Raw genomic sequence first — 71,931 nt, forward strand, 5'->3', positions numbered from 1 at the left:
CTGTATCCCAGGATGGAAAACATTTGGGAAAAAAAATTCCATAAAGTTTCCCGAGGCAAAACTTGAATTTGCCCTGTGCCAGCAACTATTTACATAGCATTTACATTGTATTTACAACCATTTACATAGCCTTTATATTGTATTAGGTTTTATAAGTAATCTAGAGATGGTTTAAAGCACAGGCATACCTCTTTTTATTGTGCTTCCAAGATATTTCGTTTTTTACAAATTGAAGGTTTGTGGCAACCTCGCATCGAGCAAGTCTATGGGCGTCTTTTTTCCAACAGCATTTGCTCACTTTGTGTCTCTGTGTCATATTTTGGTAATTCTCACAATATTTCTAACTTTTTCATTATTTGTTATGGTGATCTGTGATCTCTGATGTTACTATTGCAAAAAGATTATGACTCTCTGAAGGCTCAGATGATGGTTAACATTTTTTAGTAATAAAGTATTTTCAAATTAAGGTATGTCCATTGTTTTTTTAGACATAATGCTATTGCACACTTAATACACTACAGTGTAAGTATAGTGGAAACATAACTTTTTTTTTTTTGGCCGCACCGCGCGGCTTGTGGAATCTTAGTTCCCTGACCACCGACCAGGGATTGAACCCGGGCCCTCAGCAGTGAAAGCGCAGAATCCTAACCACTGGACTGCCAGGGAATTCCCAACATAACTTTTATATGCACTGAGAAAGTAAAAAATTTGTGACTCGTGTTATTGCAATATTCGCTTTATCGCGGTGCCCTGGAACCGAACCCGAAATACCTCCGAAGTCTGCCTGTATACGGGAGGATGTGTGTAGGTTATATGCAAATACTATGCCATTTTATATAAGGGACTTGAGCATCTGAGGATTTTGGTATTTGAGCATGGTCCTGGAACCAATTCCCCCTGGATACAGAGGGACAACTGTAATTCCAACACAAGGACTGCTACTCAGCCGTATCTGTGAGGTCATGGCCAAGTTCTACATCACCTGAGAGAGAAACTGCTAAAAATGCCCCTATTACCTAAGACACAGCATGGAATCTTGAAAGTATGTGACCCCCTTTGCTGTATTTCCAAGATTCTTTGTCTTCTCTCCCAAAGCAAGGCAGCCTCCTTGCCCCATTCCCTCCAGTTCAGAGGCTCTACCCAAGGCTTCCCTGTTATTTATTCCTTGTACTGCCCAGTCACTTTGCATGAACGAAGGCAGAAGGACACTGGATTTTTGTTTGAAAATATTTTTAGCAACGTTAGTGGTAGAGAAGATGCCCTCCAATATAATTTTGTTTTTCACCTTGCCATCTTTGTGAGAGGAAAGCAGACTCCAGGCCAGATCTGCTATTTGGGAGTATAATAATTGTCTAAAACAAACCTGGTTTTGTATGTACCAGCTCTTGTCCTTGGAGAATAAAAGTGTACAGCAATATCCTAGTGCCTAAGACTCCTCTTTTCTCTTTAGAACTTTTATCAGCCTTCATAGTAACATCTTCCTAATTACTGTAAATTACCTGGCATTGGAAGCTTAACCTGCTGTATCTGAAGTCACAAACAAACAAACAAACACTCAAAAAGGCAATTACACTTTAAAACATAAAAGGAGACTCAGTAGGCAACTGCTTTTACCTCCACACCTATAATTATCGTTCTGATTACAGGGGAGTTCCGCCCTCCTTGAACTTTATCCCCTATCCACACTAAAGGGAAGTGTGGGTCAGTTGAACCCAGAAGGCTCCCTGGACCTTGCAGGAAAATGACTGGCAATCATGAAGTTGATTAAAGGCTCTGAGGTTTCTGTCTCTTGGAATTCCTCTTATTACTGCTTTTCTTCAAGTTGCAGACTAGTATAATTATCTTTCTACAAGCTTTTAGGCTACTTGGACACATTATTTGCATCAGGATAATGTGATTTCAGTCTATTTTAGTCTCAGAGAGTGGTGATGAAATTTACTTAAAGCCACGTGTGGAAGCAAAATAATGGATCTAGACCTGTTAACATGCCCCACATTACAACTTGCAGAGGCCGGGCATCTGCATTATTCACTCATCTTCAACATCTACTGGGCCTCTGTGTGCCACACCTTGTACAGTCCTGGGGTGGGACAAGTTCCCTTCCCTCCGTGGGCTCACACAGAACTGCAGTATAACACAGTGAGTGTTACAGTGGAGACTTCAACAGCGAGTGCTCTGGGAGCCCAGTGCCAGAGCAACCCACTCTGCTGGGGAAGTTGAAACGATGGGGAGATAGACGTGTAAGTATATCCACCATGTACTAAAGTCTCACTCCTTTCATGCATGAGCCCTTGAATCCCAACCATGTTTTGAGGCAGAAAATATTTTTACTCTAACTTTATAGACAAGGAACCTGAGGCCCTAAGATGTCAAATAAGTTGCCCCCAGTCACACAGCTTGTAAGCAGTAGAGCAGCGATGTGAACTGCTAGTTCAAGTATCTACAGTTCCTAGGTTCTGGTGAGCTCTTGATGGAGGGGTGGGGTGAAGATGGGAATGGGGGTGGTGCAAATAGTATATTTGCTTCAACATGGGTGCTCAGCTTAACAATGCCTGGGAATGTAAGAAAAGGAGCATGTGAAAAGAGTTTCCCTGGTTTCAGCTTTTCTTCTTTTTAGGTCCCTTCAAATAAAATTTGCAAAGGCGAGCCTTGTGGAAAAGATATACAAATGACTGCTTAGTGGCATGTAACGTCATTCGGAGCTCTGTGAAAGTTGGCTCATTTAGCTACTTCAAGTGCGCCCAATCTTTTTCAGAATGAATGTGTTTGAAGACAAAGCTTTACGTTACCCTGCTTCCTTTCCAAATTGATATTCCAATTATAACAAAATAACAAAACACCCCGGTGGTTTGAACTGAGTAAGCCTATGAGCAGGGGGTAACTGAAAATAGGAAACGGCTATGTATTTTAATTTTTTTAGGTACTCCCATGGCAGTACCCTGTAAACCGGCTCTACTCAAAAGCAAAATAAAGCCCAGAACCTGGGTACTCGGTACATCCCATCGTTGCTATATGCGGTTTGAACTGTCGGAACTCACAGCTTTAGAATGTTTACCCTGGTCTATATGAAAGGGAAGCAAAACCAAGCAAAAACACACCTCACCCTTGCTCTATAAGAATCCATGAATCTTAGGGCTGAAACGGATCTTAATGATCATTAAGCTTAATAGTTCTCAAGGGGGCACTGTGGAAATGTTTTTTTCGTTGTTGCCATGTCTGGCAAGGGCTACGGGAAGTTAGTGAGCGGAGACCAGGCATACTAGATATTCTACAATCCTGGACAGTACCATACAGCGAAGAATTGACCCGCCAGATACTCACATTAAGTGAAAAACTAGTTCATCATGATATAAGCCTAGAACTAACACTATTTTACATATAAACAAAAGTATTTTTACCCAGTTTCGATATAAATACACTGAATTCTCTAGGAATGTAACTACTGTATCAACTGAGGGAAGACTATTGTGTTTTGTTTCAAACATTACGAAGAATTCGCCATTTTGGAAAATAAGGTCACCAATGGAGACGTTGCTTACGGTACTTGAGTTGTGAAAACACACTTTTTCAGTTTGCATTTGTGACTGCACTGGGGAGATATCATCATTTAGTGTCCTCGTGTGGGAGCATTCACATAAAATACATCGCTTTATTATAATTGCTTTTATTCTCCAGTTAGGTCCTGTTTTTTTAAAGTGTGTGTTGTTAAGTTTAGGTTATATTATCTATGATTTGTTATTTCAGTATGGTTAAAGAGTGCATTACAAAATACTCGTTATAAAAAGGAGTTGGGTCTTTCACAGGGTCATGTAGTCCAGCTCCTTTTATAGATGAGGAAATTGAGACCCAAAGCAGTTAAGCAACTTGCCCAGGACACAAATGTTGTATTATCTCCCTATCTCGTTAGAATTTCAGTTTCAATTTTAAAAATTGGAAAGGGAGAGAAGTTAAGTGGTAGATCACGTAATGAGAACTAGCTATCTGAATTCTGGCAGCAGAAGATCCTTTGGGGGATGGTGGAAAACTCTGTATGTTATTTCTGTCAGGCTGAGGGTCAGAGGAGAGGGGGGAAAACGTTTTTAAGAACCACGTTTGTGAGGCCGCTCGCTTAAAGCTACGGATCCACTAGTCAACACATCTTCTATTTAAGGTTCTGTAGCACCGAGGCTGGGACTAGGGGTCACTTCCTTAGGAGGGGATCGGAAGAAGGGGTTCCTCCGATGGCAAAAACCCATTTCCTCCCATTCCCCATCCACCGCGGTGGCCCGAGGGTCACCCCGAACCCAGGCCGATAATGCTGTAGACTTCCTTAGTCACGCCCAGATTGCGCCCAGCCACAAACACCCCCGACTCCCTAGGAGAGCCGTTCTCCATCCCCAGGGTCCTCTGGCTTTGAGGGAGGCAGCACCACGCCGGTGGCCATCGGCCCTCAGCCGCTGGACACCCCGCAGTAGGAAACTAGGGGCCTAATTCAGCGGTCGTGCTGGCGGAGGGCTGGGGTCTCAGGAGGGTGCGCTACCACCCACTCTAGTTCAGCGCGTGACTGTCTCATTGTTTCCTCACCGCGGGGGGCGGGGACGCGCGCGCCAGAGCGCTCTCGCTTGGGGGGGGCGCGGGGTCGGGGGAGTGTAGGGAACCTGAAGGGCTCTGGCTTTCCTAGGCGGTGCCCCCGCTGCCTAGGCAACCGCGCGGTAAAGCGTCTCACCACCTGCGCGCGCCACCGGCTCCCCTCCACTCGTCTCCCCCGTCCCCTGGTCACCATCCCGCCCTCTTCCCTCCTCCTTCCTCTTTTTTCCCCTCCTCCTCTCCCCCCTCTTCCCGCCTCCTCCCTCCCTCTTTCCCCTCTCCTCCCCCGATTCCGAGCACTCTATTTAAAACCAGTTTCCTGCTCCACAAAATGGCCTCCGCGTTCGACACCTGCAGTCACGTGACCCGCCGCCCCCTGGGCTTTGGGCCTCTCTTGGCCTAACTCCGATTTTGGGGAGTCTGCCCGCGAAAACGCTAGGGCCAATTAGTTTGGAGAAATCTCACAACATCTCCAAGTCCGGGGGACTGAGAGAGAAAGGAGAGAGCGCTCCCAAGAAACAACGGAACAGCGAAAACTGGGGACGTTACGGAAAAAAAGGGGGAAAAGATCTGTATTAGATTTTAAGGTCTCCCAGCTGGCGGAAAGCGGGAGGTGAGGAATTCTCGCGAGATCTCGAGATCTAGACCTGGCTAGGGTAATAGCGGAGGACAGGGGAAGTGGAACTCAAGCAAACTAGGACAGCATTTGGCGCTCTCAGTGCCAAGGTAGGACGACGAGCCGCAGACGCGACCGACTAGGAAATCCCGCGAGGTTAGGACTAAACGAGAGCGCAGTAGCTAGGCAGAAGTCGTAGCGGCGGGAGGAGTGCGGGTGTGAGAGGGAGGGCACACGTCTTACGTGCTGACGTAGCAGCCGTTCCAGCGGGTATATTAGATCCGTGGCCGCGCCGTGCGCCTCAGAGCCGCAGTTCTCCCGTGAGAGGGCCTTTGCGGTGAGCCAAACACATTAGCTCAGCAGCGGAAGACTCCGAGTTCTCGGTACTCTTCAGGGATGAGTCATGTGGCGGTGGAAAATGCGCTCGGGCTGGACCAGCAGGTGAGCCGCAAGGAGCCTACCAGGGTTGTTGCCGCATGAATTCTCTCCCCTGACCTAACCTGGTTTGTGGCGCAGTGCTAGCTGGTATCCTCAGTTCCCATTTGCTGGGTCCCTCGGGCTGGTGAGTGTGAATGCCCCAGGGCTGTGGGGGAACGGGAAGGTGACAGGAATGCTACTTGTGGCTGTCGCTGGGGCCCCTGCTTGGCTCGCGGTATTGTCCCCGGCTTGAGCACAATGGCGGCTTTTGTGTGTGCGTGCGCAGGCGGGCGGAGGGGGAGGGGGCGAGCGCTCTCGCGGAGGCGCGCACGCGCGAACCTCGACTGACTAGTGACCCATGGCGGGGGGGTGGCGCGGCGGTTCACGAATGGGGACCTTTTTGCTCCTGAGGGCTCCGGCGCTCGCGGCGTGCGCGGCTCGGATTCCTGTCAGAGCCGAGCGGCGTTGGCGTGTGTGTGTGTGTGTGCACGCGCGTGTGAGCGGGAGGAGGAACGCGGCCCTGGAATGTGGGAGGGGGCGGCGCGGGGGGTGGCCTTCGCGCGGGGTAATGGCGGCGGCCTCCTTTGTGTGGGGTCGGGTGGCTGGGCGGCGCTGCGGCCCACGGGCGGGAGAGGCCGGGCCGCCGAGGGCCCGGAAACGGGGATGGATGGGCATCTTGTTCCTCCCGGGCTTCCTTCCGCAGGCCTTTTTCGCTCCAGCCCGGCTTCCGCAGGCCGGGAGCCACGGCCCGTGAGGCCGCGTTTCCGGAGTGGAAAGTTTTGTGACGCAGAAGATTAGGGGGGGAGGAGGGGAGAGGGGGAAGGGAGGGAAGGAGGGAGGGAGGGAAGAATGGGCCGCTGCGTGCGCGGTGGCGCCGGGCTCTAGAGTTCGAGGTTGAACGCGGTGGGGAGACGTCAGGGAGGTTTGCGGCCGCCCTGCTTCACATGCTCACGGTAGTCACTGTGTGGCGATTTAGCCCAGGGCCGCGCGTCGTTTGGGGGGAGGGGGTGCCACGGAGTGTACGAGTGTCCTCAGGGTTAGGCCACTTTGATGCGGGCGTTTGATTAGGGACTCGGCCAGAGGAAAACACCCGGAATGTGGTTTGGGGAGAAATAAACAATTTTGTTGTTGACTTGTTGCTGCTTGTGGACTGAAATTTTGAAATGGGTCAGAGGCTCCGGGTCTGTCGTCTTAACCGGAACGCCCTCTTCTAAGGGTTTAGAGGTAGAGGAGGGGTTCTGGGCTGAGGTGGCAGGAAGTCTGCATCCCTCAGCAACAGTGGCACCGCGCTTCAGAGAAGCTCTTCAGTGCGATGTTTGTTGCCTTTAAGTAAACTTCTGCCTACCACGAGCTCCGAAATTCTGAAACGAAGTCGAGTGACGCAAATGAATTGTCAGTAGACTTTAATGTAGTCGTGTGTAATATGTTTTTAAGGACTTAGTGACCTGTTTTGGGGGGAGCATTTTTTCCATTAATGAATCAGTTTGAATTCTCCAAATTGCTGACGCGTCATATGTTAAATGGAGCAGAGACATAAAAAATCTGTTATCAAGAGCATAGGCTGTTTCCAGTTTTAACATTTACCGTGTTGTAGGTAGTGCTGTATTTAAGATTCTAGGCAGGAATGAAATTTGTAATCGAAGTAATTGGAAAAAGTATGCAGAGTCGTTAGAATTAAGCGGCAAGCTAATTTCACAACTGAGAAAATTGCAATAACGTAATCCTAACAGTTTACAGTAGCATTTAGTGTTTGCCAAGTGTAAAATTAATAACAAAACGTACTGCAACAAGTGCAAAAAGAAAGTTTGTTCCTATTGTGCGTTAAAGTATCAGTCTGTTGCTGAGATAACTAGTGCCGAGAAAACATGACAGCATTTTTGCTGATAGAAATTAGGAAATGACCTGCCTTACCATACTCATTTTTTTCCCAAGATTTAGCATCTGCTTCCAATTTTCAGTGCCTCCATTGATGATGCTTGCAATTTGACTGTATAACTTTGAGCTTTTAACAGAACTTAAACGTTATGGTATAACGTATCACCTTTGCAAACAGGTGGCAATAGTGCTGTGACTGGGTACATTAAAAAAATGAAACACTGCTTTTGGCACATATAGTTTTGCCCCTATTGCTTGTAAATAGTTTGTTTAGTTATTCCAGAATGCGACGAAGATAGATCTCTTTTTTAGAATGTTGAGGCTTTGAGCTACCAGTGTAAAGGGACGGGTAGACGTGGAGATAAAGGCAGTAAAATGTGTCCTCCTCATTAAGGACACTAAATGCCAGTTGTGCCATTTATGTCCGAAGTGTTCTGAACTTAACTGTGAAAGTGGGAGAACAAGTAGGTACCTACTTCATAGGGTTGTGCTTAGTACTGCTCAGTAAGTGGTGGTTATATTAATTTTTGTTCTGAAGAGTGCTACTCTAATTTAAAATATTTGTGCAGTATTTAGGGATAAAGGAACTACGAAATGGTTGATAAAATTTTTGTTCTGACATTTTTCAGGTGTGCTTTGTAGGTTTAAAATAATTCCAAGTAGAAGGTTGGGGACATTGAAAACATTTGTCTCCAAATGTTTGGAGCTAAAGTGAATCCAATGACTATTTGACATTTTAAAATAATTTAAATTTCTTGAACTTTTACTATGGAAAACGTTACAGGGAAGATTCATTTTGAATGAATGACTTACATTTGGACCCAGTTTCTCCTGGATAGCACCACCATCTTGGTGTGGTACCTTCTGCAGTATATACAGTAGTACTGTAGTAAAGTATTTTGCATTTGCTTACAACTTAATTGTCTCCGAAGCACATGCCTAGTCACATTCTCCTTAAGAGTTTCACATCCCCGGTGAGGCAGACAGGGCAACTAGTGCTAGTAAATGCTAGAGAGCAAGACTAGTTTTCTCTTAGTGTAATATTTCTGCACATGGGCTGCTAACCAAAGTTTAACTCTTTTCTAGTTTGCTGGCCTAGACCTGAACTCTTCTGATAATCAGAGTGGAGGAAGTACCGCCAGCAGTAAGTAAAACGTTTTATGGATTTACTGTGAATATTAGGGCTTTTTTTAAAAAAATTATTTCATTGAAATATAGTTGATTTGGCAATGCTGTGTTACTGAGTATTAGAGCTTTAATACCTTAATATTTCGTTGGATTTGTTTAAAATTTAAGAATTTCTCTGCAAATTTTTACTGTGTAAAGAATTAGGTGGGTAGCATTGTGGGGGTTTTTGGGGGGGGGTTTTGGCCGAACCGCGCAGCATGCAGGATCTTAGTTCCCCGACCAGGGGTAGAACCCATGCCCCTTGCAGTGGAAGTCCCGCTTTGTGGTCTTTTTATAACAAAACGGAATAGTTTTCTTGAATGAAAACAATCATTAAGGACCTTATACAAAACACAAATTATCTCTAGAAGGGTTTGATTATGTCCATTATGAATCCTGAGCCCAGCTTAAAGGTGATGGGAATGTGTATATCACTATTAGAGTGAATCTACCAGAATTAAACTGAATAAAGGGAACATTCACATTCATCAGCTACAGCTATCTCTTTCCCATGAAGAACATGAGACTTAATAATAGAACAAGGCTAGGGACTTCCCTGGTGGCCCAGTGGTTAAGACTCCGCGCTCCCAATGCAGGGGGCCCGGGTTCGATCCCTGGTCAGGGAACGAGATCCTGCATGCCACAACTAAAGATCCCGCATGCTGTAACTAAGACCTGGTGCGGCCAAATAAATATTTTTTAAAAAAATAATAGAACAAGGCCATAATGAATCTTGGGGTGGTGGTTAGGATTTTAAATGCTGAATTGTTGTATTCTTTTGAAAAGTTAGATATAGAAGTTTTATTTAGTTTTTTTTTTTCTTAAAAGGGTTTTTTGGATACTTGGTAGAGATTAGTATTAAGGTGTAGGGGATCTTGGTGGTTTATTATTGGCAATAGACCTGCTTCGGCTCAGGTCTCTTCCTACCCTATTAACCAAAAAGAGGAAAAAAAATGTGTATCGGCTGTATGTAAGGTCTGAAAGCACCATTTCTTCAAGCTCTCTTTGTTGCATAGTAAAGGGCAGGTCTTCATTTTTAGGCAAGGAGGGCCTCACTGGGCACAGTTACTTGGTATTTGTTTTAAATTTCAGTTTATTTGGCATGCTAAGAATCATTTAGGACTTGATCATTCTAATAGAGATCTTTAATAATTAATTCAACCCAGAAGTGAAAAAGTTAAATTGCAGATTAACTAGTGATAAAGCAAGTTGGCTTTACTTGGTGGATATATACATTATTTGCTTTTGATTCTCATCCATTGTCTAGGCTGTATTCTTGTGCATACAGAAAAACAGTTGACTTTCCTTAAACTCTGCAAGTCTCGAATTAAAATTCACAGTTCCTTGAAATCATTCCCCCTCTTGCAACTTTCCTATGTTACATATGTATTCTATGTCTTGGAACTTAACCAGGGTAGAAACAAAAAAGCCTCTTAGTGGCTAGTTACATGTTTATTACTTTTGGGTTGTTATAGTAACACTTCTGCTACATGTTAAATGATTTATTAATGTTTGTTACATGTTTTTTAGGTTGTTGTAGTAATACTTAACGTTGTAACTCTTTTGTTTGTGACAATTCTCTGAAATCATAGCAGGCCTTTTAAAATATTGTGTTAAACTAACCACTAGTGACAAGTTAAATTTATGTATTTGTAGATTTCAACTATTAGGTTCCAAGTCAAACCTAGGGAAAGGGAAAGTTCTCCTTTCCCTTTTAAAATTCTACTTATTAACGCAATAACCCGTTTAAAATAAAAGTAGATTTTTTTTTCCCCCACTTATCAATTTCCAAGTACATAGTCAGACTGGAGGACTATAGATTTAAAAAATTTCTTTCCAGGACTGTTTTTTAATAGCACAAATTTTGGCCAAAAAGCTTTAACTTAAAGTTTTATGGAATATGAAGTTTAACTTTGTTAATTTCTTTTAGAAGGGCGCTATATTCCTCCTCACTTAAGGAACAGAGAAGCTACTAAAGGTAAGTCCTTTGAACAACTTGGTATACCTAATTCTTGCTGCATTTAGAAGTTGGAGCCTAGGGAAAATGAGACACCTGGAGAAGTCTGTAAACATTGTGCCTCACCTCTGCTACTGGCAGAACTGTTTCAGATATTAGGGTTTATTTACTCATTTTGGAAAAACTCATCTAATGTCAGACAGTGGAAAACTGCATTTCCTATGTCAAACTCTTCTGAGGCCAAGGGCATGGTTTTGTACAATTTCACTAGTCTTGTGCTTAACCTGTGTTTGTAATCATTCACAGCATGATTTCAATTTGAAAAAGGTGATTGGACACCCATTACTGTGTAAACCAACTGTTGCATAGTGATGACAACCCAGTTATTCCTGTCTTGCAGAGGTGCCAAAATGAAGATGGGGTTATTGGGGAATAGTTAACAAGCATTGGGCACGCTCCCAATAGATGGGAGTGATTCTCTGGCTTCATCTCCTTGCCTTAACTGCTTCATTTGAAAGGTCTTGTCTAAAAGGTATCACAGCAGCTGGTCTTTTCCCATTAACTTCGTAAATAAGTGACAGAGAACTAGTAGATGGCTCATATTATGGGACAATTGTTTGGGTGCTGTGTATTCCATAAAATAGGTGATCTGAGATTTGGAGGAAAAGGGGAAGGTCAGGAAAACTGAAGGTCAAGAAGAGGGAAGATAGTGGATAAAGAAGGCAGGATTGGAAGGGTGGAGAGTCCACAGAAGCACATGGTTTGCTGTCGTTTCTCCATATCCATAGGTAGTCCGTGTTAGCTTCACTGTCCCTGGCAATGCATGGAATATAAAATCTGTATTATAATTTCTTGGCTATCATATCATTGCTTTTATTTACTGTAGAGTCTTTATCATCATGGGTGCTCATTCCTTAGAAGGCACTAGCTGAAATTGACTCCCATGTATATTTAGTGCTTTTCTCCCTTTGTTGCAATGACAGGAATCAGCAGGGAGAGAGGCAGTATCATATAGGAGTTAGAGCTGAAAGAGATCTTAGAAATCTAACTCAGCTCTTTATTGGTAGCTAAGACTGTTGATCACCTGGCTGGTAGAGGCAGGAGGTGGAAGGAAAGTAACTTAACTTATAAACTATCTCTGACTGTTTAATAAAGTGTCACTGAAGCTAGTTAAACCCTCTACTTGTCTTTAAACCATCTACCTGTTGGGATAATTTACACCTTTGTCATCCCCTCTTACTGAATGTTTATAGCTGTACCCTAGGAACCTGTCTACACTGAGTTGTGTAGGGATGAGGATTTTCCTTTTTTCTATATATTCCTAATTCTTATCTGGTAGTATGTACTTCATGTGAACAGAGCACTGTTCTTAAACTTTTTACTATTGAAACTAAGAAATACTGTATTAAACCAAGTAAACTGACATTCTTAATGTTTTAAATGAATGTCACTTCTAAGAGACATTGAAATAATGGTAACTCCTAGTAAACTCATTCACACCTATAAAATGAATGGAAGTTAAATTGTGATGGTCATGTAACAATACCATAATCATCGTTACAGGCAAAGCTATTGACCTTTTAGAAGTGGTATTCATTCAGAACATTTTCAGACTGTCGATTGCTTTGTTTAGTGCACAGTATATTCTAGTGCTGTGGTAGGAATATTTCCGTTGTCCCTCTGGTCCAGAGATGGGATAGTCAGTTAGAGGGCTTCAGATTCCGAAACATGTTTTAAAGTATTGTCATTTTCTAAATAATATAATAAAATGGGTTTGCTTTTTTTTTTTTTGAAGGATTCTATGATAAAGACAGTTCAGGGTGGAGTTCTAGTAAAGATAAGGATGCATACAGCAGTTTTGGTTGCCGTAGTGATTCAAGAGGGAAGTCTAGTTTCTTCAGTGATCGTGGAAGTGGATCAAGGGGAAGGTGAGTGATTTCTTATTTTCTTGCCTTTTTTACGTGTACAATACAACAATTTAGAAATTGGTATTATGTCTGTTTAATCATATTTATGTATTTTTTTAACTGTAAGAGGTCTACTAAATTGAACTTGTTATTCAAGAATTAGAAGAACATGCCTTTTGGCATAATGAAATCAGTTATTTTTATATTTCTCTAGTTTTACATATTCTACTTAAAAGAGTTTTAGTGAATGGCCTAATTTGGTTGACATTTTCGTGGATATTCTATATGACGATTTTTAAACGCCTTATATTTTTGATTACACAAGTGTGGTGAACTGACCTCATGCGCCTAATAGCTGTGGTTAGTCCTCTGTGTCCTGATTTTTCGAAAACAGGCCTAAAACTAAAAACATCTTAATTCAGGTAAGGATTATTTTCTACCTTTTTATCCAAAGTTTGTCACACAGGTGAATTGTCCTTTAAGTAGCATCCTGATATAATTGGGACAATTGATATTTGGTGTGATACTTTCCTCTTTTCCCTACCACTAGAAATATTTGGATGAGAACATTTAAAGGTGTAAGTTATATGCTGGTTTCATGTGTATAAGACTGATTCTTCCCCCTCGCCCCTCCCAAGCGTAGTTTGTTTTTATTGAACTACAGTTGATTTACAGTACTCTATTAGTTTCAGGTATAAAGACGTGATTCAATTTCAACATGTATGAGGCCTATGTAGGCTGTGTAATAAGAATAAAGGATACTGAATTTAGAAAATATGTAAATGATACAATCTGGTTAGAGGGCCTTATTTGTCAAATAAGAGTAAGCCTGAGCTGGACCGTTGACATCCTTGAAATTAGCCATAATGAACTTCTCTTCAGGCACGGTTCTAGAGTAGTGGTAGGAATCTGATAATGGTTAAATGATAAGATTCTGATTAATTGCTTGTGCTGTTCAGGTTTGATGATCGTGGACGAGGTGACTATGACAGCATTGGCAGCCGTGGTGAAAGAGGTGGCTTTGGAAAATATGAACGTGGCGGAAATAGTCGCTGGTGTGACAAATCAGATGAAGATGATTGGTCAAAACCACTCCCGCCAAGTGAACGCTTGGAACAGTAAGTTTTTGAAATGTATGTTAATTGTGATGAAGCCTTATTGGCTAGTATAACACATAAACTTACAGATCTTCTGATTTCAGAGAACTTTTTTCTGGAGGCAACACTGGGATTAACTTTGAAAAATACGATGACATTCCAGTTGAGGCAACAGGCAACAACTGTCCTCCACACATTGAAAGTGTAAGTATTTTTGCTTGACCTTTAAGACAGAGGGAAGTGTAAGTATTTTCACAGCACAACAAGATGAGATGGGATTCCTAAAGGCCTATATAGACCATGCCTGCTTTGTGTTAACAGTCTTTTAAAGTTACTCTAAAAGCCCGCCTCGTTGGTTTGTGGAAAGGGGGAGATTGAGTTCAGTGTTACCATTACTAAAATTTGAAATAGAAAATAGGTCAGACATGGGAGGAACCCAAAACTTTTCCAGTGTAGGTTAAGCTTAGGGGGTTGTTGTTGTTGTTTTTTCCCCCTGCCCTTCAAAATGTAACACGATAACTTTTATTTAAAGCAGCTGTAAACTAAAGTACAAGTTGGTTGATAGGGGTTTTTTCCCCCATTGTATTTGTATAAAGCAAAATGGCTCCAGGTAGCATGTCTACCTATTTAACCCTGATGAATTTCTTGACAGTTCAGTGATGTTGAGATGGGAGAAATTATTATGGGAAACATTGAGCTTACTCGCTACACTCGTCCGACTCCAGTGCAAAAGCATGCTATTCCTATTATCAAAGAGAAGAGAGACTTGATGGCTTGTGCCCAAACAGGTAAGCAGACTTGATAAAGTAAAAAGTCATCCAGAATACCTTAACTCTGCTTGCTCTCATAAAACCAATACCAAAAAAATACGCGTGAAGTATCTAAGTTTCATGAGGAAGCTTGAGTCCTGTTTGTAGCCTGAGTAGTATACTTTGATACACATGAGGAGTAGCTGGACGGTATCTCTTTTGTCTTAGCCGTTTGGATCCTGTATTACCTCTAGTGTTTCCATTATGGTGTCTTGGGGATAGCCTATAGAAAGTCATGACCCTGATATTGCTGCAACAGGGATAGGTTATTGTGACTGCAGTGGTGGGAAAGTTAGCACTATAACATTATTGTATCTGGGATAAGAAGGATAAGATTAGAGAATAGCTTGCGATCCATGGGAATGTGGCCAAGGGAAGGGTCCTTACCTCCCATCTTTTGGGAATGGGGGTAGTTACAGCCTCTGAATTGAGAACAGACTTTATTATATCTGTGTGAGTTTGGCCAGTTTGAAAGAGTGACAAGATTCTCCCAATAAAAATATATGGCGCTTGAATAATTTGGTATCTTTCTTTCCCTATGGAAGAGTGAGAATGTCATCCTTTATACATTATCAGTATGTACAGTACCTACAAGGAAGTGTTAAAAATTGAAATTGACACCAGTTTTGAGACAGAATTCCTGCTCTCTTTGCACAAATGCGAAGAAGTGAATACTACTACATTGTGAGTGACCAGAGTTTGGTATACATTTTCTGTAAATGAACAAAATATTTTTTTGGATTATGGACCATGTGGTCTCTGTTGCAACTATTCAGCTCTGCTGTTGTATGAAGGCAGCCATAGATGATATGTAAAATTATTGGTCACAGCTATATTCCAGTAAAGCTTTATTTACAAAGATACAGGTTGGGCCTTAGTTTGCTAACTCCTATTACAGATTGATCAAAGTCGTCACTTGGTATTTTTTTAATTAGCTATTAATTTTTAGAAAATTAATTTGGGAATAAAGTAAAATTGCTAATTAATTGTTAAGTTGTTGGGCAGTTAAAAAAACACTCATCTACCAATATATATTCAAAAATAATAAACAGGTTTTTCTGTGGTTAAATGAATATGCTTTTTTTAAACAGGGTCTGGAAAAACTGCAGCATTTCTCTTGCCCATCTTGAGTCAGATTTATTCTGATGGTCCAGGCGAGGCTTTGAGGGCCATGAAGGTAAATATTTCTATATAAGATGGGAAATGATTGTAGAACCTTGTAGGTAGCTGTTGAGAAAGCTTTCTAAATGACAGTAAGACTTGTATTCTAACCTATATAATTAGAAACAGTTTTTACATATAATCCATGAATTACAGAAGGGAATTATGTGTAATGAACCTTTAAAAAAGGATGTTGAGTTTAACTTATAACTTATTTCTTAGGAAAATGGAAGGTATGGGCGCCGCAAACAATACCCAATCTCCTTGGTGTTAGCACCAACTAGAGAATTGGCTGTACAGATCTATGAGGAAGCCAGGAAAGTAAGTATGCATTTCAGAGATCATCGGCTTTCTCATTGATTCTGATGCAGTGTTTTATGACCATGTAAAAATCTTGGCCTTAAAGATGATAAAATTTCTTTGCTTACAGTTTTCATACCGATCTAGAGTTCGTCCTTGCGTGGTTTATGGTGGTGCTGATATTGGTCAGCAAATTCGAGACTTAGAACGTGGATGCCACTTGTTAGTAGCCACTCCAGGACGTCTAGTGGATATGATGGAAAGAGGGAAGATTGGATTAGACTTCTGCAAGTATGTTAATTTTTAAATGTGTGGAATGCATTAATTAAAAAATTACTGGCCATTAGTTTTGTGGAACTTGTCCATAAATTTTAAGATGGAGAAGAGATTTATTTTAGTCTTCCAGCTTTTCCAGAAAGTTTGCTCATTGTAATTTTAATGTTGAAAAATCAGTGACATTTTAGTAGAGTCTGAGAATGACCAGACTTTGGGACCAGAGTCAAGTATAAGAGCTAATTTGGGTGTACTATCTTGGACCATTTATTTAGTGGCAAAGATCCTGTGCTTTGTCTCACGTACATGGGTCAAATTGTGTGGTGTGAGGAATTTAACAACCTGAATGAATAATTAATTGTGCTTATAGAAACAGCTGTATTAAAACTATTTTTTCTCCTCAAATTCTAAACTGGATTTTTTTTTTTTTCATGGCAGATACTTGGTGTTAGATGAAGCTGATCGGATGTTGGATATGGGGTTTGAGCCTCAAATACGTAGAATCGTTGAACAAGATACTATGCCACCAAAGGGAGTTCGCCACACTATGATGTTTAGTGCTACTTTCCCGAAGGAAATACAGGTATTGTTTGATGCTGCAAATCTTATTTAGTTAGGAATTTGTTTATCTCAATAGATAATAAAATAATTTTTTTTTCTTTCAGATGCTTGCTCGTGATTTCTTGGATGAGTATATCTTTCTGGCTGTAGGAAGAGTTGGCTCTACCTCTGAAAACATCACACAGAAAGTAGTCTGGGTGGAAGAGTCAGACAAACGGTCATTTCTGCTTGACCTTCTAAATGCAACAGGTATAATTTTAGCATCACTCTGGTGGCTTAGGTAATAAATCCATTTGGATCACCTTTATTGCTTTTCCTCCTCATCCAAAACATTCTGTTGAAACGGTCTATTTTAATTGCCTCTATTTGCAAGTTTATTAAGTGCAAAGAGAACCAAGCCACTCTTAGTAATGGAAACCTTGTAATATTTTAACTTCAGGCAAAGATTCACTGACCTTAGTGTTTGTGGAGACCAAAAAGGGTGCAGATTCTCTAGAGGATTTCTTGTACCATGAAGGATATGCCTGTACGAGTATCCATGGAGACCGATCTCAGAGAGATAGAGAAGAGGCTCTTCACCAGTTCCGCTCAGGAAAAAGCCCGATTCTAGTGGCTACAGCAGTATGTATAATATAATCTTATTCTCAAGGTTGCCATGTTCAACTATTTGCTTTCTTTTAAATGGACCATATGTAACAGAAGTTATATTCTAGGTAGCAGCAAGAGGACTGGACATTTCAAATGTGAAACATGTTATCAATTTTGACTTGCCCAGTGATATTGAAGAATATGTACATCGCATTGGCCGTACAGGACGTGTAGGAAACCTTGGTAAGTGTGTGGTTACTTGATGGTGTGGTGGTTTCTGATTTTCAGTGTGATTCTTGCAGCAAAGAACTTTCAGGATCTTATTAGAAGAACTCCTATTTTCAAGGAATGCGATTAAGATATATCTTAGCAGAAGTGGAAGGAAAAGTCAGGGTTTGTTCAAAGAACTTTGAGTTCGTTAAATAGCAAATAGTAGTGCTTTTTTATAGTGCTTTTTTTTTTAGTATTCTACTTAATACTCTAATATGAAAGTAATACTGTGCTACTTTATGGAAGACCTTAATTTATGTACTTTCTGGAACTGTTTTAGGCCTTGCCACCTCATTCTTTAATGAGAGGAACATAAATATTACCAAGGATTTGTTGGATCTTCTTGTTGAAGCTAAACAAGAAGTGCCATCTTGGTTAGAAAACATGGCTTATGAACACCACTACAAGGGTAGCAGTCGTGGACGATCCAAAAGGTGAGTTAACAAATGGTGTATAATGATGGGGATGGGTGCTATGTCCAAGGTTAACTTTTCAAGGTTATTTAAGTGACATTAAGTTGGTGTCAGCCTTTTCACAGCTAAGGCCTTTTAAAAATCACTATTAGGGAAGATAGGGCTGGATGGAATTGTTTGAATTGGAAAATCAGAAATTGGTCATTGGGAAGTTTCAACAAGATTTGGGTTATCTGGTCGAAATTTCATCTTTATGTGAACTCTAACACATTTTGTCTTTGTAGTAGTAGATTCAGTGGAGGATTTGGTGCCAGAGACTATCGACAGAGTAGTGGTCCCAGCAGTTCCAGCTTCGGCAGCAGCCGCGCCAGCAGCAGCCGCAGTGGTGGAGGCGGCCATGGCAGCAGCAGAGGGTTTGGTGGAGGTAATGTTTATTTTTAACCTCATATCTTTGGGAAGGGGTTTTTTTTCCTTTTCCATCTTTTTCAAAGCATAATTTAAAATATTGGGAAGTTCGGCCCTGTAGATTGCTTTCTGTAATTTTACATCAAAATACTTAAAGAAGGGAAAGATTGTATTAAACAGTGGATGACTTAATTAATTTTTCTCTTTTTTAAATCTTTCATTAGGTGGCTATGGAGGCTTTTACAACAGTGATGGATATGGAGGAAATTATAACTCCCAGGGGGTTGACTGGTGGGGTAACTGAACCTGCTTTGCAGTAGGTCACCCTGCCAAACAAGCTAATATGGAAACCACATGTAACTTAGCCAGACTATACCTTGTGTAGCTTCAAGAACTCGCAGTACATTACCAGCTGTGATTCTCCACTGAAATTTTTTTTTTAAGGGAGCTCAAGGTCACATGAAGAGTTGAAAGGAACAATCAGCAGCCCTGTTCAGAAGGTGGTTTGAAGACTTCATTGCTGTAGTTTGGATTAACTCCCCTCCCAACCCCCATCCCAAACTGCATTTATAATTTTGTGACTGAGGATCATTTGTTTGTTAATGTACTGTGCCTTTAACTTTAGACAACTTTTTATTTTGATGTCCTGTTGGCTCAGTAATGCTCAAGATACCAATTGTTTTGACAAAATAAATTTACTGAACTTGGGCTAAAATCAAACCTTGGCACACAGGTGTGATACAACTTAACAGGAATCATCGATTCATCCATAAATATTATAAGGAAAAAACTTATGCGGTAGCCTGCATTAGGGCTTTTTGATACTTGCAGATTGGGGGAAAACAAACAAACGTCTTGAAGCATATTAATGGAATTAGTTTCTAATGTGGCAAACTGTATTAAGTTAAAGTTCTGATTTGCTCACTCTATCCTGGATAGGTATTTAGAACCTGATAGTCTTTAAACAAGCCATTCCAGTCATGATGAGGTGATGTATGAATACATGCATACATTCAAAGCACTGTTTTCAAAGTTAATGCAAGTAAATACAGCAATTCCTCTTTCAATGTTTAGGCAGATCATTAATTATGAGCTAGCCAGATGTGGGCATACTATTACAGGGAAAGTTTAAAGGTCTGATAACTTGAGATAGGTTTTTAGGAGAATTCATCTACTTAGACTTTTTAAATGCCTGCCATAAATGAAACTGAAATGGTAGAATGGCTGACCACAGCAATGACCAGCCCTCATTAGGGCCCTGGATGATTTTTGGTCTAATAACGCATGCTAGTGTTGATGTTTTTTGGTCAAGAGGGTATGAACAGGAAGAATTAATGCAGCAGGCTTTATTTTAAATGCCGATTTACATTACTCTGTTCAAGCTGCGTTGAGATGTTAAACTGGCTTACTATAGACTTTGTAAAAATGGCTCCAGAAGAGTAACAAACTGAAATCTTTGAGATCACACAGGTTGGAAATATGTACATAACTGCACAAGGTGTCAATTCTGCTATACAGTGCAGTTTTAGTCAGTTTTAGTTGCATAGGTTTCCATTGTATTTATAGTCTGTTTATGCTAAATCTGGCCAAAGATGAGCATTGTCCACCACTAAAATGCCTCTGCCACTTTGAATTCTGTGCTAATTTTGTGGCCAGAATGCGGTGATCAAAACGCTCAATCTTTTTACAGTGGCATAGGAAGATGGCAAAAATTTCCTAAAGTGCAATAGATTTTCAAGTGTATTGTGCCTTGTTCTAAAACTTTTATTAAGTAGGTGCACTTGACAGTATTGAGGTCATTTGTTATGGTGCTATTTCAATTAGTCTAGGTTTAGGCCCTTGTACATTTTGCCCATAACTTTTTACAAAGTACTTCTTTTATTGCACATTCAGAGAATTTTATATATATGTCTTGTGTGCGTGTCCTTATACTTCCAATCTTATTTTGTCTCTTGGAGATTGTTGAACGCAGCTTGTCTAGGAAGGGGATGGGACTAGATTCTAAAATTTATTTGGGACCATGGGAATGATAGTTGGGAAGAAAACTATTTGCACACGACAGATTTCTAGATACTTTTTGCTGCTAGTTTTATGTAATATTTATTGAACATTTTGACAAATATTTATTTTTGTAAGCCTAAAAGTGATTCTTTGAAAGTTTAAAGAAACTTGACCAAAAGACAGTACAAAAACACTGGCACTTGAATGTTGAATGTCACCGTATGCGTGAAATTATATATTTCGGGGTAGTGTGAGCTTTTAATGTTAAGTCATATTAAACTCTTAAGTCAAATTAAGCAGACCCGGCATTGGCAGTGTAGCCATAACTTTCTGATGTTAGTAAAAATAAAATTGGCGACTTTAAATTAAATCATGCCAAGGTTTTGATACACTTGTCTTAAGATATTAATGAAACACTTCAAAACACTGATACGAAGTGTCCAGATTCTCAGATATTGTGTGAGTTTTGTTTCGTTGTGTGTATTTTTTTTTTTTCAGTGAATGTCTGGCTCATTGCAATCCTCAAACATGTGGTTATCTTTGTTGTATTGGCATAATCAGTGACTTGTACATTCAGCGATAGCATTTGAGCAAGTTTTATCAGCAAGCAATATTTTCAGTTATAAGGTTTCAAAAATCACATAAGAGTGGATTTAAACTTGCTGAATGTGAAGATTGAACCTCAAGTCACTGTAGCTTTAGTAATTGCTTATTGTATTAGTTTAGATGCTAGCACTGCATGTGCTGTGCATATTCTGATTTTATTAAAATAAAAAGTTGAACTGCACAGTCTCTTTTGTTGTTGTCAATTGTGGTTTATTAGAGGTGAAAATAAAGTTGTGCTTTTGCTTGAAGAGTTAGTTGTAAGATGTAATTTTTTGGGTTGCCATCCAGTGCTGATTTTGAAATGCCTCTTGGATACAGAATTACTCTGGTGCAATTTTAATAAATGATGAAGATGGTGTGTATTTGGAGTAGAGTGAAAAAAGGATTTTTGTAATAGATGGAAATCTAAAAGGTCCTTATTATACACCTTATTGATTATAGTTTGAAATTTATGGGGGGGGAATCTCTGTTCTTGGAAGCACTTGATACAAAGGATGGTTGAACAGTGGAAAAATGAATTGGGTAAAAATCAAATGTATTAGTAATCTAACAAGTGTGGTAAGTACTTAGGGATAAGAACGTATTTGGGGTCAGGTTGATAGAGATGGCCTGGGTGTGCCCTCTCTACCTTTAGTTTTATTTGCTGACATCCAGTTTTACCACACATTGCTGCAGGCAGCTGCTGCCAGTTAACAGGAGATGATACGAGAGCAGTAACTGGATAACTTCTAACAAGTTGTGATGAACCAAATTCAACGGTTATTCTGGTTTTGGGGGTCAAAAATGGTCAAATGTTGGCAATTTGGTATGGCTTCACCTAATGAAAGTACATGCAACCTTTCGTTGCAGTTTTGAGTTCTAGTTTTACAGTATGATTAATAACTTTTTTGCATTGTAAAGACATACTTGGTTCTGGATAGTTATATTTTCGGAGCTTATCAGTTGTAATTTCAGAGCAGCAAGCCTAAATTTGTAGGGCAGAATTTTGGAGCATAATATGCTATACTGATTTTGGAGATAGGATGGTAGTTGAGTCAACTTAATCGAAAGCGTGGAAAGAGGTTGCCTTAGAATGGCAAGATGGAAAAGAGTCAAATGGCTGAAGGTGGTTCAAATAGAGTGAAATTGGATTCTAAGCGTGGTTCACTGGCCCTTTTATGTAAATTATGAGGAGTGAACACTTAAGATAACTGCTCTGGAGGAACTGCCTAAATTCTTGAGATTAGTCGAGCAGATGTTTACCCAAGTTTATTAACATTTCTGTAGATACTTAAATACATAAATTCATTATTTCCCCACTTTTAAAGTGTTCCTGGGTTCGTTCCATCTCTCAGCTGAATTTCAACATCAGATAATATTTTTCAAAAAACGATTTACAGGGGTCATGTTTGAAAATACCCAGTGTCTTGATGCTTAGACATAAATTTGTTCCGATGGCTTTTTTTCTTGCCCTTTTTTTTTTTAACATCTTTATTGAAGTATAATTGCTTTACAATGGTGTGCTAGCTTCTGCTTTACAACAAAGTGAATCAGTTACACATATACATATGTTGCCATATCTCTTCCCTCTTGCATCTCCCTCCCTCCCACCCTCCCTATCCCACCCCTCTAGGTGGTCACAAAGCACCGAGCTGATCTCCCTGTGCTATGCGGGTGCTTCCCACTAGCCATCTATTTTACATTTGGTAGTGTATATATGTCCATGACACTCTCTCACCCTGTCACATCTCACCCCTCCCCCTCCCCATATCCTCAAGTCCATTCTCTAGTAGGTCTGTGTCTTTATTCCCATCCTGCCACTAGGCTCTTCATGACCCCTTTTTTTTTTCCTTAGATTCCACATATATGTGTTAGCATACTGTATTTCTTTTTCTCTTTCTGACTTACTTCACTCCGCACGACAGACCCCAACTCCATCCACCTCACCACAAACACCTCCATTTCATTTCTTTTTATGGCTGAGCAATATTCCACTGTATACATGCGCCACATCCTCTCCATCCACTCATCCGATGATGGACACCTAGGTTGCTTCCATGTCCTGGCCATCGCAAACAGAGCTTTTGGGAGGTCTGACGTCTTCTGCCAGCGTTCAGTGGGTGTTCTGTAGGAGGAGTTCCACGTGTAGATGTATTTCTCATGTATCTGTGGGGAGGAAGGTGATCTCGCGTCTTACTCTTCCGCCATCTTGCCCCTCCCTCTTTCTTGCCCTTTTTAAGTGACCTGGTTGAAGTGGTCACAGGCGCATTCTGAAGTTCAGTAACTTAAGATATCTGGGTGTTGACTGCTCTTAATCCCCCTCTCCACCAGATTGCAGAGATTTCATTCACTGCAGTTACGGGTTCAGTTTGGGATTTTTTTTTTTCCTCAACATTTCTGTTCTCATTGAACTCGATTCTGGGTATGTTTTAAACTGCTTTGCTGCTTGTTCTCATGTCAACTTATAGTCTGCTTTTCAGCATGTTTAGTCTGATTCTAATGCGGCTCTCCTCTAATGACTTCTCCATTTCTTTCTGATTCATTTTTATCTCCATTTTTCCTACCTACATCTGACTGGGTTGTGTTTAGAGTAATTCCAGAAATAAGATTATTTTGACACAGCACTATGTTTAGTTGTATTGTGGAAGAAAATTTCATGACATGGAAACGTTTATTATGGGAGGAAACAACAGGTCAACACATTAAGAGGAGGTGTCTCAAAACAAAAGTTAAACATGGAGGTTTTGGGTTTTTTTTTAAACAATTATATGATTCAGCAGTTCTACTCCTAGGAGAATTCTACCCAGGAGAAAGAATCTACAGCTTAGGCTTGCATGTGAATGTTCGTAGCATTATTCACAACCCAAAAGTGGAAACAACCCAAATGCTAGTGAACTGGTGGATGGATGAAGAATAAAGTACTGATGTTATCTCTATCCTCTGGGCACCCAACCACATCCCTAGTTTCCTTCCTCTTCAAAGGATCACTAGGTGGGCCTGTTAGCCCTGTGACACTTGGGTTTTCTGTGGATGAATGCCCTGTTTCAGTTCTGATTTTATTGTATTTTGCAGATATAGTCATGGTTTATAATTGGGGTTGCCCCTCTTTTCCTTGTAACACTGAAGATGACATTTTTAAAAGAAAAGTAGAATAAAAAATACCTCTTCCATCTTGGGCTGGAAATTCTCATTCTTCATTTTCCACTCATCCTAATGTGGGTGCACTCCACACCTAGGGTTTCAACAGTCCATCTCATTTACCTAACACCAGTTGATTAATGGTATGCCAAAAGGTCTCGGAGCCTCAACTTCTGACCCAGTCACCTGATAGGCTCTAGTGGGTTATTTAGTAGACATTTGCAAGGCAAAGGTTGATTTAAGTTTCATTCAAAAACTGATTTGGGGTCTGCTGAGTATTGGGCATTGGGGATTGTAACAGTGAACTCAGGTGTAGTCCTTGTCCTCTTGGAACCTAGTTTTTCTTTTGTGGTTTCCCAGCTGGGTTGCAACAGAAGTACCTGGGAAGTGATTCTGGGGCAACTGTCCTAATAAAATTTCTGGGGTTCCCTCAGGGATCTTGTGTTTTGCTTTTGCTTTTGTTTTTGTTCCTAAAGCTCCCTAGGTAATGGTGATGCAGCAAAATTAGAATGGAGTCTACTGTTCTCTACCCTTTATCATTTGTTCCAAATACCATTATCATGCTTCAGGTAGTTCATGGCAGAATCATCTCTATATTCCAAATTATAATACAACCAAATTAATGGCAGTCTATTAAGTGGCCCCTATGGTGTGGTACTAGTCTACCTTTGCAGCTTTTATTTCTCATGCCTTAAACAGTAGCCGAATATGCTGTTGTCCAGGTGCGTCCCACACTCTGCCTCTGACTTAGTTTTTGTTCACCCTGTTCCTTCTAGCTGGAATTGGAGCTATATTAATGTTTAAAATAATTTTATGTATTGTACTCAGAATATTAAGCTGCCATTTACAATTATAACGGATGTGGAGAAAATAATTTCTCTAATGGGTGGAAGAAAGGGTAGGTTACAATTAGTGTAGAATGATCTCAACTATTTTGAAAATACATAGAAGGGAATCTGCTAAAATAATGACAATACTTGCTTCTGACTAGAAGATTTTCTGTTGCTTCTTACTGAACAAATTTTATATAATTAGAATACATATTCTTTTTTTTTAAATTTATTTATTTTTGGCTGCGTTGGGTCTTCGTTCCTGTGTGCGGGCTTTCTCTAGTTGTGGCGAGCGGGGGATACTCTGTTGGCGGTGCGCGGGCTTCTCCTTGCAGTGGCTTCTCTTGTTGCGGAGCATGGGCTGTAGAGCGCAGGCTCAGTAGTTGTGGCGCACGGACTTAGTTGCTCCGTGGCATGTGGGATCTTCCTGGACCAGGGCTCGAACCCGTGTCCCCTGCATTGGCAGGCGGATTCTTAACTGCTGCGCCACCAGGGAAGCCCTAGAATATATAGTCTAATAAAACTTAGTTTTTTGTTTTTTCTTTTTTCTTTTTTTTTTCGCCACACTGCATGCCTTGCAGGATCTTAATTCCCCGACCAGGAATTGAACCGGGGGCCATGGCAGTGAAAGTGCTGAGTCCAAACCACTGGACTGCCAGGGAACTCCCAAAACTTAGGTTTTTAATTTTTTTTTAGTTTGAAATGATTACAGATTCACAGGAAGTTTCAAAAATAGTACAGAGAAGTCCTGAGTACCCTTCCCCAAGTTTCCCCAGTGGTTACATCTGGCATAACTGTAATACAACATCAAAACCAGGAAATTGATGGTGGTACAATCCACAGACCTTATTCAGATGTCATCAGTTTTACAAGGATTTATATAATTCTATGCAGTTTTATCATGTGTTGATTTGTGTTCCATCATCACCAAGATCTCCCTCATGCTACCTCTTTGTAGTCACACCTGTTCCCTTCCTGCCTCCCCACCCTGTCACCAACCCCTGGCAACTACTCACCTGTTTTCCATCTCTAAAATGTCATTTCAAAATTGTTGCGTAAATGGAATTGCTCAGTATGTGACCTTTTGAGACTGGGGTTTTTTGTCACTCAGCATAAGGCCCTTGAGAGCCATCCAGGTTTTTGCAAATAATTTGTTCCTTTTTATTGCTGAGTAGTATGGATGTTCCGTGGTTTGTTTATCCACTCAGCCATTGAAGGACATTTGGCTTGTTTCCCATTTTTGACTGTTACAAATTAAAGCTGCTGTGAGCATTTGTGTACTGGTTTTTGTGTGGACATAAGTTTTCACTTTTCTGGCATAAATGCCCAGGAGTGCAATGGCTAGATTGTATGGTTAGTTATGTTTAGTTTAACAACCCATCAAACCATTTTCCAGAGTGGCTGTACCATTTTACATTCCCACCAGCAATGCATATGAGAGATCCAGTTTCTCTGTGTCCTCACCAGCATTTGGTATTTTCACATTTTATTTTGGCTGTTCTAATTGGTGTGAAGTGATATCTCATTGTGGTCTTAATCTGCATTTCCCTAATGGCTAGTGATGTTGAACATCTTTTCATGTGCTTATTTGCCATCCTTATATTCTCTTTGGTAAAATACATGTTCGTGTCTTTTGCCCATTTTTTAATTATTGTTTTTCACTGTTGAGTTTTGAGAGTTTTTATATATCATAGATACAAGTCCTTTGTCAGATATTGGATTTGCAAAGATTTTCTCCCAGTCTATAGCGCGTCTTTTCGTTGTCTTTTTTTTTCCTTCGGCTGCGTTGGGTCTTCGTTGCTGCGCCGAGCTTCCTCTAGTTGCCGCGAGCGGGGGCTACTCTTCGTTGTGATGCGCGGGCTTCTCATTTCGGTGCTTCTCTTGTTGTGGAGCACAGGCTCTAAAGGCGCGAGGGCTTCAGTTGTTGCAGCATGCGGGCTCAATAGTTGGGGCACGCAGGCCCTAGAGTGCACGGGCTTTTTTAAAAAATTAATTAATTTATTTTTTAAAAATTTATTTATTTAGTTTTGGCTGCGTTGGGTCTTCGTTGCTGCGCGCGGGCTTTCTCTAGTTGCGGCAAGTGGGGGCTACCCTTCGTTGTGGTGCGCGGGCTTCTCATTGCGGTGGCTTCTCTTGTTGCGGAGCACGGGCTCTAGGCACACGGGCTTCAGTAGTTGTGGCACGCGGGCTCAGTAGTTGTGGCTTGCAGGCTCTAGAGCGCAGGCTCAGCAGTTGTGGCGCACGGGCTTAATGGCTCCACGGCACGTGGGATCTTCCTGGACCAGGGCTCGAACCCGTGTCCCCTGCATTGGCAGGCGGATTCTTAACCACTGTGCCACCAGGGAAGTCCCTTCATCTTCTTAACAGGGTCTTTTGTAGAACACTTTTAATTTTTTTAAAACGTTTAAAATTTTGATGCAGCCCAATTTATCAATATTTCCTTTTGTGGGTCTTGTTTTTGGTGTCATGTCTAAGAACTCTTCACTTAGTCCTAGGTCCTAAAGATTTTCTACTACTTTTTCTGATAATTTTATTGTTTTACATTTAAATTGATGATCTATTTTGACTCAGTTTTTACTGTGTGAGGTTTAGATTGAGATTTACTTTTTTATCTATGGATGTCCAATTGTTCTTTCTCCATTTGTTGAAAAGACTATCCTTCCTCCATTGAATTGCTTTTGCAACTTTGTCAAAAATCAGTTGTTTATCCCTGTGTGGGTCTATTTCTGGGCTCTCTGTTCTGTTTCATTGATCTATGTGTCTATCCTTCCACAAATACCAGAGTTTCAATTATGTTTCTAGCTATATAGTAAGTCTTAAAATTGGCTAGAGTGATTTCTCCCACTTTGTTCTTTTTCAGAACTGTTTTAGCTATTCTAGTCTTTGCCTTTCCATATTAATTTTAGAATAAGCTTTTCTACATCTACAAAAAATTTTGCTGGGATTTTGATGGTTATTGTCCTGAACTTATAGATCAATTTGGGAGAGAACTGACATCTTTACTATGTTGTGCCTAAAACATATATATATATATATTTTGAATTGAGGTATAATTGATGTACAGTATTATATGTTTTAGGTGTACAACAGTGATTCACACTTTTTAAAGGTTCTATTCCATTTATAGTTATTATAAAATATTGGCTGTGTTGTACAATATATCCTTGTAGCTTATTTATTTTATACATAGTAGTTTGTTCCTCTTAATCCCCTACCCCTATCTTGCCCCCTCCTCCCTCTCCCCACTGGTAACCACTAGTTTGTTTTCTATATCTGTGAGTCTGTTTCTTTTTTGTTATATTCACTAGTTTGTTTTATTTTTTAGATTCTACCTATAAATGATATCATACACTATTTGTCTTTCTCTCTCTGACTAATTTCACTTAGCATAATGCCCTCCAAGTCCATCCATATTGTTGCAACTGGCAAAATTTCATTCTTTTTTATGGCTGAGTAGTATTCCATTGTATATATGTACCACATCTTCTTTGTCCATTCATCTGTTAATGGACACTTAGGTTGCTTCCCTATCTTGGCAGTTGTAAATAATGCTGCTATGAACATCAGGGTGCATGTATCTTTTTTAATTTATTTATTTATTTATTTATTTATTTATTTATGGCTGTGTTGGGTCTTCGTTTCTGTGCGAGGGCTTTCTCTAGTTGCGGCAAGTGGGGGCCACTCTTCATCGCGGTGCACGGGCCTCTCACTATCGCGGCCTCTCTTGTTGCGGAGCACAGGCTCCAGACACGCAGGCTCAGTAGTTGTGGCTCACGGGCCTAGTCGCTCCGCGGCATGTGGGATCTTCCCAGACCAGGGCTCGAACCCGTGTCCCCTGCATTGGCAGGCAGACTCTCAACCACTGTGCCACCAGGGAAGCCCTATGTATCTTTTTGAATTAGTGCTAAAACTTATATCCAGCCAACAGGGAGATTATCTGGTACTTTTCACATGGAACACTCCCATTTATTCATCCCAGGATCATGCTTCTCTTTTGGAGCATGTCCATGGTGCAAGTGTCTCCATGAAAGGCCACATTTTGTGGAGAAAGTTCATGCAGGAATATTAAGGAGTCCAGCTGCTAGTCATGGCAGCCTGGGTATTTCAGACCAACCCTCCTGCTGAAGATTACCATAAAAATGCAAGTGTAAATTTCATGCTGTCAGTCATTCCTATTCTGAGCCAGTAAGCACCTTCTGGAAGGGTTCCTGTTAGGGAGAGAGACAGAGGTCTCCCAATAGCCAATTAAGTAAGTTAGTAACTGCCTGTGCAGAAATTGCAATATTCAGCTAATCCCAAACTTGGAAGAAACCTTACACCTTTTCAGTTTCATCTTCTTAAAACTCATTATTTTGAGAGTACTTTGGAGTCTTACTTGAATATTAATTCTCAGCATGCTTTGAACTTAATTACCGTAATGTTCCAGAATTTTAATAACACAAAATTTTAATGGCAGTTTTCATCAAGGAACTGTGTCCTTGGAATGTACTGTGGAGACTTCCCGTAGGAGTTCTTTAGTTGGCATACACTCAGGCAGAGCCTTCTCTTTCACAAGGGGCACAGAAGCTGCCATGTGCAATTCACACTCCTGTTCATTCTGTGGATTTCAAAGAGATCTACAGTGTTAACAGTTTATCTTGTAAGAGGACCTGTGGGATAAATTTATCTTGGTATTAGTGTAACAAATAGGCTTTGCTTCTAAGAAACATGTTTTTCTCTTCTGAACACTGTGGAAACTGTACATGATTTCACTCTCCACCTCCCCCCCACCACCGCCGAGCCCCAGGTCTATGGCATTTACTGACGATACCCCTGGTTGAATCTTCACCTACTCATTTTTTCTTTTCCAACTTTTTTTCATTTTCTTGCATGGACATTTATAAGTTGCCTCCAAATTTTAGAGATAAGGTATAAATATATAAAATGAAACTTAGCACTATTTTTTTTTTTTAGTGTATTGTTTTGGTTTCTTACCAAACAAGAAGGAATATCTTGAGGACAGGAATTTAGATTTAATGATGATAATAAAAATTACTTTTTAAGAATTAAAAATATTTTCCTAAAATTTGTCAGCACAGCAACTCAAGTAATCTTATTCATTTCCTGCTTAGGACTTGGGTGGGATACAACTCTTCAGGTTTTATCTCTAGAGGGAAGTTGGGTTTATCGTCCTGTCTTGTGGCTTTCCAGAAGCTCAGTCCTGGATGGTTCCTATGAATGTGTTATCTACTAGGGGAGATCAAACAACTAATGAGATTTGTTTTGAATGGTAGTGTCAGTAAGGTGGACATAGCTACAGGCTTACTATATTTTAATGATCAAGCAGCCAAAATAAAGGTGTTTTTAAACGTGTGTAGTACCAGAAGATAAGGCTATGTTTGGGTAACAGCCCCGTTTAAAAGCTTAAGAAAGGAACTAGCATCATCACCCTGGCCCTATCATGCTTTTTCTCCTCTCACATGTTTTACTTCCTAGTGAAGGAAGCATGGAGGGTTCCTGTTTAAGGCCCAATCTTCTGTTTGTGACTTTCTCAAGAACCTAGCGCTGTGGTACTCTCTCATCTATTAATGCATCATCCATATTGCCCTCTCTCCCAGATCATTCCTTTATTATCTCCCATCTCAAAGCCCTCTCTTGATCTCATGTCCCTCTCCTGCTTGCTACTCCATTTTTCTCCCCCCCGCCCCGGCCTGTCTCCACAAAACCTCAAATTCACTGCATCTACTTCCTTACCTCTTGTATTTTTCTTTTACTCTAATCAGCTTTTCTTCTCCATCATTCCACTGAAGTGGCTCTTACTGAAGTCACAGTCACCTATTCTTCCTCATCTTACTAGGCCTTTCAGCAGCCAGCGCTGACACTGAGCACTGTCTCGTTGACCCTTTTGTCCTAAGGTTCCCACAAGCTCACACTTACCTGGTTTTCCTCCTCCTTCAGTCTCTCGTGCTGAGTCCTCTTCCTCCTTCCCAACTCTTTAATATCGGAGGGCCCCAGGGTTCAGTCATTAATCAGCCTCTGTCTCCAGTCTCTCGCTAAGTGCTTTCATCCATCTTTATGGCCTTGGCTATCATCTCTTTTAATTATTTAATGTTTTATGTAGATAATACATTCACTTATTTCACGTGATGTATGAAGTTATACAGTGAAGTTTTATTTCCACCTGCCCCATCCCAACTCGTAACCACATATTAGTTACTTGTATATCCTTCCAGAGTGTCCATATACAAAAGTAGCAATGTATGAATATACTTTCTCCTCATTTTACATGAAAGCACACTATAAACATTGTTCCATATCTTTTTCCTACTATACAATATATACTGGAGATTTTTACATATCAGTACACAGAAAGAGTCCATTCTTCTTTACATTTGTATAATCAGAATATTCTATTGTGTGGCTATACCATAATTATCCAACTATCCTCCTATTGATGACCATATAGGTAGTTTTCCATCATTTGCTATTACCAATGATTAACTTTGTACACATAAGTATGTCTATGGAAATTTGGGTACATGTGAACAAGTTGTTCCCCACAGGAGTTGAATCAATTTGCACTTCCACCAGCAATGCACCAGAGTGCTTCTTTTCCCATAGCTTTGTCTGTGAACACAGTGACAAACTTGTATTTTGGCCAGTGTGACTGATTCTATTTTTTACCTGTATGGTTTTAATGAATAGTTCTCTTCTGAGTGAGCTTAAACACCTTCCCGTATGTTTAAGGGCTATTTGCATTTCTTTTTCTGTGAATTATCCACAAATATCTCTTGCTTATTTTTCTTTTGGGTTAGTGGTCTATTTCTTATGGATTTGTAGAAGCTCTCTATATTAGGAAGATTAGTTCTTTGTTATACGAGTAGCCAATTTTTTTTAACACTTTGTCATTTGTATTTTCACTTTCATATCATAGTTTTGTTTCTCAGCTATGCAGAGAGCTTTTTTTTCTGTGTAGTTTATTTCATCAATCTTTTCTTTTAGGACTTCTGAATATTGAGCCCTAGTTTTTTTCCTACTCCAACATGTTATCAAAGTATTCCTCTATGTTTTCCTTTTTTTTTTTTTTTTTTTTTGTCTGCGTTGGGTCTTTTGTTACAGCAAGCGGGGGCTACTCTTCGTTGTGGTGCGCGGCTTCTCATTGTGGTGGCTTCTCTTTTTTAAAAATTTTTTTTAAAAAATCTATGAAACAGATGGTTTACAGGGTACAAAGTGCCTTTGCACATCTATTATCTCATTTTTCGCTCTTTTTCACTCCAACAGTACTTTTTTGAGAGATATTATTTATATGCAGCAAAGTGCATAAATCCTAAGTGACCAGCTCAATGAATTCTGCCATGTGTATACACTTGGGTAGATCAAGCTATATATAGAACATTCCAGCACTCCTGAGAGTTCCCCCACATTATCTCCTTTTATCTTCATTGACAACCTCAGGGTAGCAGAGCTGTTATTTGGCCCTGTAACCACTGAGGAACATCAGCCTGAGGGACCAAGACCTGGCTGCCCTCATGGCAGAGGGATGGCTGACAGGCCCTCCATCTTGACCTTGCATCATTAACCAATGAATTGAGTTCCTGGAAAAGGAGGCTCTGTCCCCCTTTCCACACAGCCAGGCAGGGAGTCAGAGTGGTGGGTTGGGAGGCACTGTTTAGTTATTTTTAAACTTTGGTCATTTTCCAGAGCCATCTCCCAACCATCAACATTCTGGACGATGCCCTGGAGTCTGAGGGTTGTCAGTGCCAGGTGTGGGGATGCTAGTGCCAGGCTAGAAACTGCCCCCCGGGGACGCAGTGGCCCCCAACCCATCAAACTGGGTGGGCAGTGTGCCTGGTGAGGAACAAGGCAGCTCCAATCCACTGATGCTGCAAAGGAGCGAGGTCTGGAACGTGACTCCAGCCGAAGCTTCTGGAAGGTCAGTGTGGGTGCATTCAGAGTCCAAATTCTCACTGTCCCCCAATCCTGGCCTGGGGCTGGATGAGGTTGGAGGGCTGACCCTAAGCAAGCTAGAGCGAATAGAAGGTACGCCATGAGCTCTCCCGTGGATTTCTCCCTCCAGTTCAAAGCCTTATCTCAAACAGCCTCTATCCCTAGGACATGGCCCTGGGGACATAGCCCGAGCACCTGCGTGGCCTCGGTTCCTCAGGGGTGGCCTTGCTCGCTCTTCCTCAGAGCTCTGGGAATTTTCTCAGCCTACATAGGAGAAGCTGTCTTGACTCTTCCAGTCATGAACAGAGTTCCCCCACCACCCCCTGGGACTGGAACTGTTTTCCAAAAGCTAGAAGACTGCCGAGTAGGCAGGGGGCAAAGGCCTCACCTGCTTTTCCCTCAGGGCAGAGTCCCCTTTAGCTCCACTCTCACTGGCTTCTGCAAGAGGGAGGCTGAGGAGCTGGGTGACTCATCTGATTTCTGGTAAGGAAAGTATCAGACGTTCCGATGGGCTTATTTATTTATGACTGAGATCCGGATGATGAGGCGACATGAGAAACATACAGAGGCTCCATAAAATTTAGCAAAGACGGGCAGCAGCCCATGTGGAATCCATTTGTTTTTCTATTTAAAAAGGGGTGGGGGAAAGCCTTCATTCCATAGCCGCAAATGAACTTACACCATCTGCTCATCTCCCAGCCAAGGAATACAATTCCAGGAAGCAGGAGAAGGGAGGCTGATCAGTGATGGCTGTCAGCTGTGAACAGCTGTTTATTCTCAACGACTATTTCCACGTAGACCCATTGCAGGGATCTGCTGTCCTTTACATGGCAGAGACGAAACAAAACCCCTGATGCCCGCATACAGCAGTCACCCACCCCTTCCTCCGCCCTTTGACTGACACGCGGTGACCCTCGCTCAGTCCTGCCTGGGACTCGATGACAAGCCCAGGGACAAAGAAAAGCTGAGTCTCAACGGACTCTGACCAACCTCACAGGGAGTCTGTCCCGGCAAGGCAAGAAAACAGCCTTCAGTTGTTCCAGGGACTAAGGTTTCACTCTTCCTGTTGCCAGGAACTGAGCGTCTGAGTAGCAACTGTCCGCGTCCCACACAAATAGCTTCGTCTGGATTTGCAGCAAGATCTGGGGTGGGGGGCTTTGCTATGAATTCTAACCCTGTGATTTCAGCACATGTCCTCTCGATGTTGTAAAAGCGTGTGTGTGTGTGGGGGGGGGACTAGAATCACTTCTGGACAGGAAGTTATACAGGCAAAGAAACAAGCAAAACAAAACAACCCCAAAACGAACAAAAAAGATGACGCTTTGCTGTGAGTACAAAGGAGCCACAGCTCAGCCTGACAGGTCCTTCCAGAGAGATAAGGAACTGGACAGCAAAAGTCACACGCGGCCCAAGCCTCAGTGAGATCGAGGTGAAATGGAAACTTCCTGTTTATTTTAGTCCTTTAAAGCCCCGGGGGCGGGGTTTTAAACCATGGCTGTGGCACTGGGAAGGAATCAGAACAGCTAGGTCAGTCCAGAAAATTGTGGCGTTGCCTGGCCCATCGACCACGCCCTCGCGTTCCCACCTGAGGACAAAACGGAGATAATAGCATAATCACGCAAAGGAGTGACCCAGAACTTGCACCATATGCTTTCTTTTTTCCTTTTTTAAAAAAAATTTATATATATATTTTTATTTTTGGCTGCGTTGGGTCTTCATTGCTGCACGCGGGCTTTCTCTAGTTGCAGGGAGCGGGGGCTACTCTTCGTTGTGGTGCATGGGCTTCTCATTGCGGTGGCTTTTCTTGTTGCGGAGCACGGGCTCTAGGCGCGCGGCTTCAGTAGTTGTGGCTGGTGGGCTCTGGAGCGCACTCAGTAGCTGTGGCGCACGGGCTTAGTTGCTCCGTGGCATGGGGGAATCTTCCCGGACCAGGGCTCGAACCCATAGTCTTCTAGCATTGGCAGGTGGATTCTTAACCACTGCGCCACCAGGGAAGCTGCCCTGTATGCTTTCGATTAACCAATTTTAACCTTACAGCGTCCTTCTCGGGGTGGGGGTGGGGATGGGGAGCAGATACCATCCTCATTTTTTTTTTTTTTACATAATAGAGGCCTCCCAGGAGGCTAAGTGACCCAATCACACACAAACAGCAACTCAAAGGCTGAGTCAGGAACTGGCTTGGTCTCAGGCCCTCCCCCTAGCCCAGCTACTTCCTCCTAAATATCTCTAAGCACTCAGTTTCTTGGGCCTTTAGTTTTAGCACCTGGGCTGCAATGCTCACGCTCATAGTCATGCCATTTCCACCACCCGCACTTGGGGGTCTCTGTGGAAGTGAAACCGCACACCCCAGATTGGGATTCGAACCCACAGTCTCTGGCTTAGTGGGGGACTCGAACCCACAATCTCCCAGCTGAAACCGCACACCTCATCTCAGGACTTAATGAAGTTCAGGTTCTTTAGGTCTCGGCACAGGAGGAATTCAGCGAGAGGCAAAGTGATAGGTAAGTAGATTTATTGAGAGAGTTACGTACTCCATAGACAGCGTGTGGGCCATCTTGGAAAGGGAGAGGCCTGAGGCTTGTGGAGGTGGTTAGTTTTATGGGCTGTGTAATTTCATAGGCTAATGAGTGGATTATTCCAACTATCTTGGGGAAGGGGTGGGGATTTCCAGGATTTGGCCACCACCCACTTTTTGGCCTTTTATGACCGGCCTCCGAACTGTCATGGTGCCTGTGGGCGTGTCATTTAGCATATGCTAATGTATTACAATGAGGGTATAATGAGGCTCAAGGTCCACTGGAAGTTGAATCTTCCGCCATTTTGGACCTAGCCAGTTCTAACCAGTTTATGTCGTATCCCACTCGCCACAACTCGAGAAAGCCTGCACATAGCAACGAAGACCCAACACAGCCAAAAATAAACTAAAATAATTAAAAATAAAAAAAATAAAAAAAAAGGTTAGAGAGTTATCCCACGACCTAGCAATTCTACTACTACGTATCTACCCACAAGAAGTGAGAACTTATGTCCACACAAAAATTTGTACACGAATGTTCACAGCAGCATTATTCATAATACTGTAGTCAAAAAGTGGAAACAGCCCAAATATCCAGCAAAAGATAAATGGAAACAAAACGTGGTCTATCCCTACAGTGGAATATCATTCAGCAATTTAAAGGAATGAAGTACTAACACCTGCTACAACATAGATGAGCCTTAAAAACATTATGCTGAGTGCAGAAGCCAGTCACAGAGGACCACATATCATATGATTTTATTTAAAGGAAATTTCCAGAATAAGCAAATCCATAGAGACAGAAAGTGGCTTAGTGGTTGCCAGGGGCTGGAGGAAGGTGGGGGATGGCAGTGACTACTAATGGGTATGGAATTTCCTTTGGGGGTGATGAAAATGTTCTAAAATTAGCTAGTGGTGATACTTGCAAAACTCTGTGAAAGTACTGAAAACCACTGACGTGTATACTTTAAAAGGGCGAATTTTCTCATCACAAGGACAAAAAATTTTTTCTTTTTCTTTTATTTTGTATCTTTATGAGATGATGGATGTTCACTAAACTTATTGTTCACTTTAAGTTCACTTAAACTTATTCACTAAACTTATGTGAGCCAAATCATTATGCTATGGACCTTAAACTTATACAGTGCTGTATGTCAACCGTATCTCACTAAAACTGGAAGAGAAAAAAGGGTGAATTTCATGGTATGTAAACTAGATCTCAGTTAAGCTATTACCAAAAAAATACATACACCTGGGCCTACCTTCAGAGATTCTGCTTTAGCAAGTCTGAGGTGGGACCTGGGCAGCTGCCTTTTTAGTAAAGTACCCTAAACTTTGGGGAGAGAGTGGTTTACAAGGAAATGTATGACGCTGAAACCGCACAATTCAGACTGGGACTTGAACCCAGCCAAAACCCAGATTGGGACTTGAACCCACTGCCTTTTTTTGGCCACGCTGCACGGCCTGTGGGCTCTTAGTTCCCCGACCAGGGATTGAACCCAGGCCCTTGGCAGTGACAGCAAGGCGTCCTAACCACTGGACCACCAGGGAATTGCCCCCACTATCTTTTTTTTTTTTTTGGCTGCTTTGGGTTGTGTTGGGTGTTTGTTGCTGCACGCGGGCTTTCTCTAGTTGTGGCGAGCGGGGGCTACTCTTTGTTGCAGTGTGCAGGCTTCTCATTGCGGTGGCTTCTCGTTGCAGAGCACAGGCTCTAGGCACGCGGGCTTCAGTAGTTGTGGCACACGGGCTCAGTAGTTGTGGCTTGTGGGCTCTAGAGTGCAGGCTCAGTAGTTGTGGTGCACGGGCTTAGTTGCTCCTCAGCATGTGGGATCTTCCTGGACCAGGGCTCGAACCTGTGTCCCCTGCATTGGCAGGCTGATTGTTAACCACTGCGCCACCAGGGAAGTTCCCCCTCACCCCCGCTATCTTTTAATTGAGATCGCACACCTGGTCTCAGGACTTAATGAAGCTTAGGTTCTTGATGTCTCGTTACAGAAAGAATTCAGTGAGAGACAAAGTGATAGGTAAGAACTGGATTTATTGAGAGAGATACACATTCCATAGACAGAATGTGGTCTGTCTCAAAAGGCGAGAACGGCCCTGGGATAAACGCACTCCACAGACTGAGTGTGGGCCATCTCAGAAGGCAAGAGACCCTGAAATATGAGGTGGTTAGTTTTTATGGGCTGGGTAATTTCATAGGCTAATGAGTGGGAGGATTATTCCAACTATTTGGAGGAAGGGGCAGGGATTTCCAGGAATTGGGCTACTGCCCAGTTTTTGGCCTTTTATGGTCGGCCTTGGAACTGTCATGGTGCCTGTGTGTCATTTAGCATATGCTAATGCATTACAATGAGCGTATAATGAGGCTCAAGCTCCACTGGAAGTCGATTCTTTCGCCATCTTGGTTCTAGTTGGTTCTAATCAGTTTTTGTCATGTCCTATGGCTATGTCATTGTTTTAAAGGTTATGCCCTGCCCCCTTCCCTCCTGTTTCAACATCACCCACATCCCTGAGGAGCTCACAGTCACACTGGGGGAACATAGGGGTCTCTTAGGGGACAATTCAGGGTCAGACTGTGTGGTCTTAGAGAAGAGTACAGTTGTGGAGAGAGAGGACCGTTGTGGGTCAGGGTGGCCTGGGAGGGGTGGGAGAACTGAGCAGAGCCTTAGAGGAGAGACAGGATTATGCAGACAGAAGGATGCATTCTAAGTGGGCGACTGGGCCTGGGAATGTGCATGGCATGTGCTGGGAGTGATTGGGGGTCTGCGCAGACTGACCCGGATGGTCAAATTGGGGAAGTTGCGGAAGGCAGTTTTGCAGGAGTGGGCTGAGGTCCCCCCTGAATGCCAGGATGCATTGCAGCTGAAGATGTGGAGCCAAAGATGATTATAACGATGTGAAGAAAGCAGGGTTTCAGGAGGAATAGCCTGGCTTTTGTGTAAAAATGTACTGTAAGCAAGGACTGGCAGTAAAAGGCACTGAGAAGCTGGGGCAGGAATCAAGAAATGAAATGGTGGGGGTCTAGGCCCGGGGCTTGATGGGGGACTGCAGAGGAAAGAGCAAAGTCAGAGTTTAAAGGGGAAATTAGCGTGAGATTGGCTAATGGAGAATGAAGAAAAAGAATCAGAGGGAACGCTATACAATCATGGACCCACAGCTGTTTCCCGAGTGAGACCAGGACCTGGTTTAAATCTCAGCTCTGCCACTATTGGCTGTGTGACTTGGGCAACTCACATGACCTCTCTGTGCTTTAATATTTCCAACAGTAAAATTCAAATAATAGTAACTGCCGCATAGGTTGTCATGAGGTGTAACTGGGAAAATCCACTTGAAACAGGGAACACTGGAGAATTCGAAATGGGCTTTTCTGTCTTGCATTTCTACAGGCCACCTTCTCCCTGGGCAGCCTGAGGAGCCATTTGCTTGGGAGTGAGGAAGGTTTTCCTAAGTTTCTTGCGAGAATCGGAGAGAATTTCTTGGAGAATTTAGATCACAGTATTTCTTCCAGGATGGACAGACAGTACCCCTTCCACCATCGATGGGGCCACGGGACTTGTCTTTGAGGAGGAGGATATGATCTAGAGGAAGTGAAAATCCAGCCTTTGTCCCTTCTGGTCGCCAGGAATTGTGGGAAGACACATAGAGGCAGGGCCAGGAGAGGCATGGCAGTGGGTCCCAAGGTCACTTTTCTGGGCTTCTGGCCAGGAAAGGGTGGAAAGTTGGAGAAATTGAAAGGGAAGCCAGAAGCAGGAGGCCTTTGACCAGATTCACCTTTGGTGCCTTAAGAGGAGACTGGCGGTCACATGGTGAGATAGAAGGGCAGGGCTGTAGCCATCCAGGAGTGTCCCCTGGTGCTGCATGGCCTGGGCAGAAATTTCTGTTCTGGCTGGATTCAGGCCAAGAAGAGGGAGTCAGGCTATAGGTAGAAATCTAGGAGTCCACATCCATTGAGCCCCTAGAGAGTTCTGCCCTGGGAAATAGAGTGGTGCAAAGGTCAATTACAGTTTGAGCTGTCAAAAAGTGATCCTTGAAACCAAGCTTGGTGAGCTCACTGACGAACAGGGTGGGGAGACGCATAAATTAGGGAAGATGAGGACAGAAGCCTGGAAGCACCCCCAGCCAAGGGGAGGATGAAAGACAGTCACCGAAGAGGCCAGCAGTGTAGCAGGAAAGCTGGAAAAGTACTGTGTCAAAGAGGCCAGAGACGGCCAGGGCTTCAATTCCATGAGTGCTCGGGGTCCCCCCACTGCACTGGGCGGCCAAGTGAGGCTAATCCCTGTGGAAAGAGTTGCATTCCTTGCACCCTTCTGATAGCCGTGCTTGCCTTACATTTCAGTGTGGGCGGGCTGAATTGTCCAGGCCTTGAGTGTACTTTTCTGAGGGAACCAGAGCGCTCTTGTTGGATCCCAGGCTGACAGGAAAGCATCCTGGAGGCCACCCAGGCCCCTACTGGTAGAGTCCCTGCTGAGGCCACACCTATTGGAGCCAGGACAGATGAGTCAGGGCCTTTGACAGCCCAGGGGAGCACTCCCTGTCAGCCGGGAGCCTGGGTCCTGGCTCCAGGCCACAGGTCATGGGATCAACTCAGTCCCCGTCCACTTCCATGGCAACCTGGGCAGGGTGGCCCCATCCTGGTGCCAGCATGGCAGAGGCTGTGGGAGTGCCCAAGGGCAGGTGGGCAGGTCACTTTCGTGGCCAGGCCTGCCTGGTCCAGATCCCCGAACTGGGCCAGGAGGGTGTGTTGGGCAATTCTCTGAGGACGGCAGTGGCTGTACACACAACCCCCGATTTCCACATGACTTGCCCCTTCTTGTTCTTCCTGTCTGGGGTCATTTTAGCTGTGCCGTGGTTACTTTCCATAGCACTTGAACTGAAAAAGGAAACTAAAAAGAAAGAGCGCCTCTATTTGGACTCAGAGGGAAGTTTGGGGATGGCTTTTCAAACCCCTGGTTGAGAAGGGAAGAGTGGGGACGTCATTTTCTGAGGCTCTCGGATGCTTTGAGAAATTATAGAAATGACAACCGTTTTCCATGTGATAATTCATCCTCATGGCACAACATGGATATGGCACAGCCCTGTTTGCCAAGTGGTTTTGAGATTTTTATGATTTGAAACTCCTGTGTTTTCTGCCAATTTTTATATGTGAAAGCTGTTCCCTCGAATTATTAAAGTAGACAACTCATTCTGGCATTCACCACTGTAGTTTGATCCTGGAACCTCAAAAATCAGTCTTCTCGGACTTCCCTGGTGGTCCAGTGGGTAAGAATCCGTGCTCTCAATGCAGGGGACCCGGGTTCGATCCTTGGTCTGGGAACTATATCCCGCATGCATGCCGCAACTAAGAAGCCCGCAGGCCACAACTAAACATGCCGCAACTAAACATGCTGCAACGAAGATCCCGCATGCTGCAACTAAGACCTGGCGCAGCCTAAATAAATAAACTAATTAAAAAATATTTTAAAAAATCAGTCTTCTCACTCAGTAGTCAGTAACATAAACTCCAAGCTTGTTCATGCATTCATTCAGTAAATAGTTTTTGAGCGCAAATTGTGTGCCAATATACTGCTTGAAGCTGAGGATGCAGAGATGAAACATATAGTCTATGGGAGCAGGGAGGGAGAAAATAAAAACAGATGTATCCTGGACTTCCCTGGTGGTCCAGTGGTTAAGATTCTGCGCTTCCACTGCAGGGGGCACAGGTCCGATCCCTGGTCGGGGAACTAAGATCCCACATGCCGTGGCGCAGCTAAGCCTGCGCCCTCTAGAGCCCGCGCACCACAACTAGAGAGCCCCCGGCGTGGCAACTACTGAGCCCATGCACTCTAGAGCCCATGCGCCGCAACGAAAGAGCCCACATGCCACAACTAAGACCCGACGCAGCCAAATAAATAAATAAATATTAAACAACAACAACAACAAATGTACCCTTCCATTCCATGTGAAAGTGTTATGCTAGGTGGTACAGATGCTGTCTCCTCGGGGTCTCCTGAGCTCACCGGCTGCTGTGCTAGGCAGGTAACTGCTTTCTACCTCAGGGCCTGCCTCTCTCAGCTTCTCAGTTTGAGAACCTGGAGGGGCAACTGGGAATTGTTGGGAGAGAGTGGTTACCAAAGGGGAATGGGAGTTGGTGAAGAAATGCCCCAGCCTGGTCCTCCACTGGGACAGATTTGAGGCATGTTTCCCGCCCCCTCCCCCAAATCAGACGATCCCCAGCGGGATTCAGCCCCGTTGCTCTCAGTGATAATCAACTCATGAACTTATCCTTTATTGGCTTGCCTCTGTCTCACTTTCCCCACTCTTTCACTGGTGATTCCTGGGGTCACCTCTCAAATAACGACCTGCACCCAAAATCCTTGTCTCAATGTCTCTTGGCTTGCTTTTGGGGAAGAGCACAAACTAAGACAGTAGGGATGTGAATAGTGTCGGGGGGTTATGGGAACACAGAGGAGGGGCCCCTAATCCAGATGGGGTGGGTCATGACAGTTTCACCAAACAGAAAGCCTTGAACCAAGTCTGGTGAGAAGCCTGAGTTGGTCAGGCAAAGAGGGAGAAGGGGTTATTTTCCAGGCAGAGGGGCCAACAAGTGGAAAGGGGGAGGTGTGTAGGAAATCGTGGAGAACTGGAAATAGTTCAGAAGGACCAGGATGCAGGGTACGCACATGTGAGAGCTGTCCAGTGATCGTCCTTGCAGCCAGGGCTGGGGTGGGCTCTGAGTCTGCGGGGTCCCTCTCTGCCCTATTCCGTTTGCCATCAAGTCCTTTCTCAATTTCAAAATTGGTTCACCATAAGCAAACCCCCCAACCCAGTCTTCTCCTCCCAACTGGCGCCCGCTGGCAAAAAAAGACAACAGCTCATATTGAAATGTCAACTTTTTAGCAAAAGTTTAGAAATCTTTCACAAACGTAAGAACAAAAGCACATTTCCACCCTACTGTTTCGAGGGAAAGAATGTGGATAAAGCAGCCATTAGTCAGTTGCTTCTTCCTGCAGGAAATATTTATGGCGCAGCTCCTGGGAGCCAGGAGGGTGCACAGCCAGCACAAGGAAATGGCAGGCGCTGTTCTCACAGGGGACGTCTCTGTGCCCAATTGCAAGTGGACCTCTGCCTGAAGATGAACCATAACGCTCATACCAAGTAAAAGTAGCCAGTTGAACAGAGGGGAAGTTTCTCCTTCCGTTTCTCCTACAATTTTTCCTTTCCTCCCTTCCTCCCTCCCCCTGTCTCCTGCCCTTCTTTCTTTCTTCCTCCCTTTGAAGGAGGAAGGAGAAACAAATGAAATGTAGTTTCCTGCTCTTCAAGTACCCACAAGGGCAGAGCTAACCTTGTTCTTTTGTTTGTATTTTTTTTTCTGAACACGTAATACGCACAAGAGAACAAAGGTAACCTGGGAACAATCTTCCTCCTCTGTCCTCTTGTCACATGGTCCCCTCCCCAAAGTGTTCTTGGGACAGGTTTCTTGTGTATCTTCCATAAATATCCTGTGCATTTACCAACATATCTGATTGTATCTATTTTTGGGGCCCCATATAAATAGCAGGATTCTATACACCACCTAAACCTTACATTTTTACCTAACAATAATTCCTATGTTTCTACATCAGTGTATCTGGAGTGGTCTCATTTTGGAGGCCATACCATCATGTATTTGGCTAGCCTGCCATTGATAGATATTTAGGTGGCAGATGGTCTTTTGCTGTTACAAACAACACTGCAGTGTATGTTGTTGTTTGTGGATCATCTTGTACACGTGTGAGTATACCCGTAGGATGAATCTTTAAAGGTGGAGTTGCTGGGTCAAACGGATGAGCAACTTTAATTTTCATAGATATTGTCAACTTGCCCTGCATAGAGGTTATGCCTATTTACATGCTGGCCAGCAAGAAATGAATAAGCCAGTTTCTCCACGCCCTTTTAAACACAGCATATTAGTTTTCTACGGCTGCATAATAAATTACCACAAACTCAGTGGCTTAAAACCCCACCCATTTATTAGCTCACAGTTCTGTAGGTCAGAAGTCTGGCATGGCATGGCTGGGTTCTCTGCTCAGAGTCTCACAAGGTTAAAAATAAGGTGTTAGCAGGGCTGAGTTCTTGTCTGGAGGCTCTGGTGAAATATCTGCTTCCAAGCTTGTTTCTGTTGTTGGTGGAATTCAGTTCCTTATGGTTGTAGGACTGAGGTCTGCCTCTCTTTGCTGGCTGTCAGCTGGGGGCCACTCTCAGCTCCTAAAGACTGCCCACATTCCTTGCCACATGGCCCCCTCCATCTTCAAGTGAACAACAGCTAATCAAATCCTTCTTGTGCTTTGGACCTCTGCCTTCCCTGTCTCTGACCTCTAGACCTAGATTTAAAGGACTCATGTGATTAAGTCATGCCCACCCAGATTATCCTAAAGTCACCTGATTTGGGAACATAATCACATCTGCAAAATTCCTTCACAGCAACACCTAGATTAGTGTATGAGTGAAGAACTGGGAGAAGGTGATGGTATACCATGGGGTGGGGATTTGGGTGACCACCTTAGAATTCTGCCTGCCACACACTGAATTATCAAACTTTTTTATCTTTGTAAAATGTGAGAGATGAAAATGGAATTTATTGGATTTTTCTCTTTCTATGTCTGGAAATCTTTCACATATTTAAGATCCATTTACATTTCTTTTTTTTTTTTTGGTGAATGGTATCTGCTTATATCCTTTGCCCCTTTTACTACTGGGTTCCTGGTCTTTTTCTTTTTCTTAAATTAGAAGAGCTCTTTATATGTTAAGGATCTTTGCTACCTTAATGACTTTGTTTGTCTTATTTATTTTACCTAGAACCCCACCCTCCTCCTCGCTGCCTCCAGAAGCACCATTCATTCTTTACAGCCCAGGTCAAACCCACATTGCCCAGAGGGCCATGCCTGACCATACCAATGCTCATTTATCAACTCCTCTTGACTCTTTTCTTATGCTGTTCTATGCTGGTTACTCTTGGCTCCCCAGCTGTGATGTTGAGTGTTTTCATTGCAGGGATTCAAAGAGATTCAAATATAAGACTGAGCATGTGATATGCATAAAACTAGTATCTGTAAACTGATAAATTGATGCCTTGAACTGGAAGTCAAAATTGTAGGCTTTGTCTTCACATTTCCTATGTTCATTACAAATACACATCACCATACACCCTTAACAGCCTTGTCTTTGTGACTTCCATCCATTTTTGTAATTATTAAATGATACTACATGAGTAACCTCTCATGTAGTCACTCATTTTGTTGGTTAGTTTATTTCTCTTTGGCATGGTTTAATTAGTAAAATTTGTCTCCAAATCTAACATTTTTGGATATTATTTGATTTGAAATTAATTTAAGATTTTATCAGAGAATATGTGTTCATTTCTTAAAGAGTCAAGTAGAACTGAAAGGCTCATAATAAATCAGGGCAATCACCCTGCCCCAGCCTTCCCTACTTCCTTCACTTTTCTTCCAAAGCAGATATTTTCAGCCCTTTTCTCTCTTTCTCCTGATATATCTCTCCATATTACTAGTTAATACACTTAAACCACTATGTTTTATTTTTTAAGTTTGGACATTATCTGTGGACTTCCCATCATGGTGATGAAAACTGGACCTTTTCAGATACCCTGATCCCATTTTCCCCTCCCTCTACTCCCCCCAACAGGGCTATATTACAATTTTTGGTTAAAACAAGTCAGCATTTATGTTATTGTGGCCAGGCAAACATTCACTGCTGAGCTAGATTGTGCTCCACAGCCACACTTTCTTTCTGACTCAACAGCTCTATAAATGTGGATATATCAGTAAGGATGCTCTAAGCTGCAAGTAACAGAAAACCCATCTCACCAACAGTGGCTAGGGACTTCCCTGGCGGTCCAGTGGTAAAGACTCTGCGCTTCCACTGTAGGGGACACAGGTTCCATCGCTGGCTGGGGAACTAAGATCCCACAAGCCACGCCACATGGCCAAAAAAACCCAACCAAACAAACAAAAAAACAAAACAGTGGTTTAAACCATAAGGCTCTTTCTTACTTTCTTAATGTGTGTAAAGCAGGAAGGCCAAGGGTTGGTTCAGAGGCTTGGCAGTGTCATCAGAACCCAGTCCCTTCCCTCCTTCCATTCTGCCATCTTGTGTCCTGGTTTTTATATTCAGTTTTGCTCCTAATAGCCACAAGGTGGTTGACACAGCTCCAACTGCATCATTCAGGAAGAGAAAGAAAATTCTCCTCCCATGCCTCTGTCTTTTATTTTGATTGGAGGAGAGGTAATTCCTTTCCCAGAACTCCAAGTGGACTTCCCTTTATATCTCATGGGTCAAAACGAGGTCACATGAGCTCCCAGCTGCAAGGGAAGCTGGGAAAGCATTTTCACTTTCTATAATGATAAAGGAGGTGAGGAATGAGTAGCCAACCAATAGCATAAGCCTGTTGGGGTGTTTTATTCCACAAGTGGCAGAAGACTCAACTTAACATGGCTTAAACAATAGTGAGGTTTGTCATCTTGTAAAAGAAGTCCAGAGCTAGGGAATTCCAGGGTTGCTTAATTTAGCGACTGACTCAACAGTGGCAGCAAAGTTCCAAGCCTTTTCCATCTTTCTGCTAAGTGTTGGCTTTGGTCCTCTGGCTTGTCTCATCATGGTCACAGGGGGGCTGCAGCAGCTGCAAGGATCACAGAGCATCAATTGGATTGAAGAGAGGATGTCCTGTCTCCTTGTCCTTTTCTTAAGTGTGAGAACTTTCTTAGAAACTTCACAGTGGACTTCTTCTTGGGTCTCATTGACCAGTGTTGTGTCACATGTTTATTTGTAAACCAGTCAGCATCAAAGGGGATAAATTACCATGATTGGCTTTGACTAATCAGTATTCTCCCTCTGGGGGACAGAGAGGAGTCCCAACACTCCTGAAGTAGATGAAACTGACCTATACTTAAAAGAAGTCAGAGTTCTATTAACAAAGAAGAAGGAGGGATGGCTACTGCGGATAATTTCTGCCACACCATTTTTTCCTGGAGTTTATAATTGCCTTGATTTTTTATTCACCTATTTTTTTTAATCCCATGAATATTTATTGAGGCTCTACTAAATTCTAAGCACTATTCTAGGTATTGGGTATTCCTCTTAAACAAGAAAAACTTAGTACTTGGTTTTATGGACTGTACAACAGGATCATACAGGTTAGGGACATTGATTAGTGGGTAGTTCTCTAAGCTGTCATTAATAATTATCTCCCGCAATTTTCATGTGGGTCTACATGTACTTGTTTGAGGAACTCAGTCTGCTCAACCATTATTTATTCTTCTTTAAACTTTCAAACATTTCTTGACCTGACTCTGAATAATTAATTTGCATTCTTAGGAGAAGTTTTACAGTTTCAATGGTCAATTACTTTTCAGATCCCCCAAACTGGAGAATCAACAAAACAATCTCACTTCCCTAGAAGTGAAAGGGCCAATATTTTTGTTTTCTTGCGATGAATACTTTTAGGAACATCCAACCATTCCTGATAATGTTTAACTACTGTTCTCATTGAGAAATCAAGAAAGATGAGACACACTATGATATAGAAGGAAGAGGGATTTTTAAAAGACTTCATGCTTTTTTCAGATAATCCCATTCAGGGCGCTTTCCCCGCTATTGAATTAGAATAAACAAGAAATGGTCTCAAGATTTGCCTCTACTGTCATTAGCAATTGTCTCCTGAAATTTCGTTTCTAGGAACTACAAAATTTCAGAAGTTTGTCTTTCTTCTAAACCCTACTGTAACTTTGTAAGTTTTGCTTCTCCAAAGTCAGTATTTATACTTTGAGCAGATGTGCCAGCAATCTCAGTAGCATGTCCTTTATGGCTCATAACAATGACAATATTTATGTAATCACTCAGTTAACTACCACAGTAGAATGCAAAGTTCAGGGGCTTTCACATTAACTATAGTGTTTTCATAAAAAATTTTAGTAATGATAGGAACAACTTTTTGTTTGAATTTAGAGTAATCTTTCTAAGAGATAAAGTTTCACTCAATACCACTGGCTAATTCTTTTTTTTTTCTTTTTTTCTAATATTTATTTATTTATTTTTTGGCTGCGTCGGGTCTTAGTTGCAGCACACGGGATCTTTCATTGCAGCGCGTGGGCTTCTCTCTAGTTGTGGCGCGCGGGCTTAGTTGCCCTGCGGCATGTGGGATCCTAGTTCCCCAACCAGGGATCAAACCTGCATCCGCTGCATTGCAAGGCGGATTCTTAACTGCTGGACCACCAGGGAAGTCTCCCACTGGGTAATTCTTAAGAGGCTTTGGGGGACTTCCCTGGTGGTCCAGTGGTTAAGATTCCCTGCTTCCACTGCAGGGGGCGTGGGTTCGACCCCAGGGAAGTTCTGCATGCCTCACGGTGTGGCCAAAAAAAGAAAAAAAACAATTGAGACTTTGGAAGAAAACTTTTCTACAATTGTTCCACTTTTTGTTAGTGCTGATAAAATATTGGTTTTAAATATGTGAAAATTGATGTTTAGTACAATCTGAAATCATGGCTGTGTTAGGTAATGGGGTGATCCACTTAAATGACAACTGTTTATTTGACTATAAAAGTACTCTTCCATTTTCACAGAATAATTTAATGAAAATTTTCTTCACAGACACAATAGAAGCTGCAGAACGAGTAGGGAACTGATGGTTCTTTGGTTGTGTTTGTGAAGTCAGATTTCCCACTGTAAAAAACATTCATGCCACTTTTCCACTGAGTATAGTTGGTACAAGATCAACATTTTTAAAACTACGTCTTCTTCTCATGCCTTTTGCACTCATTTTGACACTGAAACAAAAAACTGCATTTAAACATTTCCTTGAAGGCTTCCTCAAACTCTTCAAACAGCCTGGAACGGTTGACAAAGTTAGCGCAACTGATTCAGGCACAGCCCACCATGGACAGCCATGGAGCATTTCCCTGGGGGCCCAGGACTTCAGATGGTGAGGAGTTGCCCAGTGCTTCCCAGCCTCCCACTGGACTTTGCCCCTCGGCACTCCAGCTCCTAATGCTGCATTTTCCCTCTCAGGTCCAGTCCTCCTCTTACCCTTTGGTCTCCTTGAATGATCTCAGCTACCTCAGGCCTGGCGCTCACCGGGCTCACCGAACTTGGCCTTGCCACCAGCTCTTTCTGTTCTAGCTGCATCCTGCAGGGGTCCTGCTTTGGCCTGGCCCCAGGATGGACCCCTGGACTTCCTGGCCACTCCTCACCACGGCGGAGTCATGCCCCATGTTACAGGGATAGGGATGAGGTGACTGTCAGGTCCCGAGGCCTGCCTTTCAGGGTGTGTCACGTTACCCCCCAGCCCCCCACCATGCATGCGTCCCTGCCGAGGACAGGCTTTGACATCCGCTTCCTGATTGCCGAGCATCCTGCTGGACTTCCTGATGGATGTGCCCCATCCGTGTTACGGCGTGATCCGATACACCTCACCGCCTGCATTCAACAGACCTCCCTTTGCCCTGTTTACCAAAGGGCCTTTCCACCTCCACAGGCCACCCTCTCCCTGACTTCCAATTGAGGCTGCAGCGTTACATAATTATAAACTTCCTTGAGTGCTTTCTGTGTGCCGACACTGCACTGTTTCCCGTGGATTAGCTCCTTAAGCCTAGTTACAGCCCTGTGAGGTAGATAGTATGTTCAGCCCATTTCACAGCTGAGGGAACTGAAGCTTCCAGAGTTCCTGTCACTGGGCAAGAGTCACCACAGCTTTCCAATTCATTCCTGGCAGCCGAACTGAATGACTCATGTGGCCCTATGCTAACTCATCATCCAGCTAACAGGTAACCTGTCAATTCACCTTCCTCTATCCAGAACATTCCATTCCTTGATCACTAGAGCTTTCATCCCTACTGCCTCTGAGACCAACTCATAATGCCAGCTGCCTGTTAATATCTAGCAAGGCTTCTCCTTGCCCTGGTAGGACACAGTGCCTGTCAGCTTTAAGGGAGGCCAAAGGGATACCCTACAATGAGGGCAAAAGGGAAATATGGCATGGGCCAACAGACATTGGGCTCCAAGCGGACAATCAGAGAAAACAACCCAAGACTCTCCTCCCTCCCACTGCTTCAGCTGTCCCTGTTGAAAAGCTGAAGCCCACTTTCTCCACCCATGCAGGCTCACAGGCTTCTTCAGCCCCGTGGAATTCCACTGTCGGTGGCCCCTGTCTAGGCACCCCACAGCATCTTCTACCACTCCCTGCCTCAGCTGGCTCATCAAGAGCCTGCCCCATTTCCTCCCTGTATGAGTTTCCTATCGCTGCTGTAACAAATGACCACAAACTTAGTGACTTAAAACAATACCCATTTATCATCTTAACGTTTGGAAGGTTAGAAGTCCAGACATCAAGGTGTTGGCTGCGTTCCTTCAGGAGCCTCTAGGGGAGAATACATTTCCTTGCCTTTTCCAGCTACAGGCTGCCTGCATTCTTTAGCTCATGGCCCCTCCCTCCATCTTCAAAGCCTTCAGCGTAGCATTTTCCAATCTCTCTCTCAATGTCTCTCTCTCTCTCTCACCTCTGTTTCCATCATCACATCACCTTCTCTAGCTCTGACCCTCTTGCCTCCCTCTTAGAAGGACCCTTGTGATCACACTGGGTCCAGCTGGATAATCCCGGCTGATTCCCCCATCGTGAGATCCTGAACTTGGTCACATCTGTAAAGTCCTTTCTGCCACATAAGGTGACATAGTCACAGGTTCTGGGGATTACCATACCTCCCACCACAACAGCCTGCACACTAGAGATGGGAAGCAGGAGGACACGGGGGAGGAAGTACTGGGTTGTGGCAGAGACCTTGGCTAGCTCTAGTTAATATGTACTGTGGGAAGAGGAGGTAGATCAGAAGCACCAGAGGAAACCTGATTTTCTTCTCAGGAAAAGGCAAAGGTCTTTCCTTAGACAAATTTGGAGGAGCTCAATTCTTCCTTGCCCTACCCAGCTGCCTAGGGGGGAGATGGCAGAGGGATGGGGCCGCCCATAAACCAGGTCATCTTAGCACACCCCATAAGATGGATGGCCAGCAAGGAAAGCCACCACTTCCACACACATACCTACTCTTGCCCTGTCCATGTCCTGCCCCCTGGCCTTGCCCCTGTTGTGTCTCTGCTTCTAACCTGGAGACTTGCCTGCTCACCTTACTTTCCCATCCTTGGCCCCAATGGTTGTTCAACCAGGCCCACCCTCTGGCTCTTCCTACTTCAGAAGAAATGTGTCTACCATCCTTGGTCCCCCGGATGCCAATCACTGTACCTCAAGGAAGAGGACATTGCTCAGGGAACTCTTCCCTCGCCCACAGGCATTCTGACCAGAATGTGCTGCACACACAATCTTCCCTCAACAGAACATGGGTCACTGTGAGCTCAACTTTGTAAATAATTGTGAGGTGGCTTTTTTTTTTTTTTCAGCCCCACGATCTCAAACAATGCTTAATGATTTGGTTCATGTAGCTATAATTCATCAAGATCCTGGAATTTAGGGGGAAATGATGATTTGCAATGACATGCAGATAGACTATTTAAAATCACGGTTGTCCCAGAATAGCCAGAACATATGCTCAACATCTGGAAAACAACCGTATGAATGGTGTGACCGCAACAGATACCAGAGAATTGGAAATTTTAAGAACTATACTGAGGGTTTCTGGGTCCTAAGAACAGCAAAATGAAGTCCTTGTAGATTATATAGCAAACTGTTTTTTATTTTTCAAACCCTCTTTATTATAAAATAAAACACAGACACAAGCAAAACAAGTGTATGACAATGAATTATTTTAAGCTGAACATCCTTTTAACTACCACCTAGGTCAAGAAATAGAGCTTTGCCAGGCACCCTAGAAACCACTTCATGTTTCCCATCCCAATCATAGCCCCCTCCCTCGCCCAGAAGTAACCATGATCCTGACTTTTATGTTAGTCACAAAAAAACAAGTGTTTTATCACCCAATTTTGCATCCCTACAGTAAGTTTAGTTTGTCTTTTAAAAAAATTTTTTATTGGAGTATAGTGGATTTACAATCTTGTGTTAGTTTCAGGTGTACCGCAAAGTGATTCAGTTATACATATACATATAATCATTCTTTTTCAGATTCTTTACACATATAGGTTATTACAGAATATTGAGTTCTCTGTGCTATACAGTAGGTCCTTGTTGGTTATCTATCTTATATATAGTAGCGTATGTATGTTAATCTCAAATTCCTAATTTATCTCTCCCCCCATGTTTCCCCTTTGGTAACCATAAGTTTGCTTTCAAAGTCTGTGAGTCTGTTTCTGTTTTGTAAATAAGTTCATGTGGCATTTTTTAGATTCCACATATAAGTGATATCACATGATATTTGTCTTTCTCTGACTTACTTCACTTAGTATGATAATCTCTAGGTCCATCCACGTTGCTGCAAATGGCATTATTTCATTCTTTCTTATGGCTGAGTAATATTCCATTGTATATATGTACCACATCTTCTTTATCCATTCATTTGTCAATGGATGTTTAGGTTGCTTCCATGTCTTGGCTATTGTAAATAGTGCTGCAATGAACATTGGGGTGCATACAGCTTTTTGAATTATGGTTTGCTCCGTATATATGCCCAGGAGTGGGATTGCTGGGTCATATGGTAGTTCTATTTTTAGTTTTTTAAGGAACTTCCATGCTGTTCTCCATAGTGGTTGTACCAGTTTACATTCCCACAAAAACATGGAACGCTTCATGAATTTGTGTGTCATCCTTGTGTAGGGGCCATGCTAATATTCTCTGTATCATTCCAATTTTATTTCATTTATTTATGTTTTAATTAATTAATTAATTAATTAATTTAGGCTGTGTTGAGTCTTTGTTGCTGCGTGCTGGTTTTCTCTAGTTGCAGCGAGTGGGGTTTACTCTTCGTTGTGGTGTGCGGGCTTCTCATTGCAGTGGCTTCTCTTGTTGCAGAGCACGGGCTCTAGGCACGTGGGCTTCAGTAGTTGTGGCTCGTGAGCTCTAGAGTTCAGGCTCAGTAGTTGTGGCGCACGGGCTTAGTTGCTCCGTGTCATGTGGGATCTTCCTGGACCAGGGCTTGAACCCGTGTCCCCTGCACTGGCAGGCGGATTCTTAACCACTGTGCCACCAGGGAAGCCCTCATTCCAATCTTAGTGTATGTGCTGCCGAAGTGAGCACTAGCTTGCCTTTTAAAAACTTTTATTTAAATGTCTTCTAAGTCACTTTTAACTTATTTCCCCCCTTCCATCCCTTTCTTTTCTTTTTTTAAATAATTTGTTTGTTTGTTTGTTTTAATTTATTTATTTTTGGCTGTGTTGGGTCTTTGTTGCTGCACGCAGGCTTTCTCCAGTTGCGGTGAGCGGGGGCTACTCTTCATTGCGGTGCACGGGCTTCTCACTGCGGTGGCTTCTCTTGTTGTGGAGCACGGGTTCTAGGTGCGCGGGCTTCAGTAGTTGCGGCACGTGGGCCAGTCATTGTGGCTCGCGGGCTCTAGAGCTCAGGCTCAGTAGTTGTGGCGCACGGGCTTAGTTGCTCCGTGGCATGTGGGATCTTCCCGGACCAGGGCTCGAACCTGTGTTCCCTGCATTGGCAGGTGGATTCTTACCCATTGTGCCACCAGGGAAGTCCCCCATCCCTTTCTTTTCTTTACAGTTTATCTGTTGAAGGGCCTGAACCATTTTGTCCTGTAGGGTTTCCATTATTCTGGAAGTGGCCCATTCATATTCATGGCCCGTTCCTCTGCCCTCCATCAGAGGAGACTTGGTCTGTGAAAAGGAGAAATGGCAAACGTGACCACCTCACCAGCTCATCCATGGTCTTTTCCCAGAGATCTTGTGAGTGGGACTGGTGCATACTTAGCTCTCCGTGGCTGTGGTGACTCCTGTTTCCTCAGCCTGGTCCACTGGGCTCTGAGCAAGCCCAGCTGTCCTCATGAAACTCCTTCCCGGTGCCCCCCACCCCATCCCAGGGCCAGGGGCCCTCGCACACAGCCACAGTGCCTGGGCTTCATTCCCAGCTCTGGCTGGCTCCAGTGAGGTTTTGCGGGAAGCACCCAGCCCTCTCCACAAAAGCTGCTGTAGAGCCTGCCTGGGATGGGGCTTGTCTTCCCATAAAACAGCCTTGCAGTGGGTCAGGCGATCTCTGCCTGCGGTAATGCGTCTGGCAAGTGGCTTCAAAAGTGAGCCTGTATGGGGGGCAGGGGGCAAGATAGGGGTAGGAGATTAAGAGATGAAAACTACTATGTATAAAATAAATAAGCAATGAGGGTATATAGTACAGCACAGGGAAATTTGGCCATTATTTTGTAATAACTTTAAATGGAGTATAATCTATAAAAATACTGAATCAACACAAAAAAGTGAGAGTGTATCCCGTGAAGCACAGGCGAGCCTGGAAGTGTTTTTTTGTCACAGTCTTTTACTGTCCTGTCCTGGGTAGACCTACAACATGGGCTGGGCTGCCCCAGGAGGCAAAGGGAGGTCCTAATCCAATATTGCCCTGCGACCTGGGTAAGAGGGCCCGGCCCTGGGCTCCATGCTTTGGAGGGTGCCACATACCACAAGAACATACAGAATACATATGGTAGAGAGTGCGTGGGCATCTCTGCCTTGGAATCCAGTGGTCAGTGCTGACAGAGCCCTGAGCCCGGAGCCGTGCGCTTCTCAGGACAGCCACTCGCGTGACTCACAACTGTTCAGCCCCCAGGGAAATACTTCTGCGCAGCGGCTTACACTGTGTTTTCAAAACAAAAGGCGACTATTTCTGGATGCCATGGAGGTCTGTGGGCTGTGCCTCCCCTGATCTTGGAGAGGCCACTGCTTCAGAGGGCCGGGAGAATTTGAGCTGCAGAAAGTTGAAGTGAAAGAAAAGACAAATTGACTTGTCAAACCCTTCCTTCCGGAGAGCATGAATGCAAGAGAGTCACACATAACCAAGTATAATTTCCCATTGATGCTGCACGTCCGCATTTTTGTTTGTCTTTGTGGTTCCAGAGGTACCACGTGGTGGCTAGGAGCACCATGAGACATTAAAAAATTCGTATTACTCTTTTTTTTAAAAAGATAAATTTATTTATTTATTTTTGGCTACATTGAGTCTTTGTTGCTGCACGTGGGCTTTCTCTAGTTGCGGCGAGCGGGGGCTACTCTTCGTTGCGGTGCGTGGGCTTCTCATTGCGGTAGCTTCTCTTTTTTGCAGAGCATAGGCTCTAGGCGCGCGGGCTTCAGTAGTTGTGGCTCGTGGGCTCAGTAGTGGTTCGCGGGCTCTAGAGCACAGGCTCAGTAGTTGGGGCGCACGGGCTTAGTTGTTCCGCGGCCTGTGGGATCTTCCCAGACCAGGGCTCGAACCCGGGACCTTCCCGGACCAGAGCTCGAACCCGTGTCCCCTGCATTGGCAGGTGGATTCGTAACCACTGCACCACCAGGGAAGCCCCATATTACTCTTAAATCTATAATATGCATCGTATCTACACACACACACTTGTAATGTGCAGGAAGCATGATGTTAGCTCTCTTAACTATGGAGCCCAAAATGGGCATTGAACACTAATAATGCAAAAAGTTATGTATTTATAAAAACAGTTACCAAGATTTAATTAAACTTTCAAATTAATAAAATTTCAGCATGATTTAAATAATTTTGACTTTAAATTCTAATGTATACATTTTAAGTAGACATTTGCTATGGGGGCCTGTGGCTGTCTTCTTTTTTTTTTTTAAATACATATTTATTTATTTTGGCTGCGCCGGGTCTTAGTTGAGGCATGCATGTGGGATCTTGTTCCCTGACCAGGGATTGAACCTGGGCCCCCTGCATTGGGAGCATGGAGTCTTACCCACTGGGCCACCAGGGAAGTCCCAGCTGTCTTCTTACCTCAGGGCCAGACCTTGTCCTGGCCCCAGGCTCCCAGGCAGCTCAGAGTAATGTCCCAGAAGCCCTGCTAACTGCTAACTGCTTTCTTTAAAGCTCAAGACCTGAGCCATTCTCCTTTTTTTGAAAAAGAAGAAAAATTATTTATTTATTTGGCTGTGTTGGGTCTTAGTTGCGGCACGCGAGATCTTCTCTAGTTGTGGCATGCGGGCTTAGTTGTCCCACGGCATGTGGGATCTTAGTTCCCTGACCAGGGATTGAACCCACGTACCCTGCATTGGAAGGTGGATTCTTAACCACTGGACCACCAGGGAAGTCCCCCATTCTCCTCTGAGGATGCTACAGTTTCTTCCCTTTTCCCTTTTTGCCTCTATCTCTAATATTTCAATTATGAACACAGATTACTTGGTTAATTATAATCCTAAAACCCTTCAACTGTTTGGTGGTAGCCCGGAGTAGTAAGATGTCAGGATTTCTTCTCTTCAAAATTTTTCTGCTGCTTCCAAATTCTCCACTTTTCTAAATTTTCAAGTTTTCCAAATGACGTTTGTCATCTGAAAAAAATTATAAAGAAAAAAAAAAGACACACTTCCGTTGTTGAGAAAGATGTAACTCTTTTTGATCAGGAATCTGATTCCAATAGACTTTCAGAGAATTGATTCAGTCATTCAGTGACTATTGGCTGAGTGTCTACTATGTGCCAGGCACCATTCTGGAAGCTGGGGAGAGAAGAGCAAAGCTTTATTCTTTGGGGGGGAAAAAAAAAAGCCACAGGGTGAAGCCAAATGGATGATGGTTGAGAATGAGGAAAGTCAGGAACAGGAGGTGACAACTCTGAATTGTTTTAGGATTAGTTTATTTTGTCCTCCACCTAAGTCTTCCGACCTATGAAATGATTTCAATATTCTGTACACAAGCTTATGCAACAAACCCTATTTTATTTTATTGTATTTTATTTTATTTTCTTCTAGTTTTATTGAGATATGTTGACATACAGCACTGGATAAGTTTAAAGTGTACAACATGATGATTTGACTTATATACTTCATGAAATGATTACCACGATAAGTTTAGTGAACATCTATCATCTCATATAGATACAAAATAAAAGAAAAAGAAAAAAATATTTTTTCCTTGTGATGAGAACTGTTCGGATTTCCTCTCTTAACAACTTTCATATATAACATACATTATATATAATACATAATATATAACATATATATAACACATTATATATAATATAATGTTAATTATATTAATCATGTTGTACATTACATCCCTAGTACTTACTTATAACTGGAAGTGTGCACCTTTTGACCACCATCATCCAATTCTCCCTCCCCCCCCCACCTCTGTTAACCACAAATCTGATCATTTTTTCTATGAGTTTGTTTGGTTTTGAAATGTAATTGACCTACAACACTATGTTAGTTCCTGGTACACAACACAGTGATTCGATATTTCTACGCATTGCAAGATGATCATCATGATAAGTCTACTTTTACCATCTGTCACTATACAAAGATATTACATAGTTGTTGACTACATTCCCCATGCTGTACATTTCATACCTGTGACTCATTTATTAATAAACTCTTTTAAAATGGATTAGTTATTATTCCAATGAAATGGAATAAATTTTATAGGTTAAATGTATTCATTTACACGTTTCTTAATTCTCTAGGTTAGAGCAGTTGCCCACTCACTCCTTTGAAAGATAAGACAAAGACACAGACAGCCACCCAGGGGATTCACAGGAAAGCTGGTACCAGAATTTGGTGAGACAGAATTGAGTCACTGATTAACTAAGGTGCTCTGCTGAGTGACCTGGGACAATTCCTCTAACCTTTTGAGGAGATTCTGCTAAGTTGTCTTTAGTGTTCTGCCTTATCTTAAGCCCCTCACTTCCCCTTTGTCTCCTGACTTCCTGGGGTTAAACCTGCAGTCTGCAAACCTGAGGTCTGATTCTGCCACAAAGCTCTATTTTCGGCTCCCTCAGCTAACTACGCTTCTCAACAACTCTGCTTTTCTCCTTGTGACATCACATAAGTCCTAGGAGTTGTTCTTCCCAGTCACTGAAGGGCTGTGCTATCTGTGGGAATATAAAGGTATGAGTCTGCTTCGGCCCCAAATTTTATCTGACCGGTAGACACGAATGATAGATGTATTCGTATCCCAGACTTCTCCTTGGAGTTTCAGCTTAAATCTCCAATTGCCCATTAGCCATTTCACTGACTTCCAAGGGCTCTGCCGCCTCACATGTCTCAAACTGGCCTCATCACTTTCCCATCTACGTTATTTTTTTCCTCCTGTGTTCTCTTAACTGATGGCAACTCCATCTAACTAACCTAGCGAACTCTAAAATGGAATCATTTTTGAGATTTTTTTTGTGATGTACGAATGCTTATGTTTAAAAATTAATGGAAAAGAGCCTCAGTGAGAATGCATAATAATGAAAGTCAACCTCTTTCATGGAGTCATGGGGTAGAAGACTAGTAGCCGCCTCCCCAGGTGAGAAGTCTACTGCAGATTTTGCATTGGTCGAAGATTTCAGCTTCTTGCTCAAAGAAATAGCAGGGAGGGTTCTTTTTTTGTGTGTTTGTTTTTGTTTTTATTTTTATTGAAGTATAGTTGATTTACAATGTTGTGTTAATTTCTGCTGTACAGCAAAGTGATTCTGTTATACATATATATATTCTTTTTCATATTCCTTTCCATTATGGCTTATCACAGGACATTGAATATAGTCTTTTTTTTTAAATTGAAATATAGTTGATTTACAATGTTGTGTTAGTTTCTAGTGTACAGCAAAGTGATTCAGTTATATATATATATATATTTATATATATATATTCTTTTTCAGATTCTTTTCCATTATAGTTTATTACAAGATATTGAATGTAGTTCCCTGTGCTATCCTATACTTATACTTTATTTTCTATCTATTTTATATAGAGTAGTGTGTATATGCTAATCCCAGGCTCCTAATTTATCACTCCCCTCTCCTTTCCCCTTTGGTAACCATAAATTTGGTTTCTATGTCTGTGAGTCTATTTCTGTTTTGTAAATAAGTTCATTTGTAGCATTTTTTAGATTCCACATGTAAGTGATATCATATGATATTTGTCTTTGTCTGACTTGCTTCACTTAGGATGATAATCTCTAGGTCCATCCATGTTGCTGCAAATGGCATTATTTCATTCTTTTTTATGGCTGAGTAGTATTCCATTGTATATATGTACCACATCTTCTTTATTTGTTCATCTGTTGATGGACATTTAGGTTGCTTCCATGTCTTGACTATTGTAAATAGCGCTGCTATGAACATTGGGGTGAATGTATCTTTTTGCATTAGAGCTTTCTCTGGATATATGCCCAGGAGTGGAATTGCTGGTTTTTAGTTTTTAAGGAACCACCAGACTGTTTTCTATAGTGGCTGCACCAATTTACATTCCCACCAACAGTGTAGGGAACTTCCCTTTCCTCCACACTGGAATAGCATGGAGGGTTCTATAATGCCCCCAGCACGGGAGCGGGGCCCTGGGGTGATGGGGCACACCATGATGAAGCTGGGAACTTGACAACTGCTGAAAAAGGCAGGCAGAGTGGGGACAATCAGTCAGCTGGAAGGGCAAAGTTCAGTTCCGGCCTCATGCCTCTTCCTGGCCAGCTGCCAAGCCCCTAGCCTCGCATTTGAAACTTGAATATTTTGTAAATTGACCCCAAATTGAAGAGAGAAGTTTATTTCCATTGGAGGGGGGAAATGGCATCCCTGGTGTTAGGGACTGTAGAAGGAGCAGCTTCCCCTCTGTCGCTACCTGGTGGAGGGAAGGAAACAGGGAAGGCCTCAGTGAGGGGCTTTCTTATTACCTAGCTTCAGGCTAGCTGTTGCCTGGTTGACATTTCACTTAGCTGTGATGGAACTTCCTACAAAAGTATGGTTGTTTCCGTATGTTAGTAGAACTGGAGGAAAGCCTGTCGAACTTACCCTTGCCAAGGGTCTGGATGATTACTTCCTTCTTGAATTCATTTTGATCTGATCAGGTTCCCAGAGCCAGTACCATCCTTAGATCTGGGCTAGAGGCACCCCTGCTCTCTGAAATGTGCTCCACATTTCAGAGAGCCCCACAGGTCACAAAAACACACTTATTAACAAGCACATGGGCACCTCTTGGCTTAGGATCAGCTAGTCGGCATTGGCACAGTCTGGCCTGTGACCTTGAACATCCACTCCCATGACTGACTGGTGTTCAGGCATCTTGTGTCCTTCAAACCAAAGGTGACCAGAGCCACATGCTGTGGAGACTTGTGGGTTGGGCTGCTGAGGACGCCAGAGGTGGAGAGCATTTCAGAGTGGGAGGAGGAGGGTTAGAGGGACTGAACTGCTTGGTAAGAGAAAAGACATCATCACTGAATATCACACAAATATAAGCGATTGCCCCAATGGGTTCCAAGTGTCCATTTTCTTGCTTCTCTTAGAATCCCAATTCATGGTTCTGGAGGTACTCACGGAATTAAGGTGATTTTCACAACATCGCAACTGAGGAACATTGGCCAAATATTGAACAATATTTTAAAACATATAAATAATATAAGCAATATTTTAAAACATAATATAAAAAACTTATATTACTCTTAATTTGGTATACATGTAGGTCTCAACCTAATGTGTGAAATGTGATACCAGATTTTTTATATTGTTTTACTGTTATAAAATATTTAATAAGAATTAATTAAATTTTCAAAAACTTAAATTAAAATGTCATCTTTAAATAATTCAGATAAAAATTTGATGTCTGTTGATTATATTTCCCATTTAATTAAAAATGTTTTTATTATCGTAAAATGCACATAACATAAAATTTACCACCTTAACTATTTTTAAGTGTACAGTTGAGCAGTATTAAATATATTTATATTGTTTTGCAATCATCATTGCTATCCCTCTCCAGAATTCTTTTCATCTTGCAAAATTGAAACTCTGTACCCATTAAACACTAACTCCCCATCCCCCGACCCCCCAGCCCTTGGCAACCACTGCCATTTAACTTTTTTTTTTTAATTTTATTTATTTTTGGCTGCGTTAGGTCTTCGTTGCTGCGTGCGGGCTTTCTCTAGTTGCGGCGAACAGGGGCTACTCTTCGTTGCGGTTCGTGGGCTTCTCATTGCTGTGGCTTCTCTTGTTGCAGAGCACAGGGTCTAGGCGCATGGGCTTCAGTAGTTGCAGCATGTGGGCTCAGTAGTTGTGGCTCGCAGGCTTAGCTGCTCCATGGCATGTGGGATCTTCCTGGACCAGGGCTCGAACCTGTGTCCCCTGCATTGGCTGGCAGATTCTTAACCACTGCACCACCAGGGAAGTCCTGCTATTTAACTTTAATACACAATTTTGAATATTTTATGAGAAAAATGTTTTTGAAACATAAGAAAATGTTTAAATATTTTGATTTTTGCTACCTACCTTAACTTAAAAATTTGATGTAAATATATTAAAAATGTATACAATTTTAATGCAGTTACATCTTGTGAGATAATAGAAAACACATATTTGTCTCTGTCCCTGGTTTCTGGCACAAAGCTCCCCAAACCCTTGTAACTTCCTAACTGATAAGCGCACTAGGAGCATCTTTTGTTCTAATATTTGATCTTTGGCCCCAGTTCCTGACACAGAGCTCTTAAGTCCCTTGGAATTTCCTGGGTGATAGCAGTGTCTTTTGTTCTAATGAGGTGACTCTTGGTGGGGTCCTGGATGGGGGCTGGATCACCAGAAAGACCAAGCCATGATTAGAAGCTTGGAATTTTCAGTCCCATCCCCCATTCTCCAAAGAGCGGAGAGGGGTTGGAAATGGAGTTAATGATCAACCATGCCTATGTGAGGAAACCTCCATAAAAATCCCCCAAGTACCAGGTTTGGAGAGCTTCCGGGTTGGTGAACATGTGGAGATTTGGGGAGAGTGACTCACCCAGGGAGGGCTGGAAGCTCCAACCCTCTTCCCACATACTTTGCTCTATACATCTCTTCCATCTGCCAGTTCATCTGTATCTTTTATCATATCCTTTTATAATAAATTGGTAAACAGTATGTAAACTGTTTCTCTGAGTTCTGTAAGTCACCCTAGCAAATTAATCAAACGCAAGGAAGGGGTCATGGGAACTTCTGATTTACAGCTGGATGGTCAGAAGTACAGGTAATAGTCTGGGCTTGCAATTGGCATCTGAAGTGAGGGTGGGGCAGTCTTGTGGGACTGAGTCTTTTAACTTGTGGAATCTGATTCTGTCTCCAGGTAGATAGTGTCAGAATTGAGTTGAATTGTAGGACACCCAGCTGGTGTTGCAGAGAATTGCTTGGTGGGGAAACACACACACATCTGGTGTCAGAAGTGTTGTGAGTGTGGTCATAGTGTGGGTGTCAGAGATACGTAGGAGGGAGACTGAATTTTTTCTAACACACATCTTCTGTTTAAAATTCTTGAGATAATTACTATCAACAGAACACAAGTTATGTGAAATTTTTAATTATCGTAGCATAATTTGTGACTTTGTAAACTCAGGCAATAAAATAAAATTTAAGCAATATATATATGCTAATGTATGAATTATGTATGTCTTTATTTTATTAATCCTCCAAACTCACAAAATACACAGACACACACAAACATAACTGACTTCAGTAGTCTTTGATGTTTTACTGAATTTCAGTCATACAAAAAATATCATAGCTTTACATATATATTTATCAACTTTGTCATTGTGAGGGTGTATTTGTCAAGATAGGAGAATAGAACATGTTTTATTGAACAGTTTGCTAGATGGGTGTATAACTTAGTTTTCAGACATATCGTGTAGGGGCCTCCTTTTCTACTATTGTCCTGGACAGTATACTGTGGCCAGATTTAGCAAATAAAAATACAAAAGCCAAGTTAAATTTGAATTTTGAATAAACAATGAATAAATTTTTTAGGATAAGCACATTCTATGAAATATTTTTTAAGTTGAAATATAGTTGATTTATAATATTTCAGGTGTAGAGCAAAGTGATTCAGTTATGTGTGTGTGTATATATATATATATATATATATATATATATATATATATATATATATATATATATTCTTTTTCAGATTCTTTTCCACTATAGGTTATTACAAGATATTGAATATAGTTCCCTGTGCTATACAGTAGGTCCTTGTTTTTTATCTATTTTATATATAGTAGTGTGTATCTGTTAATCCCAAATTCCCAATTTATCCCTTCCCCCCCTTCCCCCTTTGGTAACCATATGTTTGTTTTCTATGTCTGTGAGTCTATCTCTCTTTTGTAAATAAGTTCATTTGTATCATTTTTTTTTAAGATTCCACATATAAGTGATATCATATGGTATATGTCTTTGTCTGATTTACTTCACTTAGGATGATAATCTCTAGGTCCATCCATGTTGCTGCATGAAATATTTGAAATATGCTACAAAACTATGCATTGTTTATCTGAAATTTACATTTACTGCGTAACCGTCGTCTGCTTTATCTGGCAACCCTACCCGACTTCCTCAAATGTAAGGCAGACACCTGCCCACAACCCACTCTAATCTCCTGTGAATTTTTACTGTAACTCAACTTTGTGTAACCTGCTAGGGTTTTAAAAAAGACTTAAAAAACTTTTTTCATGTTGAAGTAAGAAAACAGAAAAGTGCCTAAAACCTACACGTGTGATTTAGCAAATGTTTCTAAAGGGAACACGCATGTCAACAACACCCAGATCAAGAAATAGGACATCACCCCCATCTTCGAAATCCCCAGGTATCCCTCCCTCCTGATCATTGTCTTCTGTCCTCAAGAAATAATCCCTCTCCTGACTTTTATAGTAATCATTTCCATGCGTTTTCTTATATTTTGACCTCGCATGTATGCATTTTAAAACAATGTGGTTTAGCTTTGCCTGTGCTTGAATTTAGAGAAATCAGTTATACTGTATATATTTTGTGAGGGCTCTGAACACTCTCTTGTGGCATGTGGCTCTATTTGTTCACTCCCATTGCTGTATAGTATTCCATGGTATGAATATTACATAACTTATGTATTCTTTCTGCTGTTGGTGAACACTTGGGGTGTTTCCAGTTTGGAGCACTTATAAACAATGCTACCAAGACTATTTTTGCACACATATCCTCGTGCATATATACAAGGATTTTCCTAGGAATACTCTAGGTTTTAGATTCCCAAAATATGGAGCTGAAATAAACATCCAGATAGGATTCATTGTATGTATTGGAAGTCTGTGCTTAAGAGACAAATGAATGAAAACAAAAATGAAGAATCTTACCTAATTCAATGAGCAAACTATTGTTCAAGTTTAAGCCAGAAAGCTATGTCATTTTTATGTACGTATGAGAATATACAGTTCCACCCACTCTTGCTTCTTTTACTTTAAATTTAGGTATCATAACTGTTTAGTTTGTGGATTTCTGAAGTTCTCAGTCCTAGGAAAAAGGGAATACAAAGTAGCCACTCAATTTTTTTGATCTTCCTTTTATCTTGCCAGTTTTGTGGTTGTTCCATCAGCTCAACTCAGTCGTATAATTATGGTGTCTGTGTGCAGGAAACAGGATGTGGAAAGGAGGCAGAAACAGCTCCTGCTGACCCAGATCAATTTCTTCTGAGTGAATATCCGTAATTAGGCCAGTAATGATATTTTCCTGGAGAAAGAATTGAGTGAATTTAGGAAAAGGGTTTCAGAGCCCAACATGCATGTGTGCGTGTGTGTGTGTGTGTGGGGGGGGGGGGGGCGGGGGCAGTTGAAGTGCAAAATAAGAGTTCAGTTTAATATTTATCCACCCACTTTCTGCAAGAAACAGATTTTTAGTAACACCAACCCTGTCCTTTGAAGAGAGGAAGATCTTCCAAGAGTGAAGGAATATAAAAGTTTTAGAAAGAAACATGGGTGATTAAAAAAAATGTTTTCGGGCTTCCCTGGTGGCGCAGTGGTTGAGAATCTGCCTGCTAATGCAGGGGACACGGGTTCAAGCCCTGGTCTGGGAAGATCCCACATGCCGCAGAGCAACTGGGCCCGTGAGCCACAACTACTGAGCCTGCGCGTCTGGAGCCTGTGCTCCGCAGCAAGAGAGGCCGCGATAGTGAGAGGCCCGTGCACCGCGATGAAGAGTGGCCCCCGCTTGCCACAACTAGAGAAAGCCCTCGCACAGAAACGAAGACCCAACACAGCCAAAAATAAATAAATAAATAAATAAATTAATTAATAAAATGTCTCTTTGCCTTAAAAAAAAAATATTTTCACTGGGAAAAGCCTTTTAAAACAAGTTCCTAAACCCAGAATTCACAAAGCAAAAAACTGGTAGTTTTAAAAAATATTTATTTATTTATTTATTTATTTTTGGCTGCGTTGGTTCTCCGTTGCTGTGCGCAGGTTTTCTCTAGTTGTGGCGAGCGGGGGCTACTCTTCGTTGCAGTGCGCGGGCTTCTCATTGCAGGGGCTTCTCTTGTTGCGGAGCACGGGCTCTAGGCGCACAGGCTCAGTAGTTGTGGCTCGCGGGCTCTAGAGCGTGGGCTCAGTAGTTGTGGCGCACGGGCTTAGTTGCTCCGTGGCATGTGGGATCTTCCCGGACCAGGGCTCGAACCCGTGTCCCCTGCATTGGCAGGTGGATTCTTAACCACTGCGCCACCAGGGAAGTCCCAAAACTGGTAGTTTTGATCAATATGAAATTTTAAATGTCTGTGTAAATAAAAATACCATAATGACAAAAGATAAATACATACCAAAAAAAAACCAACTTTGAAATACACATGGCAGACTATAGGCTAATTTCCTGAATATACAAAGAGCTCTTACTAATCAATGAGAGCAAAGACTAGTAACCCAACAGAAAATGGGCAAAGGTCAGGAATGGGTAATTTACAGAAAAAGAAATATAAGTGACTAATAGACATGTGATAAGATGCTCAATGTAATTCCTAATTAAAGAAACACAAATTAAAATGACAATATTAGCCTATCTAATGGTCAACGATTTAAAAGTTAGATAGAACCAGGACTTGGTGGAAACAGAAATTCTCATTCTCTCTTGGTCTGTGTGCAAATTGGCAATTCCTTCAGGAGATAATTTAGCAAGACCTAGCAATTTGGCAATATTTAGTACAGTTTAAAAATGCACAAACTCGGGCGTCCTTGGTGGTGCAGTGGTTAAGAATCCGCCTGCCAAGGCAGGGGACATGGGTTCGAGCCCTGGTCCGGGAAGATCCCACATGCCGTGGAGCAACTAAGCCCGTGCGCCACAACTACTGAGCCTGCGCTCTAGAGCCCGCGTGCCGCATCTACTGAAGCCCACGCGCTCTAGAGCCTGTGATCTGCAACAAGAGAAGCCACCGCAATGAGAAGCCCGTGCACCGCAACGGAGAGTAGCCCCCGCTCACCGCAACTAGAGAAAGCCCACGCCCAGCAACGAAGACCCAACACAGCCAAAAATAAATAAATAAAATAAATAAATTTAAAAAAAAAATACACAGTCTTTGAGCCAGCAATTCTACTTCAAGGAATTTATCCTACAGATATACTGAAACAAGTGAGTAAAGATAAATGTGAAAGAACATTCATTGTTACATGGCTTGTATTGTCCGAGGAGCGGCATTGGTTAAGTCATTTGCAGTACATCTTTACTGTGGTTGAATGAGGTAGATCTGTGGGTCCTGATGTGGAAAGATCTCCGTGGTAGTCACTAAAGATGTTCCCAAATGTTCTGCCTCTCTCCTCTCTCCCCACACAGGGTAGGATTGCATTTCCCCACCCTCTTTGAAGATAGGTGTGGCCAATGATAACCAAGCAAAAATGATATATGTCCTTTCTGGGCGAACACCTTAAGTGTTGGTGTGTGACATCCCCTTCTCCCTGCCCCAATGACTGTGGACACATATGTTGGGATGGGACCTGGGTCTCTGAGCGACTATGATGAACATGAATATCTTATCTACCCAGCTTAGACAGGTAGTAGGAGGGAGAAATAAACATTTAAACCACTGAGATTGTGAATACTTTTCATTACTTCAGCATATTCCAGCCCATCATGACTAACAATCTCCATGATAATTAAGTGAAAAAAAAAAAACAACCAAGTGCCAAAAGAGTGATCTCATTCATTTATATTCGTGAGTGTTTAGATGCTTAAGAAATTTCTGAAAGGAGAAATTTAATAGGGCTTACAAAAAAGAGGCAGAAATGAGGAAGGCAATTTCTGCTTTTCACATTATAACCTGTACTGTTGTGTTTAAAAAAATAAAAACATGGTTAAGTTTAAATTTAAAACTAGCTAATGTTTCCACAAAAAGATTCCTACAAGAATGTTCATGGCTGCCTTATTCATAGTAGCCCCAAACTTGAAATGGCCCAGATGTCCACGGAGGATGGATAAACAATTGCAGTATAGTCATACAATGGAATACTCACTATCCTGCAGTGGAAATGAATGAACTACACTTAAGGTCATAAGACAGATAACTCATACAGATAAGACCTTGAGCAAAAGAAGCCACACACAGAAGAACAGGTACAGCTGATTCCGTTCATGTATAGAAACTGGCAAAACGAATTTATGGTGGTAGAAGTTAGGAGAGTGGCTATCCAGCAAGGTGCTTGAGTTTTGTCTGGGGATGGGCTAGGGGAGGGGCGGTCTTCTGGGGTAAGGGCTGCACGGCTACGGCTGTGCTGTTTGTGGAAATTCATGAAACTCTATCTTATCATAGGTGCACTTTTCCATATCCAGGCTGTACTTCAATTAAAAAGTGCAAAATCACATCTACTTGATATAAAGAATAAACAAACAGAAAGAAGGCAGCGCTGGGCCGGGCGGTGCTGGCCGGTGGTGCCCTGTTGGCAGCCGTTCCCAGTGGTGTGCAAGCCCGGGCACGTTCATGCACTGCAGCCCTGAGAGGCTAGGTCCCTGGTGTGAGCCCCCGAATAAATCCCGAGCAGGCTGCACCTCCCCTCTCATGCATGACCTCGGTACCAGCCGCTTAGCACGGCATTAAAAAACCCTCTATGGACATCTGCTGGAGCCTCCGTGGTGAGCAGGGCTTTCCAGCGGGGACAGTGCGTCCTTGGCAACCCGGGCAGGAGCCTCATTCTGTTGCAGGAAAGATGCAGAAACACAAGCTCAAACAGGAGCTGCTGGCCTCTTGGCAGCGATGCTTAATTAGCTTCCTGCAGGAGACTTTGTTTTTAACATCAAAAAAATTATCTAGTTGAAGCAATTTTACTGAACAAGGAATCAAATGAAAAACAATCTTATTGTTTAATCCATTCCTATATACTGTAGTACAGGGGTCCTGCCTGTTCAAAACTACTTTCATAATAATACTAAGGCAGTGTTTGCATTTGTCACTGTCATTCTCTCCCTAATGTACAGTAGTGTTTTATGTTTGCTAACACAAAAGATTGACGGGAGAAGCACTTGGAGAATCCAGCTGTCTTCTTTAAGCATAAAAGCTGAGAGATTTGCAAACGTGTAAAACAATGCCACTCTTCTGGCTAATTTTTTGTTTTGTTTTGGCAAATATAGTTATTTTTCATAAAAGAATATGATTTATGTTCATATGTAATGGGTTTCTTATTCTTATTTTAAATGAATTAATGAATACATATTTTAAAATTTTCTGTTTTAATTCCTAATACAGTAAATATTGATAGACGTAACCCACACAAACAACAACTCTTTGAGGTCTTCAGTAAATTTTAAGAGTGTAGAGGGGTCCTGAGACCAAAACATTTGTGAACTGCTGCTAGCTCTATAGTTTTTTCAAAAACTACTTTTTCTTTTTTTTTTTTAACGTCTTTATTGGAGTATAATTGCTTTACAATGGTGTGTTAGTTTCTGCTTTATAACAAAGTGAATCAGCTATACATACACATATATCCCCATATTTCTTCCCTTTTGCGTCTCCCTCCCTCCCACCCTCCCTATCCCACCCCTCTAGGTGGTCACAAAGCACCGAGCTGATCTCCCTGTGCTTCTTTTGAAGTAACTTTAGATTTACAGAAAAGTTGTAAAGCTGGTACCGAGTTCCTATGCACCCCTCACCAAGCTTGCCCTAATGTTAGCATCTTACATAATGCACATGGTACGTTAGCCAGAATGAAGGAACCAACACTGGTACATTACTATTAACTAAACCACAGACTTTGCTTGGATTTCCCCAGTTTTTCCACTAATGTTATTTTGTTGTTGTTGTTCCAGGATCCAGTCTGAGATAGTACATTTAATGCATGTAGTTTTTCCTAATTTTTCAAATTTCAGTAATGGTCCTTTTATACTTTTAAAATGTATGCATTATGGTGAATGCATAATATACACCCAGATCTGTACTTACAATAGGTTATGAAAAGCTCATAAATCATAAGTGCAGAGCTGGATGAATATTCACAAACAGCATCCAGAACAAGAACCAGAATGTGACCATAGCTTCAGAACCCCCTTTCATGCCCTATTTCAGACACTACCTCCCCAAAGATAACCACCATCCTGATTGCTAACAGTGTAGAAGAGTTTTGCCTGGTTTTGTACTTTATGTAAATGGAATCATACAACGTGTGCTCTTTGGGTCTGGTGTTGTTTTTGCTCAACAATCTGTTTGTGAGATTCATTCATTTGTCATGTGTACTGGCGGTTCATTCCTGTTGCTATAGAGCCAACTTTTTCTGTGCTGGGCCAGAGAGTAAAGATTTTAAGTTTGTGAGCCATATAGTTTCTGTTGCAACTACTATAGTTTCTGATGCTGGTGAAAAGAGCCTTAGACAGAATGTAAACAAATGAGCACGACTGTGTCCCAGTAAAACTTTCAAAAACAGGCAGCAAGCTGGATTTGGCCTGCAGGTTATAGGTTGCAGACCACTATATATAGTATCCCATTGTGTGAATATCCACAATTTACGGATCCATTCTATTGCTGAGGTGTGTTCTAGTAGTTTTTAGTTTGGGGCTATTAGGAATGGTACTGCTCTGAACATTCTAGTACATGAATTTCTCTTGGGTATACACCCAGGAGCGGAATAGATACTGCCTAATGGTTTTCCAATTTGATGGTACCAATTTACACTCCCAGCAACAGTGTATGAGAGTTCACTTATTCTATATCCTTACCAACACTTGGTATTGTCTTTTGAACCATTCTGGTAGGTGTGAAGTGGTATCACATTATGGTTTTCATTTGTAATTCCCTGGTAATTAATGAAGTTGAGCAACTTTACATGGGCTTTTGGGAAGTGTGTATTCAAATCTTTCATTCCTTTACACTTACCATCAATGCATGCCTGCTATTTCAATTGCTTTTTCTACTTTAGATTATTTTATATGAACATTTTCATGTTTTTACATGGTCCACATATGTCATTAAAATTTTGCTTAGTTGTCACCCATATTGCTGTATATCGTGTTGTTTTCATAATTCACTATTATCAATAGCCTGAATGCTTTTTGTTCAATATAGGTTTTGTGTGTGTGAGTGTGTGTGGCGGAGGGTTCTTTGGGTTATACTTCCCAGAATAAAATTACTGTGTCAAAGAGTTTGAATAATTTTATAGTTCTTGTTATATGTAATAATTGTATATTTTGTATTATGTTTTCATTGCTTAAAAAATATTCTCTTACAGAGTTGCATTAGTCGACTCTTTTAATTAAAAGGTACAGAAATTGAACTAGAAACAGTTTAAGCCTCATAGTGAATTTCTTGGGAGGAGGTGGAAAGGGGAGTTGTTATTTAATGGGTACAGAATGTCAGTTTGGGATGATGGAAAAGTTTTGGAGAAGGATAGTGCTGATGGTTGCACAACAATGTGAGTATACTTAACGCCACTCCTCTTAAAAAGGTTTAAAATGTTAAATTTTATGTTCTATATATTTTACCACAATTTTTTTAAAAAAGAGGGGGAGCAACTGGACGTGCTTCTGGCACGGCTGGATCCAGGGATCAAAGCAATATCATTAGGATTCTGGCCCTCTCACTCCCATATCTTCATTCTTTTCTTTGTGTAGGTTTCAGTCTCAGGTAGACTCTCTCCACAAGGCAATTGAGATGGTCACAAGCGTCACAAGGTTTATGTTCTCCTTAACCCTCAGAATCTTGGAGAATTTACCATGACTCTCTCTCCCCCAATGTTCATATCAGTCTTTGAAAAGGGCTCTTGATTCACCCGTGTGGATCACATGCCCATTAGGACAATCACTATCTTCAGAAGAATGAGTTACTCTGGCCACTTGGGTCACCTCCTCATCACAGAACCAGGGGTTGACAGTTCCACCAAAGTCATGCAGAGTGGGGGAGGGGAAGTTCCCCAGAGAAAGAGACGACCTCTGTTAGCAGAAGGGAGAAATGGGGCAGGACAAAAACAACAGATGTCCCCTACATATGTTCTGGATTTCCTGTGTAACTCAAGCACTTCCAAAGAGAGCATTTAAATGTGTCACATAGCATTCCTATGTGATCGGCATTTTGGTTTTGTTATTTTTAAAAATTTTAATGCCTTGTGGTTTGACTATTTGGTGGACCGTATTTCTGCCTTTCTGCAAATACTGAACCTAGTAAGTTGAATAAACTCGTTAATGTGTGCTAAATCAATGAAAGAATGAGTCTTTGTGGTCCAATATAGAATCATAGTTTTTCGTATGTTTGTTTGCGAATGGTATGATTTATGTACATTTGAGAAAAGACCATGTGAACCTGTCCCATCTTTAGTTTCCCCACATGTCTGTTAAACTCATATTGTTTATGGAATTGTCTTCTAGCATGGAGTACAGAGGCCCTGGAACGTAGTGAACACCCCACCAAGATTTTTATTGAATGAGTTATTCAATCATATAGTATTTTCCAATATATTCTTTGTCTATTACTTCCTGAAATGGAATGTTGAGGGTTCCAATTAAAGTAATATTTGTTTTTTATTTCTTCTTGCCTTTTTGTCCTTTTTTGTCCATTTTCTTTCCCTGACTTTGTTGCAATGGTTTCTGTAACACATACATTCAGTATTTTTCAATTTTCATAATTTAATGTACATTTGGCCATTATGTAATGACCTTACTTATTGTACTGCCTTTTGCTATTACATCTGCTTTATCTGCTACCAAAACAGTAATCCCAGCTTTTCTTCTGTTCACATAAGAATATCCTCTTACACCGCTGCTCTGTTGATTTTTTTTGGTTTGTGTGTCTCCTGTAAGCAACAAATTGTTAGATTTTGCTCTTTTAACAGTCAATGAACTGCCTTTTTTAAGAGCAGAGTTCAGCCTCTTTACACTTAATGCTTTAATTGGTGAAATTTTACCATATCCCATTTCCTTTTAAATTTATTTAAATTTTCATTTGTTCTCTCCCTTTCGATTTATGGACTTTATGTGAGGTTCTTTCAACTTTTTGTTTCCTTTTGAATTCTATTAGAAGGTAACCTTAACTAATCTGTTTTTCTAAAGTTTTTGATTTATCAGGCTTTTACACAACTGTTTACTTCTAGTATTTACTTCTATTATTAACCTGGGATACTTTGAATTCTCATGTAGGAATGTTAAAAGTCTAGTCTTAAAAACGTTATTCTCAGACTTTCCTGTTGGCGCAGTGGTTAGGAAAGCGCCTGCTAATGCAGGAGGCACGGGTTCGAGCCCTGATCTGGGAAGATCCCACATGCCGTGGAGCAGCTAATCCTGTGCGCTACA

General features: G+C 42.1%; 1 protein-coding gene and 1 non-coding gene across 5 annotated transcripts; one reads left to right on the forward strand and one right to left on the reverse strand.

Moving 5' to 3' along the window:
• Window positions 1-5,497: 5,497 nt before the first annotated feature.
• Window positions 5,498-21,196, forward strand: DDX3X (DEAD-box helicase 3 X-linked). 4 transcript variants are annotated; one of them, XM_061179401.1, is made up of 17 exons: window positions 5,498-5,623; window positions 8,561-8,618; window positions 10,572-10,619; window positions 12,394-12,526; window positions 13,465-13,623; window positions 13,692-13,806; window positions 14,255-14,390; window positions 15,503-15,588; window positions 15,795-15,893; window positions 16,003-16,163; window positions 16,584-16,728; window positions 16,811-16,955; window positions 17,146-17,327; window positions 17,420-17,537; window positions 17,845-17,998; window positions 18,265-18,401; window positions 18,607-21,196. In XM_061179401.1, exons 1-17 carry the CDS (start codon window positions 5,579-5,581, stop codon window positions 18,684-18,686), a joined length of 2,001 nt encoding a protein of 666 aa, XP_061035384.1. In that variant the 5' UTR covers window positions 5,498-5,578; the 3' UTR covers window positions 18,687-21,196. The 4 variants fall into 4 exon arrangements, with proteins under 4 accessions (XP_061035384.1, XP_061035383.1, XP_061035388.1 ...); XM_061179400.1 differs by having other exon boundaries at window positions 18,262-18,401; window positions 18,607-21,195; XM_061179405.1 differs by having other exon boundaries at window positions 13,707-13,806; window positions 18,607-21,195.
• Window positions 21,197-52,076: 30,880 nt separating this feature from the next.
• Window positions 52,077-52,183, reverse strand: LOC133082760 (U6 spliceosomal RNA). The gene has a single exon (XR_009698989.1). It is a non-coding gene; the product is annotated as a U6 spliceosomal RNA (small nuclear RNA).
• Window positions 52,184-71,931: the final 19,748 nt, after the last annotated feature.

Source organism: Eubalaena glacialis, chromosome X (genome assembly GCF_028564815.1).
Source record: "Eubalaena glacialis isolate mEubGla1 chromosome X, mEubGla1.1.hap2.+ XY, whole genome shotgun sequence".
NCBI classification, from domain to species: Eukaryota; Metazoa; Chordata; class Mammalia; order Artiodactyla; family Balaenidae; genus Eubalaena; species Eubalaena glacialis.

What these genes read in the sequence shown, in the direction of transcription:
- DDX3X (XM_061179400.1), top strand. Translation starts at nt 5,579, where the DNA reads ATGAGTCATGTGGCGGTGGAAAATGCGCTCGGGCTGGACCAGCAG. An exon ending in CCAAGTGAACGCTTGGAACA is followed by an intron (nt 13,624 to 13,691) that starts GTAAGTTTTTGA and finishes ATAAACTTACAG; the next exon opens with ATCTTCTGATTTCAGAGAAC. An exon ending in CTTTCCCGAAGGAAATACAG is followed by an intron (nt 16,729 to 16,810) that starts GTATTGTTTGAT and finishes TTTTTCTTTCAG; the next exon opens with ATGCTTGCTCGTGATTTCTT.